The sequence below is a fragment of the Lonchura striata genome, chromosome 31 (genome assembly GCF_046129695.1).
Source record: "Lonchura striata isolate bLonStr1 chromosome 31, bLonStr1.mat, whole genome shotgun sequence".
NCBI classification, from domain to species: domain Eukaryota; kingdom Metazoa; phylum Chordata; class Aves; order Passeriformes; family Estrildidae; genus Lonchura; species Lonchura striata.
The window spans coordinates 1,921,469-1,991,964 of NC_134633.1; the positions used below are offsets into that span (position 1 = coordinate 1,921,469).

At 54.8% G+C, this 70,496-nt stretch overlaps 1 protein-coding gene across 1 annotated transcript; it reads left to right on the forward strand.

Annotated features, from left to right (window-relative positions):
• Window positions 1–8,478: 8,478 nt before the first annotated feature.
• LOC144247684 (uncharacterized) lies at window positions 8,479–35,574 on the forward strand. Its single transcript, XM_077789102.1, has 4 exons — window positions 8,479–8,503; window positions 8,951–9,565; window positions 9,647–9,938; window positions 35,508–35,574. Exons 1-4 carry the CDS (start codon window positions 8,479–8,481, stop codon window positions 35,572–35,574), a joined length of 999 nt encoding a protein of 332 aa, XP_077645228.1.
• The last annotated feature ends 34,922 nt before the right edge of the window (window positions 35,575–70,496 follow it).

Below are 70,496 nucleotides of genomic sequence, written 5' to 3' on the forward strand. Positions count from 1 at the left end.
CTGGGAATCCCGCGAAGAGAGAGAGAGAGCTGCTTCTCTCGGAGTCCCGCGAAGAAGAGGGAGAGCTGCTTCTCTCGGAATCCCGCGAAGAGAGAGAGCGAGAGCTGCTTCTCTCGGAGTCCCGCGAAGAAGAGGGAGAGCTGCTTCCCCCCTCTGGGTGGGACCCCTCACGGTGTTACATTTTTTCAGCCTTTCATTGAATCAGTCAAAGGTGTATACACAAACCATTGTCTCTGAGAGAGATAACAAAAAACCTGTCCAACCGGTTCACCTTCGACAGATGGCAAATGGAATACAAGCTTATCTTACAACCCAGGACAACATCTCTGTGATGTCACATTGACTCACTGTGATGTCACACAGCTCTCTGTGATGTCACATGGTCATCTCTGTTATGTCACACTGAGATCTCTGTGATGTCACACAACCTCCTGTGATGTCACACAGTCATCTCTGTGACGTCACACAGTATTTTGTGATGTCACACACGCATCTCTCTGATGTCACACAACTCTCTTTGATGTCACACTGACATCTCTGTGATGTAACACTGTCATATCCGTGATGTCACACAAAATACTGTGATATCACATTGGCATCCCTTTGATGTCACACAGCTCTCTGTCATGTCATGCGGTCACATCTGTGATGTCACACTGACATTTCTGTGATGTCACACAATTTTTTGTGATGTCACAAGGACATCTCTTTGATGTCACACAACTCTCTGTCATGTCACACTGTTCTCTGTCATGTGACAACGTCATCTTTGTGATGTCACACAAGCTCCACTTGATGTCACCTAGACATCTTTTTGATGTCACTCTGACATCCCTGTGAAGTCACACAGCTCTCTGTGATGTCACATTGACATCTCTGTGATGTCACAATGCCATGTCTGTGATGTCACACAGACAGCTGTCTGTGATGTCACACTTACATCTTTGTGATGTCATGCAAGCTCCTGTGATGTCACAGAGACATCTCTGTGATTTCACACAGCTCTCTGTGATGTGAAACTGACATCTCAATGATACCATGAAGCTCTCTGTGATGTCACATGGTCATCTCTGTGATGTCACACTGACATGTCTGTGATGTGACACTGACAGCACAGCCTGGAGCAGAGCCCGCGCGGCCTCGGGCTGCAGCAGCAGGCAGGGGCACAGCTGCCAGCCCGCACACCGAGCACCACGCTCAGGGGCTGCTCCAGGCTGGGGCTGCGGCTTCCCTGCCCTCCTTACCAGGATCTTAATGAACCTCCACAGTTTCTCCTTCTTTACAGATTTTTTAAGGTCTCTCCTATTCAGGAATTTGGGCAAACAAAGCAGGGTTTCCTGAGAAGACTGGAGAGCAATAGAGACATGGAAATGTCCCCGCAGCCCAGAGCCCAGGATCATCATGCCTGTGCCAGGGCCAGGAGGAGGCTGCAGCCCGCAAGGCGCCAGGGCAGGAGGCAGCCCAGCCCCCTCCCAGGGGAACAGCAGCAGCCCAGGTGTCCTCACCTCTGCCACACACTGATTCTCCTCATGGCAGTGGAAGAAGAGTGGCAGCATGCTCTGACACACTTGTGTCATCAGGGGCTTTTTTCCTTCTTCTGCTACAGCAGACAGCAAGGTTCGAAAGACAAACATGGAGAGCTGCTGCACGTGGATATCGTCCTGTGGAACAGGAAGTAAACAAGACCTTGGCATCAGCTGATTCTGGCCCACGTTGGCGCAGGCCTGCATCTCCACAGGGCACCAAGTGTCTGGGCAGCAGCCAGTGGCCGTGGCTGAGGGCACAGAGCCTTACATGGTCAAAGAGTGGCAGGAGTACCTTAGCCAGCTGCAGGGCGATGGGGCTGGGTATTGGGGTGTGATTAACCAGGAACAAATCACTAACTAGAACAATGGCCATCCTGACCATATCACTATCATTTTCCTGCAGGAGCTTCCCGAGGCTTTCGGTCAGGCTCCACATTCTTTTGGCCTGTTTGGAACAAAAGTGTGTGAAAGGCCACCCTGCTGCCACAGTGCCCAGAGGCCAAAGGCCTGTCCCGCAGCACTCGGGCAGCTGAAGTGGGAGGCAGGAGAGCTGGGAGCGGCTGCCCCAGTGCCTGAAGCCCAGCCAAGTTCCAGCGACTGCGTTCCCCAGCCCCACGCTGCCTGCACGGCTTCAGCTGCTGCCCCTCCTTACCAGCGAGGGATTATCCCTGAGCAAGAGGAGGGCCCTCAGGACCTGGCGGCGCATCTCTGTGCGCTCACTCAGCAAGTGCCTCGACAAGAGATCCATGATGCTGTCACTGCATGCGCTCAAGTCCAGGCAATGCAGGACCTGAAAGGCACAGGGCAGTGACAGGGGATCCGGCCGGCAGGAGCCCAGAACCGCACAGGGCGGGGACCAGGCAGCAGCACAGGGCGTGGGCACCGTCCCAGGCAGCTGCGGCTACGAGAGGGCAGAGAGCTGGGGGGCAGCGCCAGCCTTCAGACTCACCTCCACAAGGAATGCCAGGGCAGGGAAGTGCCAGTACAGAATCTCTTTGCTGAGAAACTCAAGGAGACATCATGAGATGCTTTTGCACAAGCAGGTGGATTCATTGCACATCTCTCTGCAAGGAGGAAAATGGCACTAAGATGTGGCAGCAGCTCTCTGGCCTCAGAGAGAAACAGACAAATTTCCCAGGCATCGCCTGAGAAAGTCTGAGAAGATCAGAGGAAAGAAAAAAAAACATTCTTATCTTAACATGCTGCAACTGGTATTGTGAACATGTGGAATATGTTATGGAGATTTGTCTACCAAAGGGTGCTTTCTTATCTAATGGTGATAGTATTTAGACTAGAAAACCAATTAAATCTACCTATATCATAACTATCTATAAGAACAATGGGTTTCCTAATAAAGTTAATTATTGATCAGAATTCTGCAATACATGGAGTCAGTGATAATGATTACCCGGCTGGGGGCTTGCTCCTACAACACTATGACCCTGAGCCAGGGTGGGGGGAAGCCCCTCCCAGGACAGACTGACACAGGTCTTGTCTCTACCCCCCACCCTGCAGGGGGACCTGGGCCCTTGGAGATGTGGCTGCTACTGGGCACCCTCCTCTCCCAGCCTTTCCCAGTCTGCTTGGCCATCACTCATCCCTCTGGCCCATGGCCATGGGGACTGAGTGGGATACCACAGACACAGAGCACAAATGCCGGGAGCAATGGGGAGAAGGGGGTCTCACCTGGCCAGCAGACCCACGGCATAATGGTGGGTGTCAGCACAGAGCAGCGTGTCCCAGCCACGCTTGCGTTCCATTGACAACACCACATCCTCATAGTCCATTTGGCACAGCAGGGACTTCAGGGTCCTCACTGCAAACCTGAGTGCAGAGCAAAGCCCGGGTCACACTGAGAACACTGGCTTCTGCCCTGGCTGTGTGGCAGGGACAGAAGGACTGGGATGGAGCACTATTTGGGGCTAGTGGCAAGGCCGTGTTTTTTCTGGCATCCCTTCCAGAAGGTATCGACCTCCTCTGGCATCTCTTTGGTTCTGAAGAACATTTGGAAGAGCAGATGCAAAAATAACTGTGGAAAATGCACCATCACTATATCTGGGACACAGGGCTCCTGGAGGATCTTCCATATCACCACAGTTGCCTGCAAAGGACAAAGCCCCCTGAGACAGGGCTCAGTGCCAAGGTGTCTGTGTGGCAGGGCCCGAGCGTGGCAGGGAGAGGCCCGGAGAGAACAGGGGGAGCACCGGGCCTGGTGGCCCTGGAGCTGCCCCGAGGCCAGGTTTCAGCCCAGCGCCTGAGGCAGGGAGATGCACTGGGGAAAGGAGGATGAAGAACTGCTGGAGAGATGGCCTTGGGGCCAGCAAAGGCAGAAACTCACAGCCAGGACAAAGACACCTTTTTTGTCCCCATCGGAGGTGCACGTGCTGTGCTCTGGCCAGCTCCCCAGCACATCCAGGAGTATCTGCTGTGCCAGCTCTGCAGTCCAGGGCGTGCACATGATGGTCTTCCACATGGTCAAAGCAGCTCTGTGGGGTCAAAGCTCTGTCTCAGGGGATCTCAGACACAGCACTGTGGCCTGGGCATGTCTAGGGGCCCGGGTTGACTGACGGCTCTGCCTCTGCCCACTGCCCCTCTCCAGCGGCAGCCAGGCAGCCCAGCCCTGTGGGGACAGGCCCCTGAGGGGCAGCAAGGGAGCATGGCAGCAGGCTCAGGGGCTGACATGCCAGGGCTGGCAAAGGGAGCAGCCAGAGGGCCCTGGGACTCTCTGTTGGTCAGACACCTGGGACAGGCTGTGCAGGCTGATGGGCTGGGTAGCCCTGAGCCCTCTGGGCAGGTGGGCCTCATACCTGTCACAGGATGGGGCCACACGCAGGAGTGTCATTATTGCGTCATTTGGCTGCGCTTCTGTGAGATACAGCAGGGCGTTGTCCAGCCTGTGCTCCACAGAATCATTGGCCATGAGCCACTGGTGGATGTACCTCACCATGGCGGGCACCTGGAGAAGGCACAGGGAGACTTGGAAAGCTGCCAGAGGGAGCAGTGTTCCCAGGGTCCCCAGAGAAATGCTTCCCTTCCCACTGCACTGCGATGGCCTCAAAGGCTCACAGGGGCCAGCACTGTGGCTTGGGAAGCTGTGTGACTCATGGGGGAATTGAAGCCTGGCCACAGCTGCCTACTTGCTCTGCTCTGGAAACACCCCTCTGCACAAGCAAATCTAGCAGGGTGGCACTGGTCTCATGTCCCAGGAGCTCTGAGTATGCTCTGAGCCCAGGGCCCATGGCGCTGGTCTCATTCTGCCAAATTCTCTTGATGAATTTGCAAACGAGTTGTAGGAGAAGGGCAAGAAGCCATGGAGAGCTCCAGGTGTGCTGCTGGGCTGAGCAGTGCCAGCAGGCCCATCCCAGGTGGGGATGGCTGCAGGTACCTGCGCTGTTCTGCGGAATCGGCCACGGCTGCGTTTCTGCTCTCGTGTGCGCTGCACGGCTGCACCTGGCAAAGAGCGAGCGCAGCCCGAGCTGAGGGGCTGCAGGAGAGGCCGGAGAACACAGCCCAGCCCTGCGCTGCCCAGGCAGGGACAGCCCCGTGACAGCCCAGGGTACGGAGCACGGCTGTGGGGTGTCTGCCCGGCCCCTATTCCATCCTGTCCATGGGCATGGCCCCAGGGGATGGGATGGGATGGGATGGGATGGGATGGGATGGGATGGGATTGGGCCAAGCTGGCTGAAGGCACCAGCCTTGCAGCCTGGCTCTGCCACTCACCCTCCTGTGGTGGATGGAACAGCACCACCTATTCAGTCTCCTGTGCTGGGGCAGCTGCAGGGTCGCCTTCTTCCTCCTCCATTCACGTCAGCTTTGGCACTCTCAGGGCTCCCTGCCCCATGTCACTGACTGAATTTCTGGCTACCCTCAGGAGAGATGCCTTGGAAAACTCTGGGGTACCAAGTCCCACGCTCTGCCCTCAAGGGCACCTGCAGAATTGAAGCCTCGGAAGGCCACATGGCACAGAGTCCTGCGGTCTGCCCTTGAGGTCAGCTGCAGGAATAATGCCTCAGAAAAGCTCTGGGTCGGACAGGAACGAGCGCGCTGTGTGGGGGCTCCTCACGGCACCGCTCTGTCCCGTCCTGTCCCGTCGCCTGCTCCGAGCACTGTGGCGTGCTCTTGCCACTTCCAGCTCCTATGTCAGCATGTGTCACAAAGGGCCCTTGGACGCCGGGCTCCATTCCATGCTGCACCGTGTCAGCAAGGGCCCTTGGACACCGGGCTCCATTCCATGCTGCATGTGTCACAAAGGGCCCTTGCACACACTGCCCCTGCGCTGGGGCTGCCCCCTGCACACCCAAAGTGGCCCAGGTTGGAAGGAATCCCTGGCCTCAAGTGTCTGAGACAGCCCAACAGGATCTTTAGGAAGGGCTCAGACCATCAGCAAACGCTGCCCTGCTCTGCAGGCTCAGGGCAGCAGAAGGAGCCCCCAGGGCTGCCGATGCAGCCGCGCTGGGAAGGGCACAGGGCCTTCCACAGAAGCTGGCACGGCCTCCTCAGGACACGTCCCGGCTCGTGGCCATCCCAAACCCGCGAGTGTGACACGGACAAGGAACTGTGGGCCAGGGCAGGAATGCTGCTCTGAGCCCTGGGGCCCGGGGAGCGCTGACACCAGCAGGTGAGGCAGAGTCCCTGCCCAAGCAGACCTGCCACCCCCAAAGCCCTGGCAGGGCTGGTGCCATCTCCTGCCCCAGAGACCTGTGTCCCTGGGGGCTTCTCTACCAGAGGGAGCCAAACCCACGGGCACTGGGGGCTGTGCTCCTGCCTGCAGGGGCTGTTGGCAGGAACACCTGGAGCAACTGCTGGCAACGAGTAGATGGCAAAATGGTTAACCCTGCCCCGGGATAGAGATCTAAGTGGCCAATAAAGTACAGCTCTCCCCTCTTGTTCCCTGCAGCAGAATCAGGACCATGAACAGAAGCCATCACAGATATTCCTTCTGCGTCCCATAAGCAAAAGCTGTGCCAAGTCACAGATGCTGCCTTCAAATGGACTGAAATTCCAGCCTAGACCTCTCACCTCCCAGACAACTCCTTCCCCAACACACCTCCAACACCAACACCCTGCAAACACCGCACAGAAGCCCTCAACATCCTGCCAGGACCCCCAGCTGTCCCCATCCCTCCGCAGAGTTTCCCTCCCTCCCGCAGACCCCCTGGTTCCCTGACATGCCATGGGATGGCACTCAGGAGGATCTGCTCCAAGGCCTTCCCCGGCAGCAAGCTCAGGCTGCCAGGCCTATGGATCCTGGATCATCCTTCCCACCGAACCTTCCATTGGCACGGCTCTTCCATTGGCACATCTGCGCTCAGCTGGGACTACTCCGCTCACCCAGGGCTCCTGGTAAAGGATGGAGAGCAGCCTGGCAAGCTCTTTCTCCAGCTCCCTCTGTGCTCTTGGGGAAGGTAGAACCTTCCACAGGAAAGCAACTGCTGCCACAAGGAGTGGGTGGCATCAGGCACCTCTGGGGAAGCCCCTCAGGAATGCTGTATCCTGAGGGAACACTGTTGGCCTTGACCTGTTGTAAGAGGCCGTCTGAAGACCCTCACTCATTTGCCTGCCGATTGCCACGAGCAGGATTTCCCTTCCCCCTCTGCAGTTCCGGCTTGGAGAAGGCAACAGTGCAGGTGTAGCCGCTGTACCATTACGTGCTGTTCCCAACGAGGACCGGCAAGAACTTGGCAAGGAGTTGGCAAGGACTTGGCGAAGACCCAGCGTGGACCCAACACAGAGCGGCCTACTGCAATTCCTGCTTCACTCTCCACCTTTAAGCCAAATGAACTGTTGGGGTAACTCTGGTGGTCTCTCACTGAAGACCCCTCATCTGCCTCGCTACCACCGTGACAGACGGAGATCAAGAACCCTCTCCCCAAGGACTGCGACTGAGATTCCTACCACAAACAGTGGGTGAAGGGAGAGAATGACCTGACCTGTTCTTCTCCAGTAACTTCAATGGACTTATCCCTTATTGTATTTGTTCAGCCTAGATGATGTTCTGTAAATACACTTGTTCCCCCACAGCAATTTCAATAGACTCTCATTGTTCTGCCTGTTCCCCCCTTTTCCCTCTGTGGACTATAACTGGACCCCTGGGATAGGTAGAACTTCGGAGACTCTCCCCAACACAACAAGACGGATCCACATCGTCCGGACCAGTGAGGACTCCGCCTGTGTTGGTAGCTATTCCCATCCCCCCTTCTCTCTCTCTCTCTATCCTTTTTATTTCTTTTCTGAACCCACTATCGCATTTATTGTTTTGGCCCTTAATAAAGGTGCATTTGTTGTGATTAAACTGCTGATTGTCTTTTGCACTTTGGGATCGGCTAACGAACCATCACGACACCCCGCTATAAGCGGATCGTGACATTAAAATTGGCGTCACGGACAGGATTTCTGTCTAGGCAGAAGGGTGCAGGTTCTGTGTAGTCTGTAACAGGGGAAGGACGTTTCTTGCCAGCCGCACCTAGCCTGCCAGTACAAAAGACTGAGCATGGTCTGGAGAGCAAGGGGTAAGATTCAGATTTCCCACAGACTGCACATTGCCTAGGTGAAAAAGCACCCACACTGTCTTCAGAAATTGCAAAAGATCTCTTAGTGCAAAAGGCGGGACACTGTTGTGATTATGTGTGTGTTTGGACTGTCTGGGAAGGAAGAGACAACTTGAAGAAACTAAGCAGAGCCTCCCAGGCAGATTTTGTCTCTTCACCCACCCAGGGAAGTGAAGGGCGACACAGCGAAGTCTGTGTGCTTTGAGTAACTTACACTGTTGTTTTATGTGTGTGTTTGGACTGTCTGGGAAGGAAGAGACAACTTGAAGAAACTAAGCAGAGCCTCCCAGGCAGATTTTGTCTCTTCACCCACCCAGGGAAGTGAAGGGCGACACAGCGAAGTCTGTGTGCTTTGAGTAACTTAAGTTTGTACCTCCCTGCTGTGGTTTTGGTCCCTTCACAAAATGAGTGATAACTTTAACGATAAGGGTAAAGTTGAATTTTATGCTTTACTAGCTAAATACAATGCCAAACCTTCTCCGGGAGGAGAAGAATGGGCACAAAGTAATTGGTTTAATTTGGATAATGTGGTTGATAGAATATGTTCTTTACAACATGGTACAAAATTCAAACTGAGCAGAAATAAATCTATCTTATGCTCAGTTTTGGGAGCTTGTCTTACGGCAGCTGTAGAAACTCGCTTCCAGCGAAGAGGTGAGCAAGAAACAATAATAGATTCCCTTCAAAATTTGGTTGAAATTTTACAAAAACAATTACATGAAGAAAGGAATGAAAAACATTCACTGAGAAATGAGAACTATGCATTAAGAGCTGCCTTAAAAGAGGAACACGTTAACAAATCATCTAATGCTGATTCCTCTATAAATCCTGAGGGAAAGGAAACTCCTCACATTAACCAAATTTATCCTCACAAAGAACTTGAGGCAGTAAATAATTGTGGGGAACATTGCTGCTCTCACTTAAGACCTTTAATTAAAACAGAATATAACTATCTCAGTGATGATGATCTTGACCCCCACATCACAACCAAACACATACCATACACTGCCACCGAATTGGCTAAGCTTAAAAAAGAATATGGACGCCTTCCATACGAATCAGAAACAGAATATGTTTTCCGGGTGTCCCTCACTGGTGGCGATCAAATTAAACTAACTGAACAAGAAGCCAGTGGGTACTGGGGACATGGTGTCTTCTTAACAACAGGAGATAAACGTGACTCATGGTCCCTGACACAGCGCGCGGCTTTTTGGGCCGGGGGAACGAACCCCTTGGAAAGGGGAGATCCTATAGCTATAATCAGCACCCCCGACCAACTCCTAGAAAGTGTACACAAAGCCGCCTGTTTGCAAATGATTCATGAAAAGAAATTAATTCCTGGCTTTGAATCCCCAATGCAATTACCTGTGAAGCCTGAACTAATGACTCCTTTAATTCGTGGGCTTCCAGAAACCCTCAAACCTACTGCCATAGCCTTACAGAAAACTATCATGACATTAAGCCCTACAGAAAAACTAGACAGATTTCTTGGTAACCCCACTAATCGCACTGGATCTACTGGTCCTACCTTTACTCCATCCTGCTCTCCATTCCAAGCTGTAAATTCACAAGCCAGTTCACCTGGCAGTAATCATAAAATTTGGACATGGGGTGAAGTTGCAGAGGATTTGATCAATTATTGTAGAAAATATGGACCTGTAAAAACCCCGGAAGAGAAACCAGAAAAATCAGAGAAAACAAAAGGGATTCGGTCTATTGGGACTCCTTACAGTAAAAATCCAGAAAAGGGAAAACAGAACCCTAGCCGCCAGCATTGGTGGTCACTGGGAGTCCAAAAGGGGGTCCCCAGAGAAGTGATGGATGGTCTGCCCCTTGATAAATTACAGAAAATAATAACTAATTGGTGCTATCAAAAATCAAATCCATCAGTTCAACCCAGTACACACCCTAGTGCACCCACTCTTCCTCATAACATGGGCAGCGAACCAACTCTCCCTCAGCCTCTCCTTCCTCTCCCGAACACGGGTAAGGAAACAACTTTCTCACTGTCCCTCCTGCAAAACAGGGGCAGTGGACAAAAACTAACCATATCACAGCTTTCCTCTCAGAACTCAGGCTGTGACCCAAAATTAACATTCTCCCAGTTTCTCTCTCAAAATCCAGGCAGTGAGTCATCTCTTTCTCAGCCTTTTCCTCAAAATCTGAGCAGAGATTCCTGTGGTTTCAGAGACGCTGAGAAAAGGTACGCTACCTGGGAGAAGGGATTGTTTGTGGTCAGCCTGGCTCTCATTGAAGTGGAAAGACTTGCACTACAACTACCAATTGTATTGAGAAGCCCTTTCAATGATATTAAGACAGTCACTACTGGGACCCTCCCTCCTGACGGGGTGGCCCAGAGGGCCTCGGTAAGAAAGTGGTATGCTCAGACTGAACATTACTGTCACTTCTTCTCAATAACAGATGGAGTTGTGAAAAATTTGGCAATACAAGAAACTGAGAGCTTGGATAGCAGCCAGGACACACCTGCCTCTGTAATCAAAATGGCCCCTCCTTTTTCCCCCAAACAATCGGCAAGTTCTTGGTTCACTGAACTAATTAATACTGAGGGAGAAAGCAGTGCTCGGGTTGGGGAGCTGATAGCTGTTTGGAGTGCTTTTCAACGTAAGGTACAGAACACCTCTCTTGTCTCTATCTACACTGACTCCTATGCTGTGCACCAAATGATCCTGATAATCCAGCACATTACCCTGGCCAACCTGTTCTGGTGGACATCCCTTACTACAGGGCTGGTACCCCTTGTGCTAAAACCCCCTTGGAATGAATGTGCATGGAAAGCCTCTGGTGCTCTAGGGAAAGAACATTGGATAAATACATGCTGGATAATTCCATCATTCTAACCTTTTCTGCTTCTCGCTGGCAGGAGTCTGTTGTGTTTACTTTTACAGAAGAACTCCGAGGGACATGAAGACCACCTAATCCATGATAAAACTGGTAATACTTTCCTGCATCCTACCACAACCCCAGAGCCAGAAATCAGCTGAGTGTTTGTGGCCTGAAATAATTGTGGTAGCATGCAGAAAAAATGAAAAGATCTCTTTAAGCACAAAAAGGTTTGTACGCACCAAAGCGTACAGGATTGTTGGCACAATTCAACATTAACACAAACTGCAGAAGTAGTTTGTCTTTGGTTCAAAAATACTGAAGGACTTTCTTTTAAATTTATTCATACCACCACCACCACTCAAACCCAACCACCAGTTATGCTTACCCCGAAAATTTCTAAAGTTGGACCATATATAATCAGGGAAACTGGCCAACAACAGATATTGTTCAATCCGGCATGGTCTCTTAAACAAGTTAAATTGCTAATGCAAAGCAATGTCTCTGAAATTCAGCCAGCTTGTTCACCTTTCTTGCAAACTTCTTTCCACGGTTGGACGACCTGGTTGCGACAGTGGAACCCTTCTGAAACACGGATGCCAAGAGACATAACTGGTGTTGTGGGAACAGAATTGGGAATTCTAAATAGTATTAAGACTTCCAATCCTGGTGGAATTTGGTGAACTTTACTTATGATCCCACCACAAACTTAGCCACAGCTTTTGTGTTAACCATACGCAATGCCTCGGTGCATTCAATATTCCCCATTATTGCATTAGGATTAAATCATGATGGAGCCACTCTCTATCCTTCCGAGCATAGAGAATGGGCCCGACAAATTGATGGTAAATGGCAAACTGTTAATTTAGAATCCTGTATTGTCCGAGAACAACTAGGGTTCATCTGTGAAGGCAATGCAATTATAGCTCAAGATATCTGTTTAGACACAGAACAAAATATCTGTCACTTTGAAATCCATCCTAACAAAACTTCTAAAACATTCCTTGTATATATAGGAAATGGATGCGCATGCTTTAGAACTGCTTGTAACACAGTGTATGTAGAAGACACAGTAGTAGATACTAAAAATCATTCAAATTTTTGTGCTTGTAATTTCACTAAAATTTCTGGATGTGATTTTTCGTTTGAAACTCCAGTTACTTCATATCAACTTTTAGAGTCCAATTACACGCTGATTCATAAGATATTGCCTACCCCCATTGGAATGAATCTTACTCTGGTGAGGCAATTGTTGCTTCACCAGGATTTAATTGAAATCTTAGGAAAAATCAAGGAAAACGGACAGAAAACATTGGTAACTGTTCATCATGATGTACAAGAAATACATCGGGTTATAGAAAGGGTGAAAAGTGATGCTGAACACAGGTGGTGGGATACACTTTTTGGGTGGTCACCTACTGCTACAGGTATCCTGAACAAATTGTGTCATCCCATTGTTGTCCTTTTGATTTTAGTTTTGATTGGTTTTGCTTTATCAGCAATCTTGTTTGTCATAAATTGGAGAATGATAAAACGATTAACAAAATTGACAGCTATAATTAATGCACACCACCTGGCCAATGTGCTTTATACTGTAGACATCCCCAAGACTATAGACACAAAGCAATTATAAAATTAGAAGATGATTTGTTTTAGTCACTTAGAAAACCTGATTTGAGTTTTTATATTGGTTTATTAGAAAAATTGTTTATTATTAATTAATATTGATTATATTGCTTAATGTTGTTTCAATTTATACTAATTATTGTTTTAGTATTTTCCCTGTTCTCTTTTCCTCTCCTTTTCCTTTTTCCCTTCTCTGGGATATGCTGCCAACACTAGACAAGTCCTGAAGACTTCACAACAACACTACGAAACCCTGCTGAACATCTCTCGAGGGCAATCGTCAGTCACGGGGTGGTGTAAGAGGCCGTCTGAAGACCCTCACTCATTTGCCTGCCGATTGCCACGAGCAGGATTTCCCTTCCCCCTCTGCAGTTCCGGCTTGGAGAAGGCAACAGTGCAGGTGTAGCCGCTGTACCATTACGTGCTGTTCCCAACGAGGACCGGCAAGAACTTGGCAAGGAGTTGGCAAGGACTTGGCGAAGACCCAGCGTGGACCCAGCACAGAGCGGCCTACTGCAATTCCTGCTTCACTCTCCACCTTTAAGCCAAATGAACTGTTGGGGTAACTCTGGTGGTCTCTCACTGAAGACCCCTCATCTGCCTCGCTACCACCGTGACAGACGGAGATCAAGAACCCTCTCCCCAAGGACTGCGACTGAGATTCCTACCACAAACAGTGGGCGAAGGGAGAGAATGACCTGACCTGTTCTTCTCCAGTAACTTCAATGGACTTATCCCTTATTGTATTTGTTCAGCCTAGATGATGTTCTGTAAATACACTTGTTCCCCCACAGCAATTTCAATAGACTCTCATTGTTCTGCCTGTTCCCCCCTTTTCCCTCTGTGGACTATAACTGGACCCCTGGGATAGGTAGAACTTCGGAGACTCTCCCCAACACAACAAGACGGATCCACATCGTCCGGACCAGTGAGGACTCCGCCTGTGTTGGTAGCTATTCCCATCCCCCCTTCTCTCTCTCTCTCTCTATCCTTTTTATTTCTTTTCTGAACCCACTATCGCATTTATTGTTTTGGCCCTTAATAAAGGTGCATTTGTTGTGATTAAACTGCTGATTGTCTTTTGCACTTTGGGATCGGCTAACGAACCATCACGACACCCCGCTATAAGCGGATCGTGACACCTGTTGGCACCTGCAAAAGCTTCAAATCAGCTTGCTCAGCTCCCAGGGCCTCTCTTGGCCAGCATCCGGACGTGGATGCGGGACGGCTGCCAGGTACTGCTGGGACCCAGCGGGACAGGACCGGCTGTCTCATGCCCATGCAGCAGCCCTGACACAGCCAGGGCCATCCCGAGAGCAGACAGACGCTCACGGGCCAGCAGAGAGGAGCAAGGAGCCCTGGGCTCCTCTCAGGGTATCTCAGCTGGGCTCGCTCCACAACACGCCCCCATTGGAAGGCCTGCTGATGCCCAGCTGCCAGAAATGCCTACTTTGTGCTCTCCAAGATGCACAGGGAGAGCCAGTGAGCAGGACACCTTGGCAGGCAAACCTTCCAAGCCTTTTGTGAGGCCAGGCACACACCAAGATCAGCCAAGACTCTCCACCACACTGCCTGGCCCACCCAGCCCAGCTCTGTGCTGGCCCTGGGCCACAGCAGCTCCCAGCAAGCAGGAGGCAAATGCATCTTGACAAGAGTTGCAACACAGCAGACAGGGAAGATGTGAAAAGTGAGTGTGTAAAGGCCTTTTAATTCACAGCTCCCACAGAGAGCTTTGGGGCTCACGGCTGGACAGAGATGTTTCTCCTCACCCCTCTCTCCAAAGGGGGGTAACACACGCTGCTGCAGGTGCTTGGGTTGGTCTCTGCAGGTCCAGGTGGATGCCAAACTTGCTCTTCACAGATTTCTCCCTTGCCCTGCCCCTCTGCCAAGTGCAGTGGGCCTCAAGGACTGGAAGGAGCACAGAGAGCCAAAGGGGGACACTTGCACCTGCCTCACTGGGAGCTCCCTGGGAAGCACTTTCCTTGAGAAGCAAGCCCCTGTCCTCCAAATGCCTTTACTCAAATGTGCAGCTTTTCTGCTCAACACCAACACACCCTTAAGAAACACTGGCAAGGCAGAAGGCCTTCATGTCCTTTCAGGACAGGCACTCCAGCTGTAGCTCGTATTCCCCCAAGTGCCTTTCCAGGTGGAGGTTCTGAGGTGCAGCCCCAGGCCCTCTACAAACACAAGCTGCTCACTACCTCTTCACCTGCCTCAACTCCTGCCTGCGCTTCTGGCACCCAAACCAGGCTGTTCCTGGCCAGAGACCTGTCTTGGTTTGAAAAGACAGGAGTCTGTGAAGGAAGGCAGGAGCCTCCTGTGAAATGGAAAAGGTAAACCCCCTCCCTCCGAATTACAATTTCAAAATTAAATGGCTCTCCGGCAAAAATATGGGAATGGGAATAACAGTTCTTTACTAGGAAAAAACTAAAAAAAAAAATGTAATTAGTACAAACACAATTAGTGGTAGAGTCAGAAACCTGACACCCTGAGGAGTCAGGGTGTTGGTAATAGTCCAGTTAAATGGTGGCTGCTCCTCCTGGAGTGGCAGAAGAAATGCTGCTGAAGAGGTGATGCTGTAGAATGGTGTAGTTTTCTCTGAAGGTCTGGTGAAAGAGTAGATGGGCCTGGTCTTCCTCTGGGGATCCAGCAGAGAAGAAGCTGCTCCTCTGGGAATCCAGCAAAGAGGCTGCCCTGATGTGCCAAAAAATGCTGAGTTTCTGCAGGTAGGAATGCTTGGCTCCTCCCGCTGGGTGAAGCATCTCACAATGGGATGATGTAACTTTACCAGTCATGCAGTGAGTCATTCAGTGGCCATTAACAGAAGATATCTCCCCGGAGGGAGACATTGTTCTTGGAAGAGATAAGAAAATTTCAACTTAACAGAAGATACCTGCCCAACCTCCAACAGATGGCAAATTGAATACATGCTTATCTTACAAGCCAGATTATTCTATTTCCATCTGCACACCATGAAATCTTACACCCAGTTCTCACTTAAGACCAAGTCTCCCTGTGGTACACAGCGGGTCTCCCCATCTTTCTGCATTACCCACCAAGTGTAACCAGGTCCTTGAGCAAAGACAATCCCACGAATGGGTTGGTCTTTGCCTGAGGTGGGATTAATCCAAACAGTTTTCCCTCAAATACCTTTCATATGTACTACAGGGACCTTATCTCCATCTACTGTGTGTAAGGGTTCTGACTGGGCAGGACCAGCTCGACTGAAGGACTCTCGGGTGTTGACCATCCAGGTTGCTTTTGACAGGTAAATTTCCCAGTTTCTAAATGTTCCCCCACCAAGTGCTTCCAGGGTGGCCTTAAGGACTCCATTGCATCGTTCAACTTTGCCAGCACCTGGAGCATGATAGGGAATATGATATATCCATTTGATACCGTGTTCTCTGGCCCAGGTGTTGATAAGGCTGTTCTTGAAATGGGTGTTGTTGTCAGACTCAATTCTCTCAGGGGTGCCGTGTCTCCACAGGACTTGCTTTTCCAAGCCTAAGATGGTGTTCCGGGCAGTGGCATGAGGTACAGGGAAAGTCTCCAGCCATCCAGTGGTGGCTTCCACCATGGTCAGCACGTAGTGCTTGCCTTGGCGTGTCTGGGGCAGTGTGATGTAGTCAATCTGCCAGGCCTCCCCATACTTGTACTTGGACCACCGCCCACCATACCAGAGGGGCTTCACTCTCTTGGCCTGTTTGATGGCAGCACATGTCTCACAGTCATGGATAACCTGGGAAACACTGTCCATGGATAGATCCACCCCTTGGTCTTGTGCCCACTTGTAGGTGGCATATCTGCCCTGATGACCTGAGGCATCATGAGTCCATCGAGCCAGGAACAACTCCCGCTTAGGGTGCCAATCTAAGTCTATCTTTGACACCTCGATTCTTGCTGCCTGATCTACCTGCTCATTGTTTGGGTGCTCCTCATTAGCCTGACTTTTGGGGACATGGGCATCTACATGACGGACTTTCACCGTCAGCTTTTCCACCCGAGAGGCAATGTCTTTCCATATATCAGCAGCCCAGATTGGCTTTCCTCTACGTTGCCAGTTGGCCTTTCTCTACCTTCCCAGCCAGCCCCACAGAGCATTGGCTACCATCCACATCCGGTATAAAGGTAGAGCTTTGGCCACTTCTCCCTTTCAGCAACATCCAGGGGCAGCTGAACGGCCTTGAGTTCAGCGAGTTGGCTTGATCCACCTTCTCCTTCGGTAGTTTGTGCAACTTGGCGTGTGGGGCTCCATACGGCTGCTTTCCACTTCCGGTTCATCCCTATGATGCGACAGGAACCGTCAGTGAAAAGAGTGTAGCAGGTTTCCTCTGCTGGTAGTCGGTTGTATGGTGGAGCTTCTTCAGCCCGTGTCACTTCTCCCTTCTTCTCTTTTGTTAGTGAGAACAAACTTTTCACTTTCCGTCCAGTCTGTAATTATTTCCAAAATCCCAGGGTGATTTGGGGTTCCAATACAGGCATGCTGCATGATGAGAGCAATGCACTTGCTCCGTGGAGCTCTGGTGTCATGGTGGGTAGAAGGAGCCTTTGCTCTGAACATCCACCCCAGCACCGGCAGTTGGGGTGCCAGGAGGAGTTGTGCTTCCGTGCCAATCACCTCCGAGGCGGCTTGAAGTCCTTCATAGGCAGCCAAGATTTCCTTCTCTGTTGGGGTGCAGTTGGCTTCAGACCCTCTGTAGCTCCAACGTCAAAATCCCAGCGGTCAGCCTCGAGTCTCATCAGGCACCTTCTGCCAAAGGCTCCAGGACAAGCCATTGTTCCCAGCTGCAGAGTAGAGCACATTCTTGACCTCTGGTCCTGTCCCGACTGGGCTAAGGGCTACAGCATGAGCCATCTCCTGCTTGATCTGGGCAAAGGCTTGCTGCTGCTCAGGGCCCCAGTGGAAATCGGTCTTTTTGTGGGTGACCAGGTAGAGAGGAATCACAATCTATCTATACTCGGGAATGTGCATTCTCAAAAAATCTATGGTACCTAGGAAAGCTTGTGTCTCCTTCTTGTTGGTTGGTGGGGAGATAGCTGTGATCTTGTTGATGACCTCAGTGGGAATCTGGCGCCTCCGTCTTGACATTTCACTCCCAGGAACTGGATCTCTTGGGCAGGTCCCTTGACTTTGCTCTTCTTGATGGCGAAGCTTCCAGCAGTATCTAGATGATCTTCCAACCTCTCTCAAACACTTCTGCCGCTGTGCTCCCCCACACAACGATGCCATTGATGTATTGTGGGTGTTCTGGGGCCTCACCCTTTTCCAGTGCAGCCTGGATCAGTCCATGGCAGATGGTGGGGCTGTGCTTCCACCCTAGGGCAGTCGGTTCCAGGTGCACTGCACACCCCACCAGGTGAAAGCAAACTGAAGACTGCATTCTGCTGCCAGAGGAATGGAGAAAAACGCCTTAGCAATGTCAGCAGGGGTGTACCACTTTGCTGCCTTGGACTCCAGCTCGTGCTGGAGTTCCAGCATGTCCGGCACAGCCGCGCTCAGCAGTGGAGTCACTTCATTCAAGTCCACAGTCAATCTCCATTCTCTGTCAGAAAAGTGGGGCTCGCACAGGCCAAATGGGGCTGTTGAAGGGTGAGTGGGCCTTACTGAGCACTCGTTGGCTCTCCAGCTCACGGATCATTTGGTGGATGGGGATCAAAGCATCTCGATTTTTCTGATACTGCCGGTTGTGCACTGTTGAGGTGGCAATTGGCACTCGTAGCTCTTCCACCCTCAGGAGTCCTACTGCAGATGGGTTTTCTGATAGTCCAGGCAAGGTGTTCAATTGCTTAATGTCCTCTGCCTCTGCAGCAGCTATGCCAAAAGCCCACCTGAATCCCTTTGGGTCTCTGTAACAGCAGTTCTGGAGGAAGTCTATGCCCAGAATACATGGGGCCTCTGGGCTGCTCACAATGGATGTTTCTGCTGCTCCTTCCCAGTCAGGCTCACCTCAGCTCCCACCAGGGTCAATTGCTGCGATCCCCCCCGTCACCCCGGCAATGGAAACAGGTTCTGCCCCCACGTGTCCTGATGGCATTAGGGTACATTGCACACGACCAGTATCAGCTAAGGCTTCATATTTTTGTGACTCAGACATGCCAGGACATTGGACCCACACTGACCAAAAGATCCAGTTTTCCAGTGCCTCTCCCTGGCTAGAGACAGGGCCCCTCTAAACCTGGTTATTATTTCTTTCCTAGGCATACATGGTAGAGGTATTTTAAAGGTGATCTGACAAATCATACTCGGCAGCTCGGTCATGGGAGGTTGAGGCTGCCTTCACTTTACTGGAATTCGCTCAGTCAGTGTTTCCCTCCTTGAGCTGACGCGCCCGCGGTGCCAGGACAGAAATGGGTTTCCCATCCCACCTTCCCATGTCTTCCCCATGGTCATGCAGAAAGAGCTTCAGGCCAGCCCGTGGGGCGTACCCTCTCTCTCTAGCTGGAGGATGTTTGGCTCTGACTTTGGGGCCTGTGACTCGCACTGGGGCAATGTGGGAACTGTTCCTCCTCACCTCCTCCCTCATCTCCCTCATCTCCTCTTTGAGTTCCTTGCCCACAGCAGAGCCATGAGCCTGCACTGGGCCATGGATCATACTCTCACAATTTCTCAGCTGTTGGCAGCAGAGCCCACTGTCTCTCGGCTGTTATCGGCATTAATTGTGGCAATGGAGGTGGTGTACTGAGATGGCCCCAGCCTTGCCAGACTCCAAAGCATTTGCCCTGTGCACCTGACCTTGTCAGGGTCATTATCATGCTGTCCATCCCTCCCAAAGAGTACCTCCAATGCTGCCACTTCCATCAGCTGTTGGATCCCTTCCTCAAGGGTTTTCCAGCACGTTCTGTGTTGGTGCTCCTTCATTCTCACCCTGTGGACAAACCTCTCTCTGACACTCATTAATAGCAGCTCTCAGAGGGAAAGGGACCCTGGCTCCCTTACAAAAATCTGATTCATACCTGAGTCCTGGGTCAAGGGTCCCAAATTCCTTGCCTCACCACCATCCAGCTGCACACCTGTACCCATGAGGTCTCAGACTTGAAGCAGTCAGGTTGTATAAGCCTCACGTCTCCGTCGTTCAATGTCCTTGTGCAGCTTACGGAGACTTTTGTATGTCAGGGACTCGGTGATGATCACAACCTCTGGCTCCCCTGTGAGTTGTGAGGGCCTTCCCTTATCTAGGTGCTCTGATTCCATCTCAGACCTCCAGCAGTGACTGCTGCTGGCTGTGGCTGCCTTTGTGGCTCAGCTGGAACCTGGACAGATGTAACATTTGTGGGTTCCACTGCTGCCCCATCAGACTCTCCTTTTTTGGGGCAGGGGGAGAGCTTCTGACCAACTGGGGAAATGCACTCCTTCAGCATCTCCTGCATCTCCCTCACCAGACCCCCACCCAGTCTGGGTGGTTCATATCTGGGCTGGCTGTGGGGCAGGGTCAGGCTCTGGGGCAGCAGCATCCCTGGTCTCTGGGGCCGTGTCAGGTTCTGGGGTGGGTGTCAGGGTGATTATCCAGGTTAATCTTCCCTTGTCTCTCAGTGCCAAATAGAACAGGGCTAACAGCAACACAGCCCCTGTATGATATCATTGGTATTTGGAGTGGATCTGAGCCCTTCACAAACTGGTGGGGCAGACCCAAAGAGATGGTTAAAGGGTTGGGAGAAAATTTCCCCCGGTGTCATTTCCTCACAGTAGGTGCCATTATTAAAGTAACCCCAAAAGCACACAGTCAGTGTGTGACAGCTGTGAATTCATGTGCCTGCTTCCCAGAGGAAGTTAAAAATCCATGAATTCTTCCCCTTATTCACCCATAAAACAAACCGGAGAACAGCCACAGCAGCCTTGGCTGTAGGAGCCATGTTTAGATCAGGGCTTAAAAATGGAGAAATGCAGCCACGGTTCCGTGTCACCCAAACCAGGGCAGGCTGGAGCACAGGGTGCCCCTTAGCCAGGTTTCTGTAGCAGCACACAAAAATCAAAAATTGGATTACTCAAGAACTGTTATTCCCTTTTTTGTTTCTTTGCCTTCGAGCTGCACGTTGGGTGCCAAAATCTGTCTTGGTTTGCAAAGACAGGAGTCTGCTAAGGAAGGCAGGAGCCTCCCCTGAAATGGGGAAAAAAATAAATGTAAACCCCCTCCCTGTAAACTGCTATAAAGTTAAGGGGGCTCTCAGGCAAAAATATGGGAGCAGGAATAACAGTTCTTTATTAGGGAAGAAAATTAAAAGATAAAATAAACAATGCAGTGAACCAAACTCTAACAGATGGCAATTGAATACATCTTGCCTTGCAATCTAGGACACAACTTATTCAGCATGAATCACATCCATTTAACACATGCTCCTTACCCACAGATATTGCCCACCTGAGACTGACATGCCAAAACATTTTTTAAAAATTATGCATTTTTCTTCATAATTAAAATTTAATTAAATTTTAATAAATGAATTCAATTAATTAATTTTAGCTTAATAACAATTAAAATATTATTTTGCTTATGCATAAAAATATTATTCGATATTTTATTATTTCATTTTAATGCTTGTATAAAAAAATCTCTATATGTGTTTTGTAACCAAAAAATTATTGGTCATTGGTTCTAAGTAACACAATTCCCTTCATTAATTCATTGACCACTATTGCTATTGATTGGGCACTCGGGGGGCTCGGGCGGGGCTCGCTGGGGCGCGGGGGCTGATGGGAGTTGTAGGCGCGGGTACAATGCGGTGTAACGGGGCCGCGGAGCATCACGGGAGTTCCAGGCACAGCGGCAGCGGCACTTGGTGGGGCGCGGGGCATGACGGGAGATGAAGTCACGGCTGGAACAGCGCTGCCCGTGCGCCGCGGAGCATGATGGGAGCTGTAGTCCCGGAAGTGGCTCGGACGCGGCGTTTGGGGCCCGGGACGGCCTCGGGGGACACTTTTGCATCCGAGTTGCGACTTGAGCTCCTCGGGGGCTCTGGAGCACTCGTGGGGGGCTTAGGCAGATTTAACCGAGTTCCTTAGGGCGCAGGGCGCGACAGGAATTTTAGGCGCGGAACTGTGTTCTGAGGGGCTCTGGAGCCGTGGGGGATGAGAGGAGAGGAATTCCCAGAAGTGGCTGTTCCGGGGTTCTGTGGGGCTGGGAGCACTCAGGGGATCCGAGAACGCTTTTGGGGGGTCCCGATTGGGCGCTGAGGAGCACTTGGGGATCCCGGAGCGTCTGGGGGACTCTGATGGGACAGATGGGAGCGCATACTGGGGGAGGGGGGGGGGGGGGGTGTCTGTGGAGCGCTGGGCATGACGGGCGTTGTAGTCCCGGCCCCAATGGGGCTCTATGGGGCTGCGGGGCATGATGGGAGTTGTAGGCAAAAAGAAAAGATGGCGCAGAATCCAGGCACTGCTCCCAAAGCCATAATCCCTGGCGCTGATTGTTTGGGAGCTGTGATGGGCGGGAGCCTCGGCCAATGGGAGGCGGCGGAGGCGGGAACAGCCATTCAACCCCTCCAGTCCCTCCCAGTACAGCCCAGTTCATCCCCAGTACAGCCCCTGTGCCCCTCCAGTCCCTCCCAGCATAGCCCATTCGTCTCCAGTACAGCCCCTGTGCCCCTCCAGTCCCTCCCAGCATAGCCCATTCGTCTCCAGTACAGCCCAGTACAGCCCCAGTGCCCCTCCAGTCCCTCCCAGCACAGCCCAGTTCATCCCCAGTACAGCCCAGTACAGCCCAGTTCATCCCCAGTACAGCCCCTGTACCCCTCCAGTCCCTCCCAGCATAGCCCAGTTCGTCTCCAGTACAGCCCAGTACAGCCCAGTTCATCCCCTGTACCGCCCGGTACAACCCCAGTTCCCCTCCAGTCCCTCCCAACCCAGCTCAGTTCATTCCCAGGCCCTCCCAGTTCCTCCCAATGTCATCCACAGTATGCCGCAGTATTGTCCAGTCTTCCCCACAATGTCCCTAGTTTGTTCCCGTATCCCCCAGTTTCACCCCCAGTTTCACTCCCAGTGTGTCCCAGTGTAACCCACAGCATTCCCAGTGTTCCCCAGTATGTCCCAGTCCTCCCCAGTGTTTCCAAGGACAGTTTAATTTCTCAGGGCTGCCGTGGCAGCCAAACCCAGCAGTGGGGTCAGTGCAGAGCCCATGGCCACAGCCCCTTGCAGTGCCCAGTGCAGCTGGGGCTGATGATCCACCCTCACAGCTGGCCCAAGCCCGATCTGGAGTGGTTTTGGTGGCACCTTGGGCTGGCACACACCTGAGGAAGGTGTCTGTTTTCATGGGGAAACTCAGGAATTTTAGATAGCTCCAAACATAGAAAAAGGGAAAGCCCCTCTTAGGCTGGGTGCAGCCAGCTCTGCGAGCACAGCAGGGCCCAGGTGAGTGAGGACAGACAGGATGGGCTGGGGCAATGTGGAGCAAGGTTGTCCACGCTGGGCCAGAGCTCAGGGCACAGCTTCTCTGAGCGGGCCAGAGCTCCTGAGGGGAGACCCTGGCTCACTATCAATCACAGAATGCTGCAATCGCCTCTGATCTAAAGAGAAATGTAATAAAATACACCCTTTAAAATAGGAATGTGTATTTCTTACAAGCACTTTGAAATCTTTCTCCACAACTGGAATAAGAAAACTTTAATTACCCCCTCAGGGCTTTTGTGTTATTTACATCAGTCTCAGCCCCTGAGAGTCTTAAAAAAAACTTCTCAAAAACTCAAAGTTAAATTAAAACTCCAAAGTTTCTTGAAGTTTTAAAGGGTCCTACTGAGGACACGACTCAGAAAGTGTACCAAGGTTCCAGTCAGAGCAGAACACTGGAGGCAGTGATGACAGCTGGGCACAAGCAAGGGAAAGGTGTCTCTGGTGCTGAGCAAACCTGGATGTGTTTCAGGAGTGCAAAGGGCCCAGGCCTGAGCCCCAGCCCCTGGCAAGGCAGATCCTGTCCCTCCCTCATTGCTCAGGGCTCTTCCCGGGATGGGCACTGGCATGTGGGGATGTGCCGTGCCAAGGGCAGGACCATGGGGCGGCCCCTGCCAGGCTGCTGAGCAGGGACAAGGAGGCACTGAGGCCCCAGGGCTGCAAGGGTCACTTGTCCCCTCGTGGCCTCAGGCCCAGGGCCAGCAGCCATGGCCAAAGGGCTGCACAGGTTGGCTCTGTCAGGGCCTTGCAGCTGCTGCACATCCCTGAGCCCTCTGCAGCCCAGGCTGTCCCACGGTGTCCCTGCCCTGCGCCTCTGTCCCTGCAGGCTGTCGTCACCCCCGGCTGCCCCACCTCGCTGGCCCTTCCTTTGCTGGCAGCTCTGCCTCCTGCTGCCCCTGCCTGGCCACACAAAGCCTTGGGCTGCTCCAGGCTCCTGCTGGGGATGTGCTGCACCACAGCCCTGCTCTGGGAGGGAAATTCTTCTCCTCATGTGTCCAGTCTGGACTTCCCCAGCTGCATTTGGGGCATAATTTCTCTCCCTGCCTGATTCCCACTATGGAGCAAAGCTCCACCATTTCTAAATCCACCCTTCAAGCCCTTCCAGGCCACTCCTGATCTGTCCTCAGTCTCTTCACAGCTGAGCCCAGGCACATCAGCCTCCATGCATGGGTCATGTTCTTGAGGCCTGCAAAACCCAGCTCAGGAGATCTCTGGGCCCTGTCCAAGGTGTTTGCAAAGGAAAACATTCTGCTCATATCACCAGAGGCCAAGGCCAGGCAGAACTGTCTGTCCTGGCAGCTTTTGTCTGGGAGCAATCCTAGGATAGATGGAATTTTGGTGGCCACATTCCAGTTCCTGCCATGGCCCCTGGACAAGAGGGTCAGTTCTTTTCTGCAGGAGGGAAGGCACAGAGCCCCAGTGCTTCTGAGGCAACTGAGATGCCACCACCAGAGGCCAAGGCCAGCCAGAGCTGGCAGGTTTTTTTCTGGCAGATACCCTTGCATAAAGGAATTTTTTGAGGGGAAGTACCAGTCTGAAAAGAGGGACAGTTCTTTTCCATAAAAAGGAAAGCATGGAGCCCCAGTGGTTCATGGGCAAATGAGAAGCAGCCCTTGACATTCCAAGATCAGCCAGACCTGTCAGGTGGCCCCTGGCAGGCCAAGCCAGCCAGACCTGTTCCCTGTTCCCCTCATTCCATGGAGCCCCACAGTGTCCCAGTGGTCCCCTGCTTCCAGGAGGCCCTGAGGTGTCACAATCCCCCTTGGTGACACCAGGCCCTGAAGGGTCGGAATGGTCTCCACGGTTCCACAAGGCCCCACAGAGTCATGGTGGTCTCTGGGTTCCATGGAGCCCCGCGGTGTCACCATGGCCCCAAAGTGTCCCAATGGACTCCATGGTTCCACCAGGTCCTCACTGTGCCACCATGGTCTCCACAGGAAGGGAACAACCCAGCCCCAGCGTTCCAGGGGCAGATGAGCCACAGCCACCAGAGGCCAAGGGCAGCCAGATCAGATGGTGCTGGCAGATTTTGTCCTTGGATTTAGGGAATTTTAGAGGTGGAATCCCAGTTTCAGACCTGGCTGCCTGGAGGAGAAGGACGCTTCTTTTCCATAGGAAGACAAGCACAGAACACCGGTGTTTCAGGGGCAGATGAAAGGTGACCATCAGAGGCCAAGAGCAGCCAGACCTCTCTGTTCTGGTATTTTGTTGTCTGAAAGCAACCCTTGGATATAGGGAATTTGGGAGGTAGAACCCCAGTTTCAGCCATTTCTGCATTGTTAAGAAGGACGGTTCTTTTCCATAGGAAGGAAAGCCCAGAGCCCCCGTGTTGCAGGGGCAGAAGCAGAGAGAGAAGGCTCCTGGGAGGCCGAGCCAGCCAGACCTGTTTGTCCTGGCAGCTTTTGTCACTGAGAAATCCTTGGACCTAGGGAATTCTGGAGGAGGATTCCAAACTTTGGCCATGGGCATCTGGTGGAGATGGATGGTTTTTCCCATAGGAAAGAGAAGCGTGGAGCCCAGGTGTTTTGGAAGGAGATGAGAGGTGGTCACCATAGGCCAAGAGAGCCAGACCTGTCTCTCCTGGCACCTTTCATCTGGGGGAAATCCTTGGATATTCAGAATTTTGAAGGTGGAATCTCAGGTTTGGCCATGGGCACCTGGGCAGGAAGAAGAGTTCTTTTCATCAGAAAGGAAAGCACAAAGCCCCAGTGTTTCAAAGGCAGATAAGGATCATCTCTTTGGAGACCAAGGCCAGCCAGACTTGTCTCTTCTGGAAGCTTTCACCTGGGAGAAATCCTTGGATATAGGGAATCCTGGAGGCAGATTCCCAACTTTGGCCATGGGTGCCTGGATGTGAAAGGTGTTTTTTTCCCATAAGAAAGAAAAGCACAGGGTCCCAGTGTTTCACAGGAAGATGAGAGGTGGCCCCTGGGTGGCCAAGCCAGCCAGGTCTGTCTGTCCTGGCAGATTTCATCTGGGAACAATCTTTGCATAGAAGCAAACTAAGAAGAGGAATCCAAATGTTGGCCATGGGCACCTGGAGGAGAAGGACAGTTCTTTCCACAGGAAGGAGAGCACCGAGCCCCAGTGCTCCAGGGGCAGATGAGCAGCAGCCCTGGACATGCCAAGGTCAGCTGGACCTGTCAGGTGGCCCCCAGGTGGCCCAGCCAGCCAGGCCTTGATGCCTTGAGAGGCCACCTAGAGCAGAGGCTGGACAGTGTTACAGGAGTAAAGTGGGGATTTATTAAAAAGGCCTTCAAAGGATTCACTTGGGCAGTACAAGGGCCTGGCTGAGGGTACACCCAGGATGGACGCCAGGTCACGCATTTTCACACTTTTGTAAGATTTGGTTCATTTCCATATTGGGGTTAATTGTCCAATTACACCTTCAGGTTATGCAGCCCCACCCTCCCAGTCTGCTCTCCTCCATTCACTGCTGTTTTCACTTTTTGGGCCTGAAGCTGCAGCGGTGTCCTTGGTTCTCAGGCTGGAAAAGGATTGTTTTGTCTGACTACACCATGAGGAGAACTTGCTGTCACTCTGCATGAAGTTCAGAGTTACAGATACAGGACAGAATTGGGAAAATATGGAAGCTAAAACTTAAGGCATCAGCCTGTCCCATGTTCCCTTGGTTCCATGGGGACCCACAGTGTCACAATGGCTCCTCCGGGACACTCTGGGCTGCACAGTGTCACCCTGGGCCCTTGGATCCATGGGAGTTTCACAATGGTCTCCTCTGATTCCACGAGGTCCCCACAGTGTCACAACTGACCCATGGCTCCATGAGGTTCCCCAGTGTCACCAGGGTGTCCTTGGACCTGCCTTGTCACAACTGACCCATGGCTCCATGAGGCTCCATGAGGTTCCCCAGTGTCACCATGGTCGCTGTCAGAGGCTGGATGAGATCGATGTCCCCAGACACCTTGGGCTGAGCTGTCAATCAGTCACTCTGCTGGGACAGTGCTGACACAGCTCTGAACACCTGAGATATCAGATGTCCCAGCTGGGGGGAGGCCCACGAAGGCCCAGGGGCTTAAAACCAAGGAGCACAAGGTCAGCCCCTGGTATGGACTCTGCCTTCTCCTGGGGTTTGTGTCTCACCCACACTGGAGCCCCGGGAGCTCGGAACCACATGTGTGTCTTTCTGTGGAGCTTCTGTCTTCCTGTCTCTCTCTCTCTTTCCTCTCCTTCTAATGCTCTTTATATGGAACAGTTTTGGGTACCTGATCAACTTCAGTGTTTAGGGATTTCCAGGCTAAATGGGCTGAGGGAATGAAGTTACTGCTGTGACAAGTGATTTAAGTTGGATTGGATTTGTATTAAACACTTTTCCAAAGTTTCTTGTTCTTTTGTACTTTGCCAGTAAAATTTGGGGGTCCCGAATGGGCGCTGAGGGACACTTGGGGGTCCCGGAGGGTCTGGGGGACACTGACGGGACAGATGGGGGCGGTACCGGGGTTCTGTGGAGCGCGGGGCATGACGGGTGTTGTAGTCCCGGCTTTAATGGAGCTCTATGGGGCCGCAGAGCATGACGGGAGTTGTAGGCAAAAGAAAAGATGGCGCAGGCACCAGGCACCGCCCCCAAAGCCATGATCCCTGGCGCTGATTGGTTGGAATCGTGATAGGCGGGAGCATCGGCCAATGGGAGGCAGTGGGGGTGGGAACAGCGCATTCAACCCCTCCAGTCCCTCCCAGCATAGCCCAGTACATCACCAGTACAGCCCAGTAGAGCCCCAGTTCCCCTCCAGTCCCTCCCAGTGCAGCCCAGTTCATCCCCAGGACAGCCCAGTACATCAGCCATGCTCCTCCAGTCCCTCCCAGCCCAGCCCAGTTCATCCCCAGTAAAGCCCAGTACAGCCCCAGTGCCCCTCCAGTCCCTCCCAGCATAGCCCAGTTCATCCCCAGTACAGCCCCAGTGTCTCTCCAGTCCCTCCCAGCACAGCCCAGTCCCTCCCAATACACCTGAGTTCATTCCAGGCCCTCCCAGTTCCCCCCAGTGCCATCCATATCCCGCTCCAGTGTCCCCCAGTCTTCCCCACAGCGTTCCTGCCCATTGCGGGGCAGCGGCGCAGACGGAATGTCCTGCGGCCCAAACCTCCTGCTCCTGCCACACAGCGCCAGCCTTCTCCCCTCCTCCTCCTCTCCCAGCACGGCACAAATTCCAGCTCGGAGGAGGCTTCCCCAGAGAGGGCTCCGGCTCCTGTCTCAGCCCGAGTGTCCCTGCAGAGGAACAGGGCATCTTTCAGGCACTTCCACAAGCTCAGGGTTCCCATTTCCTGGCGAATCTGGGATGCCGGGAGCGAACGCCGGGGCATGGCCGGCCCGGGGCGCTCGGGCGGCGCTCGGGGCCGCTCCTGGCCCGGGCCGAGCGCTGACAGCCGCGTCCCGCCCGCAGGGAAGGCGCAGGAGGCCCGGCAGGAGCGGCCCCGGCGGGGTTCGCTGCTGGGCAGCGGCGGCTGCGGCGGCGGCTGCGCGGCCACGCGGCTCTCGGACGGCGCCCGGGGAGCGGCGGGGCCGGCGGCGGGCACGGAGGAGGGGAAGGAGGAGGAGGAGGAGGGAGAGAAGGAGAAGGAGGAGAAGGATGGGGCTGTGCGGGGCAGGCGGCGAGCTCAGCCCGCTGCTGCCCTCGGCTCGCAGGTGGCCATCAAAAGGGTGCCAGGGAACCGCGTCCGGCGCCGGGGCGAGCTGGTGAGTGAGCCGGGCCAGCGGCAGAAGCCGGGCCGTGCCGGGCGGGGATGAGCCGGGGCCCGGCAGGGTGGGAGCTGCCAGGACGCCTGGAGGGAGAGCGGGCGTGGGGCCAGCGCAGGGCGCAGAGCATCCCGGGCTGGCCGAGGGGCTCCCGACCCCCGGCACGGCATCAGCCCCACTGACGGCATCGTGCTCCTCCCGCAGCCCCACGGCACCAGCGCAGCCCTGGAGATCGTGCTGCTGGACAAGGTCTCCTCTGGCTGTGCTGGTGGCATTCAGCTCCTGCAGTGGCTTCAGCTCCCCGACAGCTTTGTGCTGGTGCTGGAGCATCCGGAGCGGTGCCAGGACCTGTCGGGTTTCCTGGCGGAGCGGGGGTTCCTGCCGGAGGAGGAGGCGCGGGGGCTGCTCCTCCAGGTGCTGGAGGCCGTGCGGCGCTGCCCCAGCTGCGGGGTCCTGCACAGGGACATCAAACCAGGGAACATCCTGCTCGACCTGGCCACCGGGCAGCTGACACTGATCGACTTTGGCTGTGGCACTTTCCTCCAAGACACAGCCTACACCCAGTTTGCAGGTGAGCCCTGCCAGGGGATGCTCCTGGGCATCTCATGCCCCAGCTGAGGTGCAGCACTGGGGCTTCCCCTATTGCAGCCGGGATGGGATTAATGATGGAGCCAGGCTGATTTGAGTGGGGTGTGAGGGGGCCAACTCCCATCCCTGCTGACAGCCTTCAGCACCCACTGTGCCTTGGGCTGGGGCTAGAGCTGGGGCAGCCAGCCCGACAAAAACCCCCATGGGGGTAGCAGAGAGGGGGGTCTGACCCCGTGCCCCAGACGGTTTGGTGTGCAGGTGAGGAAGGGCTTGGACTGCTGTGCTCCCCTTGTTTGCCTTGGCTTATTAACATTTTTGGGGCCATGCAAGCAGGAGGAGAGGGGGTTTTCTCCACTACTGGGTGAGTTTTTCTTTTGTGTGTCATGGTTGTGTCTTCCCAGGGTTTCTGCTGCCTCTTCCAGCACCAGTGGCTTCTTTTCCAGCCCTGAGTCTGTACACAAGTCCCAGGTGCTTGCGAGAGGGCAGCGGTCACACTGTGTGCCACTGGGGCAGCCCCTGCATGCCCAGGGGTGCTGGGGCCAGGCTCTGGGAGCAGCAGCATCCCCCTGATGAACTGTGTCTGTGTTCCACAGGAACCCTGTCCTACAGCCCACCAGAGGGGATCCACCACCAACACTACCACGGCGAGGCAGCGACGATCTGGTCCCTGGGCCTCCTGCTGCACCACCTGGTCATGGGGAAGCACCCTTTCAGGAGGGGCCAGGAGATATCTGGGGCAGATCTTGTTCCCAGGATGGCTCTCTCAAGGTGGAGTCTCATTGCTGGGCACAGGGGCAAAGCCAGGGCTGGGAGACAGCAGCAGCTCATGAACATCTCACTCTGGTAGCTGCTGAGGAGGTGACACATGTCCTGCTCTCCTGCTCTCCTCCAAAACATGGAATTGATGGGGAAGTTTAGGCCCAGCTCTGGGCACACCCAGCATGGCCTGGGAGCAGGGGGGCAACTTCTCCAGCTGACTGGTGATTGCTGGTTTCTCTCACCAGAGTGCCAGGATGTCATTAAGAGGGGTTTGTCCATGCAGTCCTTGAACAGGCCATCCTTAGAAGAGCTTTTCCATGATCCTTGGGTGCAGGGTGTTCCTCTGCCCTAGAAGATGGGAGAGATCCATGTGCACAGTTGGATCCAGGGGCCTGGCAGGTAACAGCTCCACACATCTCTTGGCACTCAGTGGCAAAGCCAACCGGACAGGTTTTGTCCTGCCTGTAGCTCTGACCAGGGGCACAGCAGAAGGGAAGACACAGCTCTTGGGCTGGAGCTGAGCTGGAGACCTGGTGTGGCAAGCACTGGGGGCCACCATCCCCCTGGTTTTGCTTGCCATGGTTCATGGATGGCTGGGGCCCTGGGCAGAGCCCTGACAGCCAGGTCTGGCCCAGGGAAGGAGAAGGAGCCCCTGGAGAAGCTGTCCCAGGTGGGGCTGCTGCTGCTGGGGACAGCGAGGACAACGCCAAGGATGACAACCTCTTGCTCCACCTGGTCTCTGGCATGCTGAAGATGGTGGACTTTGATTCTGACATCTCATTCAAAGCCAGGCTCCACAGGGAATATGCAGATGAGTCCACACACAGGGGGATGCTCCCAGATTTGGGCACTGCGCAGCCTGGCTGGGAACCAAAGGTTCTCCCTTTGCTGGGGCGGATGCAGCTGATCCTTCAGTCAGCTGCAGGCTGCTTTTGGCAGGGCTGGGGGCATGGGCTGGGGTGGGTACGAAATGGGAGTGGGCTCCTGGCCCTGCCAACAGCCCCCAGCACCCACCGTGCCCTGGGCTGGGGCTGGGCTGGGGCAGCCAGCCCGACACAAACAAACCCCCATGGTGGGAGCAGAGGTGGGACTCCAGACCCTGTGCAGGGGCTGCTTTGCTTTGCAGGCAAGGAAGGGCTTGGGCTGCTCCACTGCCCTTGTTTGCTTTGGGATCACCATGGGGGCAGTGCAGGGGAAGGGAGAAAGCCTGGGATTCCCCAACAATGGTGGGTTTTTCCTTGGCATGCAGGGTTTGGGCCTTCTTTAAGGCCCTGACAGAGATAAGATCTTTGACCTTTTTTCTTGTTCCCCTTTTTGACTGTAACCTATTTTCAATAATTTGACGTTTCTTTTTCTAGAGGAAGCATTCCAGATGGCGCCCAGTCTGGATCAGGACGTGCTTAGGAGCAGCTGCGGCGTGGATGGGCCATGCCCTTGGAGAAGGCTGAGGGCATCGTTTGGGAGCAGCTTTTCTTCCAGCGGGGGATGGCGTGAGGTGGGTCCTGTCTGCTGGGGATGGTGGCATCAGAGTTCTGAGGAGATGGCAGCGAGCACAGGAGCGTCCTGCTCTGGGCAGCTGCTGAGGGCTGGAGGTGCCGTGGCTGGCTGCAGGCTGGGCACATGTCCTGCCCTCCTGCTCTGCTCCCAAAGGCAGCAGTGATGGGCAGCTCTGGCCACAGTTCTGGCACGGCCAGCATGGCCTGGGCACTGCGGGTGGCTGGGACAAGGGGACAGGAGCCTTCAGCTGACGGGGCTTTCTGGTCTCTCTCCTTGCAGCCGGGCTCTGCGGGTGCTGAGGCTGCTCTGGGCTCTGCCAGGGCCCTGCTGGAGCTCAGCACCGGGCCGCAATCAGCCAAAGGAGAAATGGGGTGCCCTGAGCACAGACTGGCTTGAGCATTTCAGCAACACAGCTCAAGTTTGCAGAGTGTACACCTCCAAGGGAAAACATGGCACCACCCAAAAAATAAACTTGTTCAATAACTTCTGAAATTAAATCAATCTAGGATGACCCCAAATGACATTTTGCAGCTTGCTCAAGCTGTACCTCAGCCCTTCTCTGACCAGTTCTCTCCCCCACCTGCCTTTTACTCCCCAGCTGCTCCCTATTTTCCCCCAGTGAGCTCCCAGCCCATTCCAGTCTCCATCACACTGTTGCCTTCCTTGGTGCCCCTTGCCATGAGGAAGGCCGAGCCCCAGGCTTAGGGACTCATCCTGTCACTGGCTGAGGAGCAGCAATGTCTCAGAGGTCTGGTGGGATTTTAGTGTCATTCAGAGCTGCTCTCCAGCCCCCAGCTCTCCTCACTGCTGAGTTCCCGCACCCTTTTCCTCATCCTTGCAGCAGGATTAGCTCTGTGAATCCCCTTGAGCCTCCCCAATCTTCCCAGCCCATGCACCAGTTTCAGATGAAGCTGCAGCTTCTCTGTCTCCTCTGGCACACCAGTGCAGTCCCCTGTGCGGGGAGCCCCAGCCCCAGAGCACAGCACTCAGCAGTGCAGTCCGGGCTGGAGCAGCTGCCCTGCAGCCCTGCCTTGGCTCTTTGTGGCAGGGAATGCTCCCTGTTTGCAGCTGTCCCTGCAGGATGGCCCCAGGGCAGAGCCCAGCCGGGCTCCTACTGCAGCCCCTGAAGCTTGGGGCACACAGTGGTCCCAGAGCTGAGGTTCACGGGGAGCTCCCGGAGCTGTGCCTCGCACTCTGTTGCCGTGTGTCACCGTGCAGGCTGGCTTGTACGGGGTGAATGTACCAGCCCTGCTTTGACTGACAGGGGCCGGGCCCATCACATCTCTCCCAAGGCTGCAGGCATTGCCCAGGCCAGAATCTGAAGGGGCACAGAGATCAGAGCAGTGAAATCATCCAGACTGGGTTTTCAAAGGCCCTTTAGAAGGAAGGGCTTGAGAATAAACGTGCTCTTTTTGCCACATGAACATTGGGGTGAGTGGTCTCTTTGGCTCCAACCCACTTTCCTCCCCAAGCCAATGTTACCCACTCCCTCACACGTTCCCCCCGTGCCTTCCCATTGCCTCATCCTGTCAAGGCTTCCGCAGCCCCTCATCCCTTCGTGGTCCCGTCCCCTCAGGGTCTCCCCAGCCCGGCCAACCTGCCCGGCAGCAGCGCCGCAGCCCCACAGGAGCTCCAGAGGAGCCCCACCAAGAGGCACCTGGGAGCCCTCAGCAATCCAGCCAGCAACACACGGGCAGGAGGACACGGATGGCGCTTCCTGCCTGGGACAGGGCTTGTGGCCATCTCCAGGCACTGCTCTCACAGAGATCCCCACAGCTCCTGCCCCTGCCCATCTGCTCTGTGGGCAGCACAAAGGCTTCAGCAGAGCCACCAAAGGCCAAGGGGCTTCTGGCCATTTTCCCTGCAACCCTGCATGCCTTGGCAGGTGCCTGAGCCCAGGAACCCTTTTCTCCCTCTTCCCCTCGGCCCTGCAGAGCCTGGGCAGCCAAGGAAAGATCCTGGGAGTCTGTCTATAGCAACACATCCTATATTTATACGCTAAAGACAAACAAAAAGAAAGAAAAGAACAATTTTAAAGAAACAAAACAGTCCTGCTGGCTCGGGTGGCCCCAGCAGACAGAGCCTCAGGGATCAGCTCTGTGCAGAGCTGCAGCAGCGCAGCCAGCCGAGCCCACACAGACGAGGCCGTCTCCCCCATGCCCTGCAGAGCCGATCACGCAGGCTGTCAAAGTGGGAATATGGAGCGCTCTCTGCTTCCTGGAGGATGTACAATGCTTGACCTGCCAGGCTTGCGATGGCGACGCTGTTGTCATTTTCCATGCCTTCAAGGGCTGAAAGAGAGAGGAGCAGAGCCATGGTGAGTTCCCACATCTGAGGGGACCCGAGGGGACTCTGTGCCAGGGCCATCCCAGCCGGCTCTGGCCATGGCCAGCAGGGAGCAGGGACCAGCTGGATCAGCCCGAACCTGCTGGCCACGAATCCCCCAGGTGCCCTGAAAGCTCTGTGTGCTCTGCCCACGCCGGCCCTGGTCTGCACAGGGAGCAGAGCCCTCCGCAGCCGGGGCAGGGCTCGCAGCTCCCCCGGCAGCCCCCGCTGGCAGCCCGCTGCCCTCACTCACCCTCAGAGATGATCTGGAGCTCTTCATTCCTCCCCCTCAGGTGCCGCCCGGCCGTCCCTGGGAACACAGAGCCTGTCAGCCCAGGGCACAGCTCCCTGCCAGCGGCGCCGCCAGCCCTGTGCCCACACGCCCTCCTGGCCCGGCTCGTGGCTCACCCATGAACCTGACGGCCGCCTCTCGCAGGGGCTCCTGTGGGCTCTGGAGGTAGGGCAGGGCCCGGCGCAGGTGCTCAGCCACGCTGTTGCTGTCCTCTGCCAGCTGGAGAGAGTGGCAGGAGGGAAGGGTTGGCCCCGCAGCCCCCCGGGCCGGGGCTCCATGGGCACCCGGCTGGGGCCGCAGGAGCCTGGAGCAGAGCCCGCGCGGCCTCGGGCTGCAGCAGCGGGCAGGGGCACAGCTGCCAGCCCGCAGACCGAGCACCGCGCTCAGGGGCTGCTCCAGGCTGGGGCTGTGGCTTCCCGGCCCTCCTTACCAGCCACTCGGTGAACTGCCACAGCTTCTGGTTCTTCACCAGCTGTCCAAGGTCCCTCCTCTTCAGGAACTCAGCCGCACTAAGGAGCGTTTCCTGAGAAGCCTGGAGAGCAGCAGAGATGCAGAGATGGCCCCAGAGCCCAGGGCGCAGGACCCCGTCCCTGTGCCAAGGCCAGCAGGAGCTGCAGCCTGCGAGGCGCCAGGGCAGGGCCAGCCCAGCCCCTGCCAGGGGCCAGCGGCAGCTGCCGAGTCCTCACCTCTGCCACTCGCTGGTTCTCATCGTGGCAGTGCAAGGAGAGTGGCAGCAGGCTCTGGCGCACGTGTGCCTTCAGGACCTTTTTTTCTTCTTCTGGAAAAAAATCCAGCATCTCCCGGAAGATAAACATGCAGCACAACTGCACCTGGCTGTCCTCCTGTAGGAAAGGAAGGAAGAAAGACCTCAGCGTCAGCTGCTTCAGGCCCACCTGGGCACAGCCTGTGAGTGCACAGGGCACAAAGTGTGCGGGCAGCACCCGCTGGCCGTGGCTGGAGGCACAGAGCCTTACGTTGTCAAAGAGTGGCAGGAGCGCCTCAGCCAGCTGCAGGGCGAGGGTGCTGGTTATTGGGGCACCATTGCAGAGGAACAAAGCCCTGAGGAGAACCGTGGTCATCCTAAGCATGGTGCTGTCATCTTCCTGCAGGAGCTCCACGAGCCTTTCATGGAGGCTCCACATCCTTATGGCCATCTACTTGTGGAACACAAGTGTGTGAAACACCATCCTGCTGCCACAGGGCCCAGGGGCCAAAGGCCTGTGCCAAAGCCCTGGGGCAGCTGCAGCAGGAGGCAGGAGAGCTGGCAGCAGCTGCCCCAGTGCTCCAAGGCCAGCCAAGCCCCAGGGACTGCCTTCCCCAGCCCCACGCTGGCAGCACGGCTTCAGCCCCTGCGCTCTTCTCACCGAGACACTGGTGGTGCCGAGCGCCACGAGGCCTCGGAGTGCCAAGCGACGCCTCCCCCTGCACTCGCTCTGCAGGTGCTTTGACAAGAACTGGAGGATGCTGTCACGGCACTCGCTCACGTTCAGGTGCTCCAGGATCTGAAAGGCACAGGCCGGTGACGGGGGAGCGGCCGGCGGGAGCCCAGAACCGCCCAGGGCCGGGCCCAGGCAGCAGCACAGGGCGCGGGCTCCGTCCCAGGCACTGCGGCCAAGAGAGGGCAGAGAGCCGGGAGGCAGCTCAGCGAGGCAGCGCCGGCCTTCAGGCTCACCTCCACAAGGAACGCCAGGGCGGCCAAATCCCGGCACGGCGTGTCCTTGCTGAGCAGCCCGAGCAGGTGGAATGCAATCCTGGAACACGCGGCTTCGGATGCGCGGTGCATTTCTCTGACAGGAGGAAACAGGAGCCAAAGCCCTGAGCCAGTGGGGGCAAACCTCTCCCAGGACTGCCTCACAGAGGTCTGGCCTTTCTCCACCACCCTGCAAGGGGCAGCTGAGCCCTCTGGGAGGTTGCTGCTCTTGGGCATGCTCCTCTCCCAGCCTTTTGCAGCCTCCTTGGCCGTCCCTTGGTGACAAGGCCTTCTGGCCCATGGCCACGGGGACTGTGTGGGGCACCTCGGGCACAGGGCACACATGCCGGGGACAGCTGGGGAGCAGGGGGTCTCACCTGGCCAGCACGCCCACAGCACAGTGGTGGGTGTCAGCACACAGCAGTGTGTCCCAGCCACGCTTGTCTTCCATGGCCACCACCACATCCTCATAGTGCAGTCGGCAGAGCAGGGCCTTCAGGGTCTGCTCTGCAAAGCTGTGCACAGAGCAAAGCCCAGGTCACGCTGGGAGCACTCGCCCTGCCCTGGGCACATGGTAGGGACAGGAGGACTGGCATGGAGCACCTGCTGGGGCTGGTGACAAGGCCATGTTGCTGCTGGCATCCCTTCCAGAAGGTATCGACCTCCTCTGGCACATCCAGAGTGCTGAAGAGCACTTGGAAGAGCAGATGCACAAAGAGGCCGGGGAAATTCACGGTCACTACATGTGGCACACAGGGCAGCTGGAGGATCTTCCACATCACCACGGTTGCCTGCAAAGGACAAAGCCCCCTGAGACAGCGCTCAGTGCTGAGGTGTTCATGTGGCAGAGCCCGAGCACAGGAGGGAGAGGCCCGGAGAGACGCAGGGGGAGCACCGGGCCTGGTGGCCCTGGAGCTGCCCCGAGGCCAGGTTTCAGCCCAGCGCCTGAGGCAGGGAAACGCCGTGGGGAAGGGAGGATGGAGAGCTGCTGGGGAGGTGGCCTTGGGGCCAGCAAAGGCAGAAACTCACAGCCAGGGCAAGGACAGCCGTGTGGTCCCCATCGGAGGTGGACGTGCTGTGCTCTGGCCAGCTCCCCAGCACATCCAGAAGCACGAGCATGGCCGGCTCTGCAGTCCTGGGCGAGCACATGATGCTCTTCCACATGGCCACAGCAGCTCTGTGGGGTCAGAACTCTGTCTCAGGGGGGTCTGGGACACAGCAGCGTGGCCTGGGCGGCAGCGGGGAGCTGAGCTGCTCTGCCAGCCCTGCCTCTGCCCACTGCCCCTCACTGGCAGCACACAGGCAGCCCAGCCCTGTGGGGACTGGCCCCTGAGGGGCAGGGGGGAAGCATGGCAGCACGCTGGGGGCTGGCAGGGGCCAGGGCTGGCAAAGGGAGCAGCCAGAGGCCCCTGGAATTCTCTGTGTCAGACACCTGGCACAGGCTGCACAGGGGGAAGGGCTGCTGAGCCCTGAGCCCTCTGGGCAGGTGGGCCCCGTACCTGTCACACAATGGGGCCACACGCAGGAGAGCCATCACCACGTCAGAGGGCTGTGCCTCTGTCAGATCCAGAAGGGGCCTGTACAGATTGTACTCAGGAAACTCATTGGCCACGAGCCACTGGTGGATGAACCTCACCATGGCAGGCACCTGGAGAAGGCAGGGGAGACTTGGAAAGCTGCCAGAGGAAGGAATGTGCCCAGCTGCCCCAGAGAAGTGCTTCCCTTGCCACCACACTGCCATGGCCTCAAAGGCTCCCAGGGAGCAGCAGGTGTGGCTTGGGAGGCCAAGCAATTGCTGGGAGGAGAAAAGCCAGGCCACAGGCTGCTTACTTGCTTTGGGCTGGAAGGACCCTCCTCCACAAGGATATCCAGCAGGGCAGCGCTGGTCTTGGTTTTGAATATGGGAGAGTAGACTCTGCGCACGGTGCCCATGGCACTCCTCTCTTCCTCCCGAATCCTCTTCATGAATTTGCAAACCATCTGCAGCAGAAGGGCAAGAAGGCCGGGATGCTGCATGGAGTGCTCCGAGCACAGTGCTGGGCTGAGCAGTGCCAGCAGGCCCAGCCCAGGTGGGGATGGCTGCAGGTACCTGCGCTGTTCTGCGGAAGCGGCCACAGGTGCGTTTCTGCTCTCGTGTGCGCTGCACGGCTGCACCTGGCAAAGAGCGAGCGCAGCCCGAGCTGAGGGGCTGCGGGAGAGGCCGGAGAACACAGCCCAGCCCTGCGCTGCCCAGGCAGGGACAGCCCCGCGACGGCCCAGGGCACGGAGCACGGCTGTAGGGTGTCTGCCCGGCCCCTATTCCATCCTGTCCATGGGCATGGCCCCAGGGGATGGCATGGCATGGCATGGCATGGCATGGCATGGCATGGCATGGCATGGCATGGCATGGCATGGCATGGCATGGGGCCAAGCTAGCTGCAGGCACCAGCCCTGTGGCCCAGCTCTGCCACTCACCCTTCTGCCGTGGCTGGAACTGCTCCACCTCTTCAGGCTGCTGTGCTGGGGCAGCTCCAGGGCCTTCTTTCTCCTCCTTCCCCCAGGCCAGCTTGGGCACGCTCGCAGGTCTGCACTCTACGTCACTGCCTGGATTCATGGCTGCTTGCAGAAGGTGAAAAGGAAAAGGTCCGAGTCAGCAAGTGCTGCAGTCATGCCTTGAGGGCACCTGCTAGAGTGAAGTCTTGGCAAGGCTACAGGACAGCAAGACCTGCACTCTGGTCCTGGGGCTCCAGCCACAAGGACAGGAGACTCCTGTCAAGGATGGTGCACAGCAAATGCCATGGTCTGCCCTCGAGGGCATCTGCAGAAGAGATGCCTCGGGAAGGCCAGGGGTCACCAAGTGCTCTGGTCTGGCCACGAGCTCACCTGCAGGAGTAATACCTTGGGAAAGCTCTGGGTCAGCCAGGAACGAGTGGCTGTGCGAGGGCTCCTCACAGCACCGCTCTCTCCCGTCCTGCCTCGTCGTGTGCACCGAGCACTGTGGAGTGTAACTGTAACTTGTAACTGCCAACACCTGTGCCAGAGCGTGTCACCAAGGGCCCTTGGAATCCCTGTCCCGTTCCATTCCACGGTGACCATGCTGCACCGTGTCACCAAGGACCCTTGGAATCCCTGTCCCGTTCCATTCCACGGTGACCATGCTGCACCGGGTCACCAAGGGCCCTTGGAATCCCTGTCCCGTTCCATTCCACGGTGACCATGCTGCACCGTGTCACCAAGGGCTCTTGGATCCCCTGTCCCGTTCCATTCCATGGTGACCATGCTGCACCGTGTCACCAAGGACCCTTGGAATCCCTGTCCCGTTCCATTCCACGGTGACCATGCTGCACTGTGTCACAAAGGGCCCTTGCACGCACTGCCACCAAGGGCCCTGGGGCCACCCCCAGCCCCCCAGAGTGGCCCAGGGTGGAAGGAATGCCTTGCCCCAGGTGTGTCAGACAGCCCAACAGGATCTTTAGGAAGGGCTCAGCCCATCAGCAAACGCTGCCCTGCTCTGCGGGCTCAGAGCAGCAGGAGCCCCCGCAGCTGCCGACGCAGCCGCGGTGGGAAGGGCACGGGGCCTCCACAGAAGCTGGCACGGCCTCCTCGGGACACGTCCCACACGGTGGCCATTCTAAGCACGGCCAGGGACACAGACCGGGAACGTGTGGGCTAGGGCAGGAATGCTGCTCTGAGCCCTGGGGCCTGGGCAGCGCTGACAGCAGCAGGTGAGGCACAGTCCCCGCCCAAGCAGAGTTCCCCCAAGCCCTGGCAGCACCGGTGCCCGTCTCCTGCCCCAGAAACCTGTGCCCCAAAAGGGCTTCTCTGCCAGAGGGCAGCCAAAGCTGGTGTGCACTGGGGGCTGTGCTCCGTCCTACAGGGGCTGTTGGTAGCAGCACCTGGAGCAACTGGGGGCAACACTTGGTGCGTGTCAGATGTTGTTGCTCCTTCCCGGAATGATTTTTTCATGGAAGGGATTAGCAGCAGCACAGAAACACCAACAGCTAGTGAACTTCACAGGACAAAGAGACTCCATCGAAACACTGCCATGTTTCCTTGTGCTTTTGCATCTTTCTTGCACTCTGAAAGAAAAATAATTGGCCCAAGCCCTGCTGTTCAAATCTCCAGCTGCTGTGTGTCTTCCTGTGGCAGCTCACTGCAAACACAACTGGCTCTCTGCTCAGCTGGGCAATGGACGGCCACAAACAGGGAGGGTCCCGGTGAACATCTCTTTGGTCTCGTGGGGCAGCGAGGGCACAGGAGACAAAGACTGCTCCTCCCGAGTTCATGGGGCAACAGAGAGATTTTATTTCCCAAGCCCCCCCTTACACAGGGCATTTGAAAGACCAGGCCTGGAAGCTCTCATTGGTTTGAGCTCCACGCCCCTTCAGGTTCTGGCCCGTGAGGTGCCTGCAGTTTTGGGAGATATTTGATTGGTCAAGACCCCTGTCAATCATGGGAACACCTCACCCTTCTTTTCTGTATAAAATTCTGTGTATTGTTCTCTGTCACCCATCTGCAAGGGCCCTTTGCAAACATGGGGACAGAGGACAGCGTGCATCTAATTTACACTGGAGCTGCAGCATTCCCCTCCAGGAACTGTTAGGGGAGAACTCAGGCCACAGGCATAATTCTTCTTGGTTACAAATTGAACTTATCTCTAAAAGCAGAAAGCTATTTAACCCTGAGCCCATTTAACCCATAGAGAAAAACCCAATTTTAAAAAACAACCTTTCTGCACTTGATCCCTTGGAGAAAAACCAAACTCCCAGAAAAGCAATCTGTAAACAGAAAAACTGTTTGCAAACATGAGAAATAATTTGTAAACAAGTCAAGTCCTTCTATGAACTGTCCATGAGGCAGGTGATCATTTGTAATGCTGTCTGTGGTTTCCAGTGTCCATATTTTAGGCAGCTGCATTGTACTGTTGTAGGATTTATTGTAAAACATGAGAACAGACTCAGAGGGGAGGAGGGTGTACCCTCAATCCAACCCCTTTCCCCTTTTTTCTTTGTATAAGAAATAATAATAGGAACAGCACATGGATTTTGAATACTATTAACTTATGCAAAGTTTCATCTAGGTTTACTGATAATATTTTTCTTTACCAGCCAGGTTCACGGCAAAGTACTTGATTGGGAGATGTTTTGATAAGGGCAAGGAACTCGGTTGGGAGACATTTTCTGTATTTATATTTTATCTAGTGCAAACCATATACTTTCCCCCCTTTGTTAGAAATTAGAAATTTTTTATTGACTTTAATAAAAGCTGACTTTTCACTTTTAAAATGATGACAAGTGGCAGAATTTCAGTGAAAATCTTTGCAACTGCAATTTGCTTATGACAAATCAATGTTCTATGTGTACCCCCGTGGATCTTCTTTGAATCATACCAGTTTATCTTGAAGCAATGCAAGAATAATTACTCAAATATTAAGAAAAGACATGTTAATGCACATACTAGGACTTCTTTAAGACAATGATTTACTGAAATATGAATATCAATCTAATATCGATATCCAACTGAGATGGACAAAAACTCTCTAAGAGTTTAAAGTTAGAAAGTGTATGTTTATTGAGACAGACGGACAGTACGTGGGATAATTCCCTAATGCACACTGCAAAAATCACAGGTATTACAAAGCTTTTTTATTTGCTGAAGTCTTGAATACACAAAATATGAATGCATATTCATATCCCTGTCACTTCCTCTGCTCTGCTTCATATGCTAATTGGCAAAAAGGCAATTAAGCATGTGTGGTTCTGTTCCCTGAAATGAGTCAGGGGTCCATTTTGGGGAGGGGTCTCCAAAATGAAGAAGTAAAATAAGTCTTCCTCGTTCTGACCTTTCTGCCTTTCCCATGCATACGTGAGAAATGAATCCTTGCCGTTTTCCCGTGCTTAATGGATCCCTAAAGTATGGGAAGTCTGCAACTGTTTTTGTGTCCCTGAAATCTGTTTATCACATTCTGTTTATCATGATAAGCACAGCTACCCAAGCATAAAGCTGGCAAGCAATGAGTTAATAGATCCTGGATATCTTACCTAAGATCCAGCTACTGTTAACTATGAACAAAGCCGATTTATCTACTTCCGATAAGTCAGCAACATCCAATTTAACTATCATCTTAACTTTCCTAAAATTCTTAATTCTTCAAAATTAATGTCTCACCGGGAATGGGGACAGGGAATAGGAATGGGAATGGGGACACGGAATGGGGAATGGGAATGGAGACAGGGACTGGGAGTGGTGACAGAGACAGGGAATGGGGACAGGGACCAGGAATGGGGACAGGGAATAGGACTGGGAATGGGGACAGGGACAGGGAATATTGTACAGGGATCAAGAATGGGGTGCAGATTGGGATGGGAGCAGGACGGGAACGGGACAGGGGGGCACGGGAACAGGCAGGGGCCAGGGGAGTATGGAAGGGGAGTAAGGAATGGGGCAGCCGCTGCAGGGGGACGAGGTGTTGGGATGGGGCACATGGGGACAGTTCCAGGGCAGGGGATCCTTGACCAGCTGCCCAGAACCTCCACCAGGGTCTCCCAGGGCAACTGGAGCCGCTCAGCCTGGGGTGCCCAAAGCCCTGAGAAACTCCCAGGTCCCTCCCAGGAACCCTCAAGTCCCTCAAACCCAGCATCCCCCACATCCCCTGCAAGACCCTCCCCATGTCCCCATCCTTGTCTTAGCTCAACATCTTTATTTTTACCTGCTTTTAAGAGTTTTGAAAGGGCAAAGAGAAATGAAAAGAAAATCCAGGCCATGGGGAGCCAGGAGGATGTTGAGCCCCCCAGCTGGGTGTCTTCCCAACATGGATCAGCAGCACCATGGGTCACCAGGGCTCTGCCCACTGGGGCTCACTGGGGATCATCCAGCACGGATCCTCCCGTGGGGGATGGAGCTGGAGAAGCGCACGGAGCTCCTCCCACATGGGGGGCACTCGCAGGGCTGCCCTTTGTGGTGCCTCTGCTGGTTTTGGGTCAAAGCTGAGCTGTGTGATGAGCTCTTCCCATGTTAGAGGAAAATGCCGCGGGAGACAAGACTCATGATATCATGATCATCAAGTCTCAGTTTATTGTAACAGATTACATAGTTTATATATGTTCGTTAATTAGCTCATACATATTGCAAAAGCCAAGCTCATGATTGGTTGCTATGTGACTTGTACTATTATCTTAAAAGTATCGTTATGATCGATACATGCCTGTCCGGCTGGCCTTGCAGTTAGAACAGCTTAGTACCCCCTTTGTTCTTCTCTATCTACTTCTACATACTAAGCAATTTCAATATCCTGCTTTCTGCACATCATCTATTCTTCAGGGCCATGCGAACTTTGCAGCAGTCACGTAGCCCTCCCTATTTGGATTAATTTTACAGTATCATGTCCCTTGTCGTTCAACCATTCCTCTGTCAGGCTCTCTTCATCTCCCCCGTTTTCCTTTTGTACAAGAAGGTGTGCATTCAGCATTTTCTGCAAAAGCTGCTGCATCAAGCCTTGCAAGCAAGTAAACACACAGGGCAAAACAAACAGAAGTATCACAATTATGCTTAGAACTATTATGCCATATTTGATAATGTCTCTTAACTATGGTCCGATCCCCAATCCTTTTAGCTATCTTTTTAAACCTAATCTATCCTCTACCTTTAACTGTTGAGTTAGCTCGGTCAATTTTCGTATTTGCTTATGGATAGATGTAGAGTGATCAGATAAGTTCATACAGCACATTCCTTCAAATTCTTCACAACTATGACCTTGGGCTAGAAGAAGTAAATTAGTGGCAGCTGCTCTGTTTTGCAGAACTGCATGACAGATACTACCTATATTTGTGGCAAGCTCACTTAATATTTTAGATGAAATATTAATTTATTTTTCTGTCCAGTAGGCTAGGATTTTTAATTGTGTGAGAGCTTGCACTGAAGTAACTCGTGGGGTGAAAATGAGGTTAGTATTACAGAAGTGCACCCCACTTCATATTTCTCATGTTCTTGATTGTTCTGTTTAACATGAAAGGAACAAATTTAATTCTAAATACAAACTATATTTATGATAAACTTAATGTTATGCTTTTGATTATCTAATTGATTGTCCCTCTTTTTCTTTTGCCATTGAAAAGCAATGGCAAAATGAACAGAAAAATCACAGGCATTACTAAAACTTATTAAAACTTAGTAAAAAAGTCTGTAACATAATTAAAAATATACAATCTTTTGTGGGTGAAACACAAATCTTTGCACAATCCACTTTTGCTGTGCATCCTCTGATTTACTTGTGGAGAGATTAGTGTTTTCTTGAAATTGATAAGTTTAACATTCTTCACTGAAATTTATCCAGATTCTGTACCTGCTAAAACACAAACAAACTCAACACTCCCCACAGGGACTGGAGGGTCCTCTCTCAATTCTGTTTCTTAAAATTTGCATGAAGAAATGGAAATATCAACATCTTTATAATAAACATGAAAAAACATCAAGAATAAAACAATGCATATAGTAAAGAAACTAATAACAAATAAAAATCAATCAGATAATACACAATTAATATTACATATAAAATCACAGTTACCAAGTGCTACACTATCAAATTGTCATCCCAGAGTCTGCAGCAGCTGATAAACCTTAAAACATCAGAGATTTGGATAAAACATGTCCGGATCATGTCTCTCCAAAACTCCCTTTGAGGCTCAGCTGCCCTACATGGTCAAATTGTCAAGCCAAAAGGACTTGAATACTTTTTGATGCAGAAAACACCTGGGTCAATCACACCATCCATGTAGAGCCAGAGCTTGGCCAGAGCTCAAACTCTAATTGGAGGATATGTTTGAACACATTATAAAACAAAAGTCTTAGAAATAACAGTTATAAGTAAAAAACCTTATTATTAAAAATTTATCAAACTATTAAATAATTGAACCTGTTTAAAATCTCTTTCAAGACAAAAATTCTCTAAATATAACAAACTCTTTCTTCAGAAATCTGAAAATTTGAAGTCTGAAATCTTGAACTAAAATTTGGATAATGAATTTTTAAAGGAAGATGAATTGCAGCTGCATAAAAGATTGGATAAAGAAAACACATGAGTAGTTAAAAAATCAAAAACACAGGATCCTGAAAAAACATTTTGTAATCAATCACCTAAAGAGACAATAAAACATATGAAAACTGACTGTAAATACTATAACAACACCTTAATACCTTAATACCTTAATAATAATTCTTATCACAAAATTCAGACAACTCACATTTTATGATTAACTTATTAATAAGAAATGTTTAAAATAGTTTAAGCAAATCCTTTTAAAGCACTCATATAACATTAGTAACAATCACTACTTATCATTACTTACAAAAACTTAACAATCACTATTGATCGTATTATCTATAAAACTTAAAAATCACTATTACTTATATTATTATCTATAAAAACCCAAAAACAGAGATTACAAACTCAATACTAAAATTCCATCAGGTGACATTTTCTCAACTCTTTGTTTGCAGAGACATTTTTGGTAATTAAATCATTACTAACATTTCTATCTTTATACAGTGATTTTTATCTATATCATATTTGAAATAATATTGATTCACATAATGTTCATCCTTCTTGTTATCTTGGAAAACACTCGGTCCTGGTGTACTTTTTCATTACGTCTTCTGACTCTTGTAAGAAATTGGGAAGATGCTGTTGAAATTTTTGCTGTAGTGTTGCGATCCCGCCACCGGTGGCGCTGCTGCTCTCGGCGTTGTCGCTGCCATGGCAACCAGGACTGTGCCGCCATCTCCGCCGCCATTGCTGGGCGCTGCGGGGAGATGAGGGGCGGCGCCGCCTCGCTCCCGTCCTTGTTGTGTCACCTTGTGGATGGGAGAAGAGACACCCCCGCCACGGCCGCGCCCCGCCTGCTCCGGCTCCAGCGCGGCTGAGCCCCAGGAACGCCCCTCTCCCCCCTTGCGCTGCTGCTCGGCAGCAAGGAGCCTTCCGTCTCTCGGCTGATGTCCGCTCCGCCCCGGGCTCGCCTCCGGCTCGGTGCTGGCCGGCCCCGCTCTGTCTGGCCCCGCGCCCGCTCCGTTCTACCTGATTCCCGTTCACACAAAGTGAATTTGGGATCCCAGTCCCGTTGCCATAAAGCAATTTGGATCTCAATTTCCAGCACCTCAATGCTACTAGTGTCTATGGGAGGTACAGGCATTTCAGAAGCAGAGATGGGAATGGGAAAATTTGTGAGAACCGGAGGGTTTGGCTCACTGGAGAGAAGCGAGGGTTTACATTCCTTATTTTTCTCCAGAGCTGTCCGTATCACTTCCACCGCCCTCTTTTCTGCCTGACACATTAACAATTCGTTATCAACCACTCTCCAAAGTTTACTCATTTTCTTGCCCGGTTTATCCTCATCTAACACTAATTCCCACAACTTATCCCTATATCTTCTCCATTCTGAAAGTTCATGAACACTATGGGGGTTAACGAAAAAGCCGTAAGACTCAGCATGATGCAATAGCGAAGGGAGATCCTTATCTAAGTCAATCCCCCTAATCTGCCTTTTTCTAAGAGAAGCACTAAATAAATCATATGCTGCTTGCCTTTCCATGGTTACGTCGGTACCGTTGCTGGCTCCTTCAGGCTTCGGCAGCACGTATCGGCTGAGCCCGCTTCTACGGTCACTCAGGGCGCGGAGAAGAGCGTTTCGCCTCTTCTCTTTATTTTCGCCGTCCTTCCAGCTGCAGGACCCGCACTCCAACGCAGCACCTCTCTCGCCTTAGGCTCGGATCAGGTCCCTGCTTTCGGGCGCCAGTTGTTAGAGGAAAATGCCGCGGGAGACAAGACTCATGATATCATGATCATCAAGTCTCAGTTTATTGTGACAGATTACATAGTTTATATATGTTCGTTAATTAGCTCATACATATTGCAAAAGCCAAGCTCATGATTGGTTGCTATGTGACTTGTACTATTATCTTAAAAGTATCGTTATGATCGATACATGCCTGTCCGGCTGGCCTTGCAGTTAGAACAGCTTAGTACCCCCTTTGTTCTTCTCTATCTACTTCTACATACTAAGCAATTTCAATATCCTGCTTTCTGCACATCATCTATTCTTCAGGGCCATGCGAACTTTGCAGCAGTCACGTAGCCCTCCCTATTTGGATTAATTTTACAGTATCATGTCCCTTGTCGTTCAACCATTCCTCTGTCAGGCTCTCTTCATCTTCCCACACCTGGGACACTCGTAGGGCCTGGGACATCACCAGGAGCGGGGCTGGGATGTGCCCTGGTGCCTGGGACATCACCAGGAGCGGGGCTGGGATGTGCCCTGGTGCCTGGGACATCACCAGGAGCGGGGCTGGGATGTGCCCTGGTGCCTGGGACATCACCAGGAGTGGGGCTGGCTCTGATGCTCTTCGGTGCCTGGGACATGACAAGGGGCACTGCTGGCTGGGGTTTGTTTGGTGCCTGTGCAATCCCAAGGGCAGTGTCACAGCGGGGCAGCTCTCAGTGTCCCCAGCAGGTCACAGTGTCCAGGGCAGCCCGTGCCAGCGGTCACTGCGCACGCGGGGCAGGCTGGGCTGGACAGGGGACGGGGCAGAAACACTGCCCCGGGACTGGGGTCTCCCCCTGCCCCTGGGGCCCAGCCCCTGCTGGGAGCGCCTTGGGCAGGGCACGGGGCTGCTGCTGGGCCAGGGGGACAGGCCGTGCCCCCTGTCCACTGCTGTTGGGCCAGGGGGACAGGCCGTGCCCCCTGTCCCCTGCTGCTGGGCCAGGGGACAGGCTGTGCCCCCTGCCAGCTGCCCAGGCCCCTCTGATGCCTGTCCCATGTCCCTGTGGCTCCTGTCTCCACCATTCCCCACCACCTTCACTCCCTCCATCAAAGCCCCACTCAACCCCTTCACAGTGACCTTTGGAAAGAAAGGGTACATTGCACATGACCAGTATCAGCTAAGGCTTCATATTTTTGTGACTCTGACATGCCAGGACATTGGACCCACACTGGCCAAAAGATCCAGTTTTCCAGTGTCTCTCCCTGGCTAGAGACAGGGCCCCTCTAAACCTGGTTATTATTTCTTTCCTAGGCATACATGGTAGAGGTATTTTAAAGGTGATCTGACAAATCATACCCGGGAGCTCGGTCATGGGAGGTTGAGGCTGCCTTCACTTTACTGGAATTCGCTCAGTCAGTGTTTCCCTCCTTGAGCTGACGCGCCCGCGGTGCCAGGACAGAAATGGGTTTCCCATCCCACCTTCCCATGTCTTCCCCATGGTCACGCAGAAAGAGCTTCAGGCCAGCCCGTGGGGCGTACCCTCTCTCTCTGGCTGGGGAATGTTGGGCTCTGACTTTGGGGACTGTGACTCGCACTGGGGCAATGTGGGAACTGTTCCTCCTCACCTCCTCCCTCATCTCCCTCATCTCCTCTTTGAGTTCCTTGCCCACAGCAGAGCCATGAGCCTGCACTGGGCCATGGATCATACTCTCACAATTTCTCAGCTGTTGGCAGCAGAGCCCACTGTCTCTCGGCTGTTATCGGCATTAATTGTGGCAATGGAGGTGGTGTACTGAGATGGCCCCAGCCTTGCCAGACTCCACAGCATTTGCCCTGTGCACCTGACCTTGTCAGGGTCATTATCATGCTGTCCATCCCTCCCAAAGAGTACCTCCAATGCTGCCACTTCCATCAGCTGTTGGATCCCTTCCTCAAGGGTTTTCCAGCACGTTCTGTGTTGGTGCTCCTGCATTCTCACCCTGTGGACAAACCTCTCTCTGACACTTATTAATAGCAGCTCTCAGAGGGAAAGGGACCCTGGCTCCCTTACAAAAATCTGATTCATACCTGAGTCCTGGGTCAAGGGTCCCAAATTCCTTGCCTCACCACCATCCAGCTGCACACCTGTACCCATGAGGTCTCAGACTTGAAGCAGTCAGGTTGTATAAGCCTCACGTCTCCGTCGTTCAACGTCCTTGTGCAGCTTACGGAGACTTTTGTACGTCAGGGATTCGGTGATGATTGCAACCTCTGGCTCCCCTGTGAGTTGTGAGGGCCTTCCCTTATCTAGGTGCTCTGATTCCATCTCAGACCTCCAGCAGTGACTGCTGCTGGCTGTGGCTGCCTTTGTGGCTCAGCTGGAACCTGGACAGATGTAACATTTGTGGGTTCCACTGCTGCCCCATCAGACTCTCCTTTTTTGGGGCAGGGGGAGAGCTTCTGACCAACTGGGGAAATGCACTCCTTCAGCATCTCCTGCATCTCCCTCACCAGACCCCCACCCAGTCTGGGTGGTTCATATCTGGGCTGGCTGTGGGGCAGGGTCAGGCTCTGGGGCAGCAGCATCCCTGGTCTCTGGGGCTGTGTCAGGTTCTGGGGTGGGTGTCAGGGTGGTTATCCAGGTTAATCTTCCCTTGTCTCTCAGTGCCAAATAGAACAGGGCTAACAGCAACACAGCCCCTGTATGATATCATTGGTATTTGGAGTGGATCTGAGCCCTTCACAAACTGGTGGGGCAGACCCAAAGAGATGGTTAAAGGGTTGGGAGAAAATTTCCCCCGGTGTCATTTCCTCACAGTAGGTGCCATTATTAAAGTAACCCCAAAAGCACACAGTCAGTGTGTGACAGCTGTGAATTCATGTGCCTGCTTCCCAGAGGAAGTTAAAAATCCATGAATTCTTCCCCTTATTCACCCATAAAATAAACCGGAGAACAGCCACAGCAGCTTTGGCTGTAGGAGCCATGTTTAGATCAGGGCCTGCAAATGGAGAAATGCAGCCACGGTTCCGTGCCACCCAAACCAGGGCAGGCTGGAGCACAGGGTGCCGCTGAACGAGGTTTCTGTAGCAGCACACAAAAATCAAAAATTGGATTACTCAAGAACTGTTATTCCCTTTTTTGTTTCTTGGCCTTCGAACTGCACGTTGGGTGTCAAAATCTGTCTTGGTTTGCAAAGACAGGAGTCTGCTAAGGAAGGCAGGAGCCTCCCCTTAAATGGGGAAAAAAATAAATGTAGACCCCCTCCCTGTAAATTGCTATAAATTTGAAGTTAAGGGCGACTCTCAAGCAAAAATATGGGAGCAGGAAAAACAGTTCTTTATTAGGGAAGAAAATTAAAAGGTAAAATAAACAATGCAGTGAACCAACCTCTAACAGACAGCAATTGAATACATCTTGCCTTGCAATCTAGGACACAACTTATTCAGCATGAATCACATCCATTTAACACATGCTCCTTACCCACAGATATTGCCCACCTGAGACTGACATGCCAAAACATTTTTTAAAAATGATGCATTTTTCTTCATAATTAAAATTTAATTAAATTTTAATAAATGAATTCAATTAATTAATTTTAGCTTAATAACAATTAAAATATTATTTTGCTTATGCATAAAAATATTATTCGATATTTTATTATTTCATTTTCATGCTTGTATAAAAAAATCTCTATATGTGTTTTGTAACCAAAAAATTATTGGTCATTGGTTCTAAGTAACACAATTCCCTTCATTAATTCATTGACCACTATTGGCTATTGATTGGGCACTCGGGGGACTCGGGCGGGGCTCGCTGGGGCGCGGGGGCTGATGGGAGTTGTAGGCGCGGGTACAATGCGGTGTAACGGGGCCGCGGAGCATCACGGGAGTTCCAGGCACAGCGGCAGCGGCACTTGGTGGGGCGCGGGGCATGACGGGAGATGAAGTCCCGGCTGGAACAGCGCTGCCCGTGCGCCGCGGGGTATGATGGGAGCTGTAGTCCCGGAAGTGGCTCGGACGTGGCGTTTGGGGCCCGGGACGGCCTCGGGGGACACTTTGGCATCCGAGTTGCGACTTGAGCTCCTTGGGGGCTCTGGAGCACTCGTGGGGGGCTTAGGCAGATTTAACCGGGTTCCTTAGGGCGCAGGGCGCGGCAGGAATTTTAGGCGCGGAACTGTGTTCTGAGGGGCTCTGGGGCCGCGGGGGATGAGAGGAGAGGAATTCCCAGAAGTGGCTGTTCCGGGGTTCTGTGGGGCTGGGTGCACTCAGGGGATCCGAGAACGCTTTTGGGGGGTCCCGATTGGGCGCTGAGGAGCACTTGGGGATCCCGGAGGGTCTGGGGGACTCTGATGGCACAGATGGGGGCACATACTGGGGAGGAGGGGGTGTGTGTCTGTGGAGCGCTGGGCATGACGGGCGTTGTAGTCCCGGCCCCAATGGGGCTCTATGGGGCTGCGGGGCATGATGGGAGTTGTAGGCAAAAAGAAAAGATGGCGCAGAATCCAGGCACCGCTCCCAAAGCCATAATCCCTGGCGCTGATTGTTTGGGAGCTGTGATGGGCGGGAGCCTCGGCCAATGGGAGGCGGCGGAGGCGGGAACAGCCATTCAACCCCTCCAGTCCCTCCCAGTACAGCCCAGTTCATCCCCAGTACAGCCCCTGTGCCCCTCCAGTCCCTCCCAGCATAGCCCATTCGTCTCCAGTACAGCCCCTGTGCCCCTCCAGTCCCTCCCAGCATAGCCCATTCGTCTCCAGTACAGCCCAGTACAGCCCCAGTACAGCCCAGTACAGCCCAGTTCATCCCCATTACAGCCCCTGTGCCCCTCCAGTCCCTCCCAGCATAGCCCAGTTCGTCTCCAGTACAGCCCAGTACAGCCCAGTTCATCCCCTGTACCGCCCGGTACAACCCCAGTTCCCCTCCAGTCCCTCCCAACCCAGCTCAGTTCATTCCCAGGCCCTCCCAGTTCCTCCCAATGTCATCCACAGTATGCCGCAGTATTGTCCAGTCTTCCCCACAATGTCCCTAGTTTGTTCCCGTATCCCCCAGTTTCACCCCCAGTTTCACTCCCAGTGTGTCCCAGTGTAACCCACAGCATTCCCAGTGTTCCCCAGTATGTCCCAGTCCTCCCCAGTGTTTCCAAGGACAGTTTAATTTCTCAGGGCTGCCGTGGCAGCCAAACCCAGCAGTGGGGTCAGTGCAGAGCCCATGGCCACAGCCCCTTGCAGTGCCCAGTGCAGCTGGGGCTGATGATCCACCCTCACAGCTGGCCCAAGCCCGATCTGGAGTGGTTTTGGTGGCACCTTGGGCTGGCACACACCTGAGGAAGGTGTCTGTTTTCATGGGGAAACTCAGGAATTTTAGATAGCTCCAAACATAGAAAAAGGGAAAGCCCCTCTTAGGCTGGGTGCAGCCAGCTCTGCGAGCACAGCAGGGCCCAGGTGAGTGAGGACAGACAGGATGGGCTGGGGCAATGTGGAGCAAGGTTGTCCACGCTGGGCCAGAGCTCAGGGCACAGCTTCTCTGAGCGGGCCAGAGCTCCTGAGGGGAGACCCTGGCTCACTATCAATCACAGAATGCTGCAATCGCCTCTGATCTAAAGAGAAATGTAATAAAATACACCCTTTAAAATAGGAATGTGTATTTCTTACAAGCACTTTGAAATCTTTCTCCACAACTGGAATAAGAAAACTTTAATGACCCCCTCAGGGCTTTTGTGTTATTTACATCAGTCTCAGCCCTTGAGTGTCTTAAAAAAAACTTCTCAAAAACTCAAAGTTAAATTAAAACTCCAAAGTTTCTTGAAGTTTTAATGGGTCCCACTGAGGACACGACTCAGAAAGTGTACCAAGGTTCCAGTCAGAGCAGAACACTGGAGGCAGTGATGACAGCTGGGCACAAGCAAGGGAAAGGTGTCTCTGGTGCTGAGCAAACCTGGATGTGTTTCAGGAGTGCAAAGGGCCCAGGCCTGAGCCCCAGCCCCTGGCAAGGCAGATCCTGTCCCTCCCTCATTGCTCAGGGCTCTTCCCGGGATGGGCACTGGCATGTGGGGATGTGCAGTGCCAAGGGCAGGACCATGGGGCGGCCCCTGCCAGGCTGCTGAGCAGGGACAAGGAGGCACTGAGGCCCCAGGGCTGCAAAGGTCACTTGTCCCCTCGTGGCCTCAGGCCCAGGGCCAGCAGCCATGGCCAAAGGGCTGCACAGGTTGGCTCTGTCAGGGCCTTGCAGCTGCTGCACATCCCTGAGCCCTCTGCAGCCCAGGCTGTCCCACGGTGTCCCTGCCCTACGCCTCTGTCCCTGCAGGCTGTCGTCACCCCCGGCTGCCCCACCTCGCTGGCCCTTCCTTTGCTGGCAGCTCTGCCTCCTGCTGCCCCTGCCTGGCCACACAAAGCCTTGGGCTGCTCCAGGCTCCTGCTGGGGACGTGTTGCACCACAGCCCTGCCCTGGGAGGGCAATTCCTCTCCTCATGTGTCCAGTCTGAACTTCCCCAGCTGCATTTGGGGCATAATTTCTCTCCCTGCCTGATTCCCACTATGGAGCAAAGCTCCACCATTTCTAAATCCACCCTTCAAGCCCTTCCAGGCCACTCCTGATCTGTCCTCAGTCTCTTCACAGCTGAGCCCAGGCACATCAGCCTCCATGCATGGGTCATGTTCTTGAGGCCTGCAAAACCCAGCTCAGGAGATCTCTGGGCCCTGTCCAAGGTGTTTGCAAAGGAAAACATTCTGCTCATATCACCAGAGGCCAAGGCCAGGCAGAACTGTCTGTCCTGGCAGCTTTTGTCTGGGAGCAATCCTAGGATAGATGGAATTTTGGTGGCCACATTCCAGTTCCTGCCATGGCCCCTGGACAAGAGGGTCAGTTCTTTTCTGCAGGAAGGAAGGCACAGAGCCCCAGTGCTTCTGAGGCAACTGAGATGCCACCACCAGAGGCCAAGGCCAGCCAGAGCTGGCAGGTTTTTTTCTGGCAGATACCCTTGCATAAAGGAATTTTTTGAGGGGAAGTACCAGTCTGAAAAGAGGGACAGTTCTTTTCCATAAAAAGGAAAGCATGGAGCCCCAGTGGTTCATGGGCAAATGAGAAGCAGCCCTTGACATTCCAAGATCAGCCAGACCTGTCAGGTGGCCCCTGGCAGGCCAAGCCAGCCAGACCTGTTCCCTGTTCCCCTCATTCCATGGAGCCCCACAGTGTCCCAGTGGTCCCCTGCTTCCAGGAGGCCCTGAGGTGTCACAATCCCCCTTGGTGACACCAGGCCCTGAAGGGTCGGAATGGTCTCCACGGTTCCACAAGGCCCCACAGAGTCATGGTGGTCTCTGGGTTCCATGGAGCCCCGCGGTGTCACCATGGCCCCAAAGTGTCCCAATGGACTCCATGGTTCCACCAGGTCCTCACTGTGCCACCATGGTCTCCACAGGAAGGGAACAACCCAGCCCCAGCGTTCCAGGGGCAGATGAGCCACAGCCACCAGAGGCCAAGGGCAGCCAGATCAGATGGTGCTGGCAGATTTTGTCCTTGGATTTAGGGAATTTTAGAGGTGGAATCCCAGTTTCAGACCTGGCTGCCTGGAGGAGAAGGACGCTTCTTTTCCATAGGAAGACAAGCGCAGAACACCGGTGTTTCAGGGGCAGATGAAAGGTGACCATCAGAGGCCAAGAGCAGCCAGACCTCTCTGTTCTGGTATTTTGTTGTCTGAAAGCAACCCTTGGATATAGGGAATTTGGGAGGTAGAACCCCAGTTTCAGCCATTTCTGCATTGTTAAGAAGGACGGTTCTTTTCCATAGGAAGGAAAGCCCAGAGCCCCCGTGTTGCAGGGCCAGAAGCAGAGAGAGAAGGCTCCTGGGAGGCCGAGCCAGCCAGACCTGTTTGTCCTGGCAGCTTTTGTCACTGAGAAATCCTTGGACCTAGGGAATTCTGGAGGAGGATTCCAAACTTTGGCCATGGGCATCTGGTGGAGATGGATGGTTTTTCCCATAGGAAAGAGAAGCGTGGAGCCCAGGTGTTTTGGAAGGAGATGAGAGGTGGTCACCATAGGCCAAGAGAGCCAGACCTGTCTCTCCTGGCACCTTTCATCTGGGGGAAATCCTTGGATATTCAGAATTTTGAAGGTGGAATCTCAGGTTTGGCCATGGGCACCTGGGCAGGAAGAAGAGTTCTTTTCATCAGAAAGGAAAGCACAAAGCCCCAGTGTTTCAAAGGCAGATAAGGATCATCTCTTTGGAGACCAAGGCCAGCCAGACTTGTCTCTTCTGGAAGCTTTCACCTGGGAGAAATCCTTGGATATAGGGAATCCTGGAGGCAGATTCCCAACTTTGGCCATGGGTGCCTGGATGTGAAAGGTGTTTTTTTCCCATAAGAAAGAAAAGCACAGGGTCCCAGTGTTTCACAGGAAGATGAGAGGTGGCCCCTGGGTGGCCAAGCCAGCCAGGTCTGTCTGTCCTGGCAGATTTCATCTGGGAACAATCTTTGCATAGAAGCAAACTAAGAAGAGGAATCCAAATGTTGGCCATGGGCACCTGGAGGAGAAGGACAGTTCTTTCCACAGGAAGGAGAGCACCGAGCCCCAGTGCTCCAGGGGCAGATGAGCAGCAGCCCTGGACATGCCAAGGTCAGCTGGACCTGTCAGGTGGCCCCCAGGTGGCCCAGCCAGCCAGGCCTTGATGCCTTGAGAGGCCACCTAGAGCAGAGGCTGGACAGTGTTACAGGAGTAAAGTGGGGATTTATTAAAAAGGCCTTCAAAGGATTCACTTGGGCAGTACAAGGGCCTGGCTGAGGGTACACCCAGGATGGACGCCAGGTCACGCATTTTCACACTTTTGTAAGATTTGGTTCATTTCCATATTGGGGTTAATTGTCCAATTACACCTTCAGGTTATGCAGCCCCACCCTCGCAGTCTGATCTCCTCAATTCGCTGTTGTTTTCACTTTTTGGGCCTGAAGCTGCAGCGGTGTCCTTGGTTCTCAGGCTGGAAAAGGATTGTTTTGTCTGACTACACCATGAGGAGAACTTGCTGTCACTCTGCATGAAGTTCAGAGTTACAGATACAGGACAGAATTGGGAAAATATGGAAGCTAAAACTTAAGGCATCAGCCTGTCCCATGTTCCCTTGGTTCCATGGGGACCCACAGTGTCACAATGGCTCCTCCGGGACACTCTGGGCTGCACAGTGTCACCCTGGGCCCTTGGATCCATGGGAGTTTCACAATGGTCTCCTCTGATTCCACGAGGTCCCCACAGTGTCACAACTGACCCATGGCTCCATGAGGTTCCCCAGTGTCACCAGGGTGTCCTTGGACCTGCCTTGTCACAACTGACCCATGGCTCCATGAGGCTCCATGAGGTTCCCCAGTGTCACCATGGTCGCTGTCAGAGGCTGGATGAGATCGATGTCCCCAGACACCTTGGGCTGAGCTGTCAATCAGTCACTCTGCTGGGACAGTGCTGACACAGCTCTGAACACCTGAGATATCAGATGTCCCAGCTGGGGGGAGGCCCACGAAGGCCCAGGGGCTTAAAACCAAGGAGCACAAGGTCAGCCCCTGGTATGGACTCTGCCTTCTCCTGGGGTTTGTGTCTCACCCACACTGGAGCCCCGGGAGCTCGGAACCACATGTGTGTCTTTCTGTGGAGCTTCTGTCTTCCTGTCTCTCTCTCTCTTTCCTCTCCTTCTAATGCTCTTTATATGGAACAGTTTTGGGTACCTGATCAACTTCAGTGTTTAGGGATTTCCAGGCTAAATGGGCTGAGGGAATGAAGTTACTGCTGTGACAAGTGATTTAAGTTGGATTGGATTTGTATTAAACACTTTTCCAAAGTTTCTTGTTCTTTTGTACTTTGCCAGTAAAATTTGGGGGTCCCGAATGGGCGCTGAGGGGCACTTGGGGGTCCCGGAGGGTCTGGGGGACACTGACGGGACAGATGGGGGCGGTACCGGGGTTCTGTGGAGCGCGGGGCATGACGGGTGTTGTAGTCCCGGCTTTAATGGAGCTCTATGGGGCCGCAGAGCATGACGGGAGTTGTAGGCAAAAGAAAAGATGGCGCAGGCACCAGGCACCGCCCCCAAAGCCATGATCCCTGGCGCTGATTGGTTGGAATCGTGATAGGCGGGAGCATCGGCCAATGGGAGACAGTGGGGGTGGGAACAGCGCATTCAACCCCTCCAGTCCCTCCCAGCATAGCCCAGTACATCACCAGTACAGCCCAGTAGAGCCCCAGTTCCCCTCCAGTCCCTCCCAGTGCAGCCCAGTTCATCCCCAGGACAGCCCAGTACATCAGCCATGCTCCTCCAGTCCCTCCCAGCCCAGCCCAGTTCATCCCCAGTAAAGCCCAGTACAGCCCCAGTGCCCCTCCAGTCCCTCCCAGCATAGCCCAGTTCATCCCCAGTACAGCCCCAGTGTCTCTCCAGTCCCTCCCAGCACAGCCCAGTCCCTCCCAATACACCTGAGTTCATTCCAGGCCCTCCCAGTTCCCCCCAGTGCCATCCATATCCCGCTCCAGTGTCCCCCAGTCTTCCCCACAGCGTTCCTGCCCATTGCGGGGCAGCGGCGCAGACGGAATGTCCTGCGGCCCAAACCTCCTGCTCCTGCCACACAGCGCCAGCCTTCTCCCCTCCTCCTCCTCTCCCAGCACGGCACAAATTCCAGCTCGGAGGAGGCTTCCCCAGAGAGGGCTCCGGCTCCTGTCTCAGCCCGAGTGTCCCTGCAGAGGAACAGGGCATCTTTCAGGCACTTCCACAAGCTCAGGGTTCCCATTTCCTGGCGAATCTGGGATGCCGGGAGCGAACGCCGGGGCATGGCCGGCCCGGGGCGCTCGGGCGGCGCTCGGGGCCGCTCCTGGCCCGGGCCGAGCGCTGACAGCCGCGTCCCGCCCGCAGGGAAGGCGCAGGAGGCCCGGCAGGAGCGGCCCCGGCGGGGTTCGCTGCTGGGCAGCGGCGGCTGCGGCGGCGGCTGCGCGGCCACGCGGCTCTCGGACGGCGCCCGGGGAGCGGCGGGGCCGGCGGCGGGCACGGAGGAGGGGAAGGAGGAGGAGGAGGAGGGAGAGAAGGAGAAGGAGGAGAAGGATGGGGCTGTGCGGGGCAGGCGGCGAGCTCAGCCCGCTGCTGCCCTCGGCTCGCAGGTGGCCATCAAAAGGGTGCCAGGGAACCGCGTCCGGCGCCGGGGCGAGCTGGTGAGTGAGCCGGGCCAGCGGCAGAAGCCGGGCCGTGCCGGGCGGGGATGAGCCGGGGCCCGGCAGGGTGGGAGCTGCCAGGACGCCTGGAGGGAGAGCGGGCGTGGGGCCAGCGCAGGGCGCAGAGCATCCCGGGCTGGCCGAGGGGCTCCCGACCCCCGGCACGGCATCAGCCCCACTGACGGCATCGTGCTCCTCCCGCAGCCCCACGGCACCAGCGCAGCCCTGGAGATCGTGCTGCTGGACAAGGTCTCCTCTGGCTGTGCTGGTGGCATTCAGCTCCTGCAGTGGCTTCAGCTCCCCGACAGCTTTGTGCTGGTGCTGGAGCATCCGGAGCGGTGCCAGGACCTGTCGGGTTTCCTGGCGGAGCGGGGGTTCCTGCCGGAGGAGGAGGCGCGGGGGCTGCTCCTCCAGGTGCTGGAGGCCGTGCGGCGCTGCCCCAGCTGCGGGGTCCTGCACAGGGACATCAAACCAGGGAACATCCTGCTCGACCTGGCCACCGGGCAGCTGACACTGATCGACTTTGGCTGTGGCACTTTCCTCCAAGACACAGCCTACACCCAGTTTGCAGGTGAGCCCTGCCAGGGGATGCTCCTGGGCATCTCATGCCCCAGCTGAGGTGCAGCACTGGGGCTTCCCCTATTGCAGCCGGGATGGGATTAATGATGGAGCCAGGCTGATTTGAGTGGGGTGTGAGGGGGCCAACTCCCATCCCTGCTGACAGCCTTCAGCACCCACTGTGCCTTGGGCTGGGGCTAGAGCTGGGGCAGCCAGCCCGACAAAAACCCCCATGGGGGTAGCAGAGAGGGGGGTCTGACCCCGTGCCCCAGACGGTTTGGTGTGCAGGTGAGGAAGGGCTTGGACTGCTGTGCTCCCCTTGTTTGCCTTGGCTTATTAACATTTTTGGGGCCATGCAAGCAGGAGGAGAGGGGGTTTTCTCCACTACTGGGTGAGTTTTTCTTTTGTGTGTCATGGTTGTGTCTTCCCAGGGTTTCTGCTGCCTCTTCCAGCACCAGTGGCTTCTTTTCCAGCCCTGAGTCTGTACACAAGTCCCAGGTGCTTGCGAGAGGGCAGCGGTCACACTGTGTGCCACTGGGGCAGCCCCTGCATGCCCAGGGGTGCTGGGGCCAGGCTCTGGGAGCAGCAGCATCCCCCTGATGAACTGTGTCTGTGTTCCACAGGAACCCTGTCCTACAGCCCACCAGAGGGGATCCACCACCAACACTACCACGGCGAGGCAGCGACGATCTGGTCCCTGGGCCTCCTGCTGCACCACCTGGTCATGGGGAAGCACCCTTTCAGGAGGGGCCAGGAGATATCTGGGGCAGATCTTGTTCCCAGGATGGCTCTCTCAAGGTGGAGTCTCATTGCTGGGCACAGGGGCAAAGCCAGGGCTGGGAGACAGCAGCAGCTCATGAACATCTCACTCTGGTAGCTGCTGAGGAGGTGACACATGTCCTGCTCTCCTGCTCTCCTCCAAAACATGGAATTGATGGGGAAGTTTAGGCCCAGCTCTGGGCACACCCAGCATGGCCTGGGAGCAGGGGGGCAACTTCTCCAGCTGACTGGTGATTGCTGGTTTCTCTCACCAGAGTGCCAGGATGTCATTAAGAGGGGTTTGTCCATGCAGTCCTTGAACAGGCCATCCTTAGAAGAGCTTTTCCATGATCCTTGGGTGCAGGGTGTTCCTCTGCCCTAGAAGATGGGAGAGATCCATGTGCACAGTTGGATCCAGGGGCCTGGCAGGTAACAGCTCCACACATCTCTTGGCACTCAGTGGCAAAGCCAACCGGACAGGTTTTGTCCTGCCTGTAGCTCTGACCAGGGGCACAGCAGAAGGGAAGACACAGCTCTTGGGCTGGAGCTGAGCTGGAGACCTGGTGTGGCAAGCACTGGGGGCCACCATCCCCCTGGTTTTGCTTGCCATGGTTCATGGATGGCTGGGGCCCTGGGCAGAGCCCTGACAGCCAGGTCTGGCCCAGGGAAGGAGAAGGAGCCCCTGGAGAAGCTGTCCCAGGTGGGGCTGCTGCTGCTGGGGACAGCGAGGACAACGCCAAGGATGACAACCTCTTGCTCCACCTGGTCTCTGGCATGCTGAAGATGGTGGACTTTGATTCTGACATCTCATTCAAAGCCAGGCTCCACAGGGAATATGCAGATGAGTCCACACACAGGGGGATGCTCCCAGATTTGGGCACTGCGCAGCCTGGCTGGGAACCAAAGGTTCTCCCTTTGCTGGGGCGGATGCAGCTGATCCTTCAGTCAGCTGCAGGCTGCTTTTGGCAGGGCTGGGGGCATGGGCTGGGGTGGGTACGAAATGGGAGTGGGCTCCTGGCCCTGCCAACAGCCCCCAGCACCCACCGTGCCCTGGGCTGGGGCTGGGCTGGGGCAGCCAGCCCGACACAAACAAACCCCCATGGTGGGAGCAGAGGTGGGACTCCAGACCCTGTGCAGGGGCTGCTTTGCTTTGCAGGCAAGGAAGGGCTTGGGCTGCTCCACTGCCCTTGTTTGCTTTGGGATCACCATGGGGGCAGTGCAGGGGAAGGGAGAAAGCCTGGGATTCCCCAACCATGGTGGGTTTTTCCTTGGCATGCAGGGTTTGGGCCTTCTTTAAGGCCCTGACAGATCTTTGACCTTTTTTCTTGTTCCCCTTTTTGACTGTAACCTATTTTCAATAATTTGACGTTTCTTTTTCTAGAGGAAGCATTCCAGATGGGGCCCAGTCTGGATCAGGACGTGCTTAGGAGCAGCTGCGGCGTGGATGGGCCATGCCCTTGGAGAAGGCTGAGGGCATCGTTTGGGAGCAGCTTTTCTTCCAGCGGGGGATGGCGTGAGGTGGGTCCTGTCTGCTGGGGATGGTGGGATCGGAGTTCTGAGGAGATGGCAGCGAGCACAGGAGCGTCCTGCTCTGGGCAGCTGCTGAGGGCTGGAGGTGCCGTGGCTGGCTGCAGGCTGGGCACATGTCCTGCCCTCCTGCTCTGCTCCCAAAGGCAGCAGTGATGGGCAGCTCTGGGCACAGCTCTGGCACGGCCAGCATGGCCTGGGCACCGCGGGCGGCTGGGACAAGGGGACAGGAGCCTTCAGCTGACGGGGCTTTCTGGTTTCTCTCCTTGCAGCCGGGCTCTGCAGGTGCTGAGGCTGCTCTGGGCTCTGCCAGGGCCCTGCTGGAGCTCAGCACCGGGCCGCAATCAGCCAAAGGAGAAATGGGGTGCCCTGCAGCACAGACTGGCTTGAGCATTTCAGAAACACAGATCAAGTTTGCAGAGTGTACACCTCCAAGGGAAAACATGGCACCACCCAAAAAATAAACTTGTTCAATAACTTCTGAAATTAAATCAATCTAGGATGACCCCAAATGACATTTTGCAGCTTGCTCAAGCTGTACCTCAGCCCTTCTCTGACCAGTTCTCTCCCCCACCTGCCTTTTACTCCCCAGCTGCTCCCTATTTTCCCCCAGTGAGCTCCCAGCCCATTCCAGTCTCCATCACACTGTTGCCTTCCTTGGTGCCCCTCGCCATGAGGAAGGCCGAGCCCCAGGCTTAGGGACTCATCCTGTCACTGGCTGAGGAGCAGCAATGTCTCAGAGGTCTGGTGGGATTTTAGTGTCATTCAGAGCTGCTCTCCAGCCCCCAGCTCTCCTCACTGCTGAGTTCCCGCTCCCTTTTCCTCATCCTTGCAGCAGGATGAGCTCTGTGAATCCCCTTGAGCCTCCCCAATCTTCCCAGCCCACGCACCAGTTTCAGATGAAGCTGCAGCTTCTCTGTCTCCTCCGGCACACCAGTGCAGTCCCCTGTGCGGGGAGCCCCAGCCCCAGAGCACAGCACTCAGCAGTGCAGTCGGGGCTGGAGCAGCTGCCCTGCAGCCCTGCCTTGGCTCTTTGTGGCAGGGAATGCTCCCTGTTTGCAGCTGTCCCTGCAGGATGGCCCCAGGGCAGAGCCCAGCCGGGCTCCTACTGCAGCCCCTGAAGCTTGGGGCACACAGTGGTCCCAGAGCTGAGGTTCACGGGGAGCTCCGGAGCTGTGCCTCGCACTCTGTTGCCGTGTGTCACCGTGCAGGCTGGCTTGTACGGGGTCAATGTACCAGATACCTGCTTTGACTGACAGGGGCCGGGCCCATCACATCTCTCCCAAGGCTGCAGGCATTGCCCAGGCCAGAATCTGAAGGGGCACAGAGATCAGAGCAGTGAAATCATCCAGACTGGGTTTTCAAAGGCCCTTTAGAAGGAAGGGCTTGAGAATAAACGTGCTCTTTTTGCCACATGAACATTGGGGTGAGTGGTCTCTTTGGCTCCAACCCACTTTCCTCCCCAAGCCAATGTTACCCACTCCCTCACACGTTCCCCCCGTGCCTTCCCACTGCCTCGTCCTGTCAGGGCTTCCGCAGCCCCTCATCCCTTCGTGGTCCCGTCCCCTCAGGGTCTCCCCAGCCCGGCCAACCTGCCCGGCTGCAGCGCCGCAGCCCCACAGGAGCTCCAGAGGAGCCCCATCAAGAGGCACCTGGGAGCCCTCAGCAATCCGGCCAGCAACACATGGGCAGGAGGACACGGATGGCGCTTCCTGCCTGGGACAGGGCTTGTGGCCATCTCCAGGCACCGCTCTCACAGAGATCCCCACAGCTCCAGCCCCTGCCCATCTGCTCTGTGGGCAACACAAAGGCTTCAGCAGAACCACCAAAGGCCAAGGGGCTTCTGGCCATTTTCCCTGCAACCCTGCATGCCTTGGCAGGTGCCTGAGCCCAGGAACCCTTTTCTCCCTCTTCCCCTCGGCCCTGCAGAGCCTGGGCAGCCAAAGAAAGATCCTGGAAGTCTGTCTATAGCAACACATCCTATATTTATACGCTAAAGACAAACAAAAAGAAAGAAAAGAGCAATTTTAAAGAAACAAAACAGTCCTGCTGGCTCGGGTGGCCCCTGCAGACAGAGCCTCAGGGATCAGCTCTGTGCAGAGCTGCAGCAGCGCAGCCAGCCGAGCCCACACAGACGAGGCCGTCTCCCCCATGCCCTGCAGAGCCGATCACGCAGGCTGTCAAAGTGGGAATATGGAGCGCTCTCTGCTTCCTGGAGGATGTACAATGCTTGACCTGCCAGGCTTGCGATGGCGACGCTGTTGTCATTTTTCATGCCTTCAAGGGCTGAAAGAGAGAGGAACAGAGCCATGGTCAGTTCCCACATCTGAGGGGACCTGAGGGGACTCTGTGCCAGGGCCATCCCAGCCGGCTCTGGCCATGGCCAGCAGGGAGCAGGGACCAGCCGGATCAGCCCGAAGCTGCTGGCCACGAATTCCCCAGGTGCCCTGAAAGCTCTGTGTGCTCTGCCCACGCCGGCCCTGGTCCGCACAGGGAGCAGAGCCCTCCGCAGCCGGGGCAGGGCTCGCAGCTCCCCCGGCAGCCCCCGCTGGCAGCCCGCTGCCCTCACTCACCCTCACAGATGCGCTGGAGCTCTTCCTTCCTCCCCCTCAGGTGCCGCCCGGCCGTCCCTGGGAACACAGAGCCTGTCAGCCCAGGGCACAGCTCCCTGCCAGCGGCGCCGCCAGCCCTGTGCCCACACGCCCTCCTGGCCCGGCTCGTGGCTCACCCATGAACCTGACGGCCGCCTCTCGCAGGGGCTCCTGTGGGCTCTGCAGGTAGGGCAGGGCCCGGCGCAGGTGCTCAGCCACGCTGCTGCTGTCCTCTGCCAGCTGGAGAGAGCGGCAGGAGGGAAGGGTTGGCCCCGCAGCCCCCCGGGCCGGGGCTCCATGGGCACCCGGCTGGGGCCGCAGGAGCCTGGAGCAGAGCCCGCGCGGCCTCGGGCTGCAGCAGCGGGCAGGGGCACAGCTGCCAGCCCGCACACCGAGCACCGCGCTCAGGGGCTGCTCCAGGCTGGGGCTGTGGCTTCCCGGCCCTCCTTACCAGCCACTCGGTGAAATTCCCCAGCTTCTGGTTCTTCACCAGCTGTCCAAGGTCCCTCCTCTTCAGGAACTCAGCCGCACTAAGGAGCGTTTCCTGAGAAGCCTGGAGAGCAGCAGAGATGCAGAGATGGCCCCAGAGCCCAGGGCGCAGGACCCCGTCCCTGTGCCAAGGCCAGCAGGAGCTGCAGCCTGCGAGGCGCCAGGGCAGGGCCAGCCCAGCCCCTGCCAGGGGCCAGCGGCAGCTGCCGAGTCCTCACCTCTGCCACTCGCTGGTTCTCATCGTGGCAGTGCATGGAGAGTGGCAGCAGGCTCTGGCGCACGTGTGCCTTCAGGACCTTTTTTTCTTCTTCTGGAAAAAAATCCAGCATCTCCCGGAAGATAAACATGCAGCACAACTGCACCTGGCTGTCCTCCTGTAGGAAAGGAAGGAAGAAAGACCTCAGCGTCAGCTGCTTCAGGCCCACCTGGGCACAGCCTGTGAGTGCACAGGGCACAAAGTGTGCGGGCAGCACCCGCTGGCCGTGGCTGGAGGCGCAGAGCCTTACGTTGTCAAAGAGTGGCAGGAGCGCCTTAGCCAGCTGCAGGGCGAGGGCACTGGTTATTGGGGCACCATTGCAGAGGAACAAAGCCCTGAGGAGAACCGTGGTCATCCTGAGCATGGTGCTGTCATCTTCCTGCAGGAGCTCCACGAGCCTTTCATGCAGGCTCCACATCCTTATGGCCATCTACTTGTGGAACACAAGTGTGTGAAACACCATCCTGCTGCCACAGGGCCCAGGGGCCAAAGGCCTGTGCCAAAGCCCTGGGGCAGCTGCAGCAGGAGGCAGGAGAGCTGGCAGCAGCTGCCCCAGTGCCCCAAGGCCAGCCAAGCCCCAGGGACTGCCTTCCCCAGCCCCACGCTGGCAGCATGGCTTCAGCGCCTGCGCTCTTCTCACCGAGACACTGGTGGTGCCGAGCGCCACGAGGCCTCGGAGTGCCAAGCAACGCCTCCCCCTGCACTCGCTCTGCAGGTGCTTTGACAAGAACTGGAGGATGCTGTCACGGCACTCACTCACGTTCAGGTTCTCCAGGATCTGAAAGGCACAGGCCGGTGACGGGGGAGCGGCCGGCGGGAGCCCAGAACCGCCCAGGGCCGGGCCCAGGCAGCAGCACAGGGCGCGGGCTCCGTCCCAGGCACTGCGGCCAAGAGAGGGCAGAGAGCCGGGAGGCACCTCAGCGAGGCAGCGCTGGCCTTCAGGCTCACCTCCACAAGGAACGCCAGGGTGGCCATATCCCGGCACGGCGTGTCCTTGCTGAGCAGCCCGAGCAGGTGGAATGCAATGGCGGAACACGCAGCTTCGGATGCACGGTGCATTTCTCTGACAGGAGGAAACAGGAGCCAAAGCCCTGAGCCAGTGGGGGCAAACCTCTCCCAGGACTGCCTCACAGAGGTCTGGCCTTTCTCCACCACCCTGCAAGGGGCAGCTGAGCCCTCTGGGAGGTTGCTGCTCTTGGGCACGCTCCTCTCCCAGCCTTTTGCAGCCTCCTTGGCCGTCCCTTGGTGACAAGGCCTTCTGGCCCACGGCCATGGGGACTGTGTGGGGCACCTTGGGCACAGGGCACACATGCCGGGGACAGCTGGGGAGCAGGGGGTCTCACCTGGCCAGCACGCCCACAGCACAGTGGTGGGTGTCAGCACACAGCAATGTGTCCCAGCCACGCTTGTCTTCCACGGCCACCACCACATCCTCATAGTGCAGTCGGCAGAGCAGGGCCTTCAGGGTCTGCTCTGCAAAGCTGTGCACAGAGCAAAGCCCAGGTCACGCTGGGAGCACTGGCCCTGCCCTGGGCACATGGCAGGGACAGGAGGACTGGCATGGAGCACCTGCTGGGGCTGGTGGCAAGGCCATGTTGCTGCTGGCATCCCTTCCAAAAGGTATCGACCTCCTCTGGCACATCCAGAGTGCTGAAGAGCACTTGGAAGAGCAGATGCACAAAGAGGCCGGGGAAATTCACGGTCACTACATGTGGCACACAGGGCAGCTGGAGGATCTTCCACATCACCACGGTTGCCTGCAAAGGACAAAGCCCCCTGAGACAGCGCTCAGTGCCGAGGTGTCCGTGTGGCAGGGCCCGAGCACAGGAGGGAGAGGCCCGGAGAGACGCAGGGGGAGCACCGGGCCTGGTGGCCCTGGAGCTGCCCCGAGGCCAGGTTTCAGCCCAGCGCCTGAGGCAGGGAGACGCCATGGGGAAGGGAGGATGGAGAGCTGCTGGAGAGGTGGCCTTGGGGCCAGCAAAGGCAGAAACTCACAGCCAGGGCAAGGACAGTCGTGTGGTCCCCATCGGAGGTGCACGTGCTGTGCTCTGGCCAGCTCCCCAGCACATCCAGAAGCACGAGCATGGCCGGCTCTGCAGTCCTGGGCGAGCACATGATGCTCTTCCACATGGCCAGAGCAGCTCTGTGGGGTCAGAACTCTGTCTCAGGGGGGTCTGGGACACAGCAGCATGGCCTGGGCGGCAGCGGGGAGCTGAGCTGCTCTGCCAGCCCTGCCTCTGCCCACTGCCCCTCACTGGCAGCACACAGGCAGCCCAGCCCTGTGGGGACTGGCCCCTGAGGAGCAGGGGGGAAGCCTGGCAGCACGCTGGGGGCTGGCAGGGGCCAGGGCTGGCAAAGGGAGCAGCCAGAGGCCCCTGGAATTCTCTGTGTCAGACACCTGGCACAGGCTGCACAGGGGGAAGGGCTGCTGAGCCCTGAGCCCTCTGGGCAGGTGGGCCCCGTACCTGTCACACAATGGGGCCACACGCAGGAGAGCCATCACCACGTCAGAGGGCTGTGCCTCTGTCAGATCCAGAAGGGGCCTGTACAGATTGTACTCAGGAAACTCATTGGCCACGAGCCACTGGTGGATGAACCTCACCATGGCAGGCACCTGGAGAAGGCAGGGGAGACTTGGAAAGCTGCCAGAGGAAGGAATGTGCCCAGCTGCCCCAGAGAAGTGCTTCCCTTGCCACCACACTGCCATGGCCTCAAAGGCTCCCAGGGAGCAGCAGGTGTGGCTTGGGAGGCCAAGCAATTGCTGGGAGGAGAAAAGCCAGGCAACAGGCTGCTTACTTGCTTTGGGCTGGAAGGACCCTCCTCCACAAGCATATCCAGCAGGGCAGCGCTGCTCTTGGTTTTGAAGATGGGAGAGTAGACTCTGCGCACGGTGCCCATGGCGCTGCTCTCTTCCTCCCGAATCCTCTTCATGAATTTGCAAACCATCTGCAGCAGAGAGGCAAAAAGCCCGGGATGCTGCATGGAGTGCTCCGAGCACAGTGCTGGGCTGAGCAGTGCCAGCAGGCCCAGCCCAGGTGGGGATGGCTGCAGGTACCTGCGCTGTTCTGCGGAAGCGGCCACGGCTGCGTTTCTGCTCTCGTGTGCGCTGCACGGCTGCACCTGGCAAAGAGCGAGCGCAGCCCGAGCTGAGGGGCTGCGGGAGAGGCCGGAGAACACAGCCCAGCCCTGCGCTGCCCAGGCAGGGACAGCCCCGCGACGGCCCAGGGCACGGAGCACGGCTGTGGGGTGTCTGCCCGGCCCCTATTCCATCCTGTTCATGGGCATGGCCCCAGGGGATGGGATGGGATGGGATGGCATGGCATGGCATGGCATGGCATGGCATGGCATGGCATGGCATGGAATGGCATGGCATGGCATGGCATGGCATGGCATGGCATGGCATGGCATGGGGCCAAGCTGGCTGCAGGCACCAGCCCTGTGGCCCAGCTCTGCCACTCACCCTTCTGCCGTGGCTGGAACTGCTCCAGCTCTTCAGGCTGCTGTGCTGGGGCAGCTCCAGGGCCTTCTTTCTCCTCCTTCCCCCAGGCCAGCTTGGGCACGCTCGCAGGTCTGAGCTCTACGTCACTGCCTGGATTCATGGCTGCTTGCAGAAGGTGAAAAGGAAAAGGTCCGAGTCAGCAAGTGCTGCAATCGTGCCTTGAGGGCACCTGCAAGAGTGAAGTCTTGGCAAGGCTACAGGACAGCAAGACCTGCACTCTGGTCCTGGGGCTCCAGCCACAAAGACAGGAGACTCCTGTCAAGGACAGTGAAAAGCAAATGCCACAGTCTGCCCTCGAGGGCAGCTGCAGAAGAGATGCCTCGGGAAGGCCAGGGGTCACCAAGTGCTCTGGTCTGGCCACGAGCTCACCTGCAGGAGTAATACCTCAGGAAAGCTCCGGGTCAGCCAGGAACGAGTGGCTGTGCGAGGGCTCCTCACAGCACCGCTCTCTCCCGTCCTGCCTCGTCGTGTGCACCGAGCACTGTGGAGTGTAACTGTAACTTGTAACTGCCAACACCTCTGCCAGAGCGTGTCACCAAGGGCCCTTGGAATCCCTGTCCCGTTCCATTCCACGGTGACCATGCTGCACCGTGTCACCAAGGGCTCTTGGATCGCCTGTCCCGTTCCATTCCACGGTGACCATGCTGCACCGTGTCACCAAGGGCCCTTGCACTCACTGCCACCTGCCCTGGGGCCACCCCCAGCCCCCCAGAGTGGCCCAGGGTGGAAGGAATGCCTTGCCCCAGGTGTGTCAGACAGCCCAACAGGATCTTTAGGAAGGGCTCAGCCCATCAGCAAACGCTGCCCTGCTCTGCGGGCTCAGAGCAGCAGGAGCCCCCGCAACTGCCGACGCAGCCGCGGTGGGAAGGGCACGGGGCCTCCACAGAAGCTGGCACGGCCTCCTCGGGACACGTCCCACACGGTGGCCATCCTGAGCACGGCCGTGGGACACAGACCAGGAACGTGTGGGCCAGGGCAGGAATGCTGCTCTGAGCCCTGGGGCCCGGGCAGCGCTGACAGCAGCAGGTGAGGCACAGTCCCCGCCCAAGCAGAGTTCCCCCAAGCCCTGGCAGCACCGGTGCCCGTCTCCTGCCCCAGAAACCTGTGCCCCAAAAGGGCTTCTCTGCCAGAGGGCAGCCAAAGCTGGTGTGCACTGGGGGCTGTGCTCCGTCCTACAGGGGCTGTTGGTAGCAGCACCTGGAGCATCTGGGGGCAACACTTGGTGCGTGTCAGATGTTGTTGCTCCTTCCCGGAATGATTTTTTCATGGAAGGGATTAGCAGCAGCACAGAAACACCAACAGCTACTGAACTTCACAGGACAAAGAGACTCCATCGAAACACTGCCATGTTTCCTTGTGCTTTTGCGTCTTTCTTGCACTCTGAAAGAAAAAGAATTGGCCCACGCCCTGCTGTTCAAATCTCCAGCTGCTGTGTGTCTTCCTGTGGCAGCTCACTGCAAACACAACTGGCTCTCTGCTCAGCTGGGCAATGGACGGCCACAAACAGGGAGGGCCCCGGTGAACATCTCTTTGGTCTCGTGGGGCAGCGAGGGCACAGGAGACAAAGACTGCTCCTCCCGAGTTCATGGGGCAACAGAGAGATTTTATTTCCCAAGCCCCCCCTTACACAGGGCATTTGAAAGACCAGGCCTGGAAGCTCTCATTGGTTTGAGCTCCACGCCCCTTCAGGTTCTGGCCTGTGAGGTGCCTGCAGTTTTGGGAGATATTTGATTGGTCAAGACCCCTGTCAATCATGGGAACACCTCACCCTTCTTTTCTTTATAAAATTCTGTGTATTGTTCTCTGTCACCCATCTGCAAGGGCCCTTTGCAAACATGGGGACAGAGGACAGCGTGCATCTAATTTACACTGGAGCTGCAGCATTCCCCTCCAGGAACTGTTGGGGGAGAACTCAGGCCACAGGCATAATTCTTCTTGGTTACAAATTGAACTTATCTCTAAAAGCAGAAAGCTATTTAACCCTGAGCCCATTTAACCCATAGGGAAAAACCCAATTTTAAAAAACAACCTTTAAGCACTTGATCCCTTGGGGAAAAGCTGAACTCCCAGAAAAAAGTCAGTAAACAGAATAACTGTTTGCAAACATGAGAAATAATTTGTAAACAAGTCAAGTCCTTCTATGAACTGTCCATGAGGCAGGTGATCATTTGTAATGCTGTCTGTGGTTTCCAGTGTCCATATTTTAGGCAGCTGTATTGTACTGTTGTAGGATTTATTGTAAAACATGAGAACAGACTCAGAGGGGAGGAGGGTGTACCCTCAATCCAACCCCTTTCCCCTTTTTTCTTTGTATAATAAATAATAATAGGAACAGCACATGGATTTTGAATACTATTAACTTATGCAAAGTTTCATCCAGGTTTACTGATAATATTTTTCTTTACCAGCCATGTTCAGGGCGAAGAACTTGATTGGGAGATGTTTTGATCAGGGCAAGGAACTTGGTTGGGAGACATTTTCTGTATTTATATTTTATCTAGTCCAAACCATATACTTTTTTCCCTTTGTTAGAAGTTAGAAATTTTGTTATTGACTTTAATAAAAGCTGACTTTTCACTTTTAAAATGATGACAAGTGGCAGAATTTCAGTGAAAAAACATTGCAACTGCAATTTACTTATGACAAATCAATGTTCTATCTGTACCTCAGTGGATATTCTTTGAATCATACCAGTTTATCTTGAAGCAATGCAAGAATAATTACTCAAATATTAAGAAAAGACATGTTAATGCACATACTAGGACTTCTTTAAGACAATGATTTACTGAAATATGAATATCAATCTAATATCGATATCCAACTGAGATGGACAAAAACTCTCTAAGAGTTTAAAGTTAGAAAGTGTATGTTTATTGAGACAGCTGGGCAGTAAGTGGGATAATTCCCTAATGCACACTGCAAAAATCACAGGTATTACAAAGCTTTTTTATTTGCAGAAGTCTTGAATACACAAAATATGAATGCATATTCATATCCCTGTCACTTCCTCTGCTCCGCTTCATGTGCTAATTGGCAAAAAGGCAATTAAGCATGTGTGCTTCTGTTCCCTGAAATGAGTCGGGGGTCCATTTTGGGGAGGGGTCTCCAAAATGAAGAAGCAAAATAAGTCTTCCTCGTTCTGACCTTTCTGCCTTTCCCATGCATATGTGACAAATGAAACCTTGCC

Excerpts from the sequence above, each read along its gene's own strand:
- LOC144247684 (XM_077789102.1), top strand. The coding sequence starts at position 8,479 with ATGAGTGATAACTTTAACGATAAGG. Across the intron at positions 8,504-8,950 it reads TGATAACTTTAACGATAAGG|AACTTGAGGCAGTAAATAAT; the intron begins GTAAAGTTGAAT and ends ATCCTCACAAAG. Across the intron at positions 9,939-35,507 it reads CAGAAAATAATAACTAATTG|GTGCTTTGACAAGAACTGGA; the intron begins GTGCTATCAAAA and ends CTCGCTCTGCAG.